This window comes from Tachysurus vachellii, chromosome 8 (assembly GCF_030014155.1).
Source record: "Tachysurus vachellii isolate PV-2020 chromosome 8, HZAU_Pvac_v1, whole genome shotgun sequence".
In the NCBI taxonomy this organism is placed as follows: Eukaryota; Metazoa; Chordata; class Actinopteri; order Siluriformes; family Bagridae; genus Tachysurus; species Tachysurus vachellii.
Window position 1 is genome coordinate 6,950,175 of NC_083467.1, and position 60,433 is coordinate 7,010,607.

Below are 60,433 nucleotides of genomic sequence, written 5' to 3' on the forward strand. Positions count from 1 at the left end.
TGAAGTGTTATTGACTACTGACTACTGAAGTGTTATTGACTACTGACTACTGAAGTGGTATTGACTACTGATTACTGAAGTGGTAGTGACTACAACAACTGACCACTGGAGTGTTGACTATATTATTGACTACTGACTACTGAAGTGGTATTTACAACAACTGACAACTGACTACTGAAGTGTTATTGACTACTGGAGTGTTATTGACTACAACAACTGTCTACTGAGGTGTTATTGACTACTGATGTGTTATTGACTACTGACTACTGAAGTTTTATTGACTACTGGCTACTGACTACTGAAGTGATATTCACTACTGACTACTGAAGTGTTATTGACTACTGACTACTGAAGTGGTATTGACTACTGACTACTGAAGTGTTATTGACAACTGACTACTGACTACTAAAGTGATATTCACTACTGACTACTGGAGTGTTATTGACTACTGACTACTGAAGTGGTATTGACTACTGAAGTGTTATTGACTACTGACTACTGAAGTGGTATAGACTACTGATTACTGAAGTGGTATTGACTACTGACTACTGATGTGTTATTGACTACAACAACTGGCAACTGACTACTGAAGTGTTATTGACTACTGGAGTGTTATTGACTACAACAACTGTCTACTGAGGTGTTATTGACTACTGACTACTGATGTGTTATTGACTACTGACTACTGACTACTGAAGTGTTATTGACTACTGACTACTGAAGTGTTATTGACAACTGACTACTGACTACTAAAGTAATATTGACTACTGACTACTGGAGTGTTATTGACTACAACAACTGACAACTGACTACTGAAGTGTTATTGACTACTGACTACTGAAGTGTTATTGACTACTGACTACTGAAGTGTTATTGACTACTGACTACTGAAGTGGTATTGACTACTGACTACTGACTACTGAAGTGTTATTGACTACTGACTACTGAAGTGTTATTGACTACTGACTACTGAAGTGGTATTGACTACTGATTACTGAAGTGGTATTGACTACTGACTACTGATGTGTTATTGACTACAACAACTGGCAACTGACTACTGAAGTGTTATTGACTACAACAACTGTCTACTGAGGTGTTATTGACTACTGACTACTGATGTGTTATTGACTACTGACTACTGAAGTTTTATTGACTACTGGCTACTGACTACTGAAGTGTTATTGACTACTGACTACTGAAGTGTTATTGACAACTGACTACTGACTACTAAAGTGATATTGACTACTGACTACTGGAGTGTTATTGACTACAACAACTGACAACTGACTACTGAAGTGTTATCGACTACTGACTACTGAATTGGTATTGACTACTGACTACTGGAGTGGTATTGACTACAACAACTGACCACTGGAGTGTTGACTACTGAAGTGTTATTGACTACTGACTACTGAAGTGGTATTGACTACTGACTACTGAAGTGGTATTGACTACTGACTACTGACTACTGAAGTGTTATTGACTACTGACTACTGGAGTGTTATTGACTACAACAACTGACAACTGACTACTGAAGTGTTATTGACTACTGACTACTGAAGTGGTATTGACTACAACAACTAACAACTGACTACTGAAGTGTTATTGACTACTGGAGTGTTATTGTCTACAACAACTGACTACTGAAGTGTTATTGACTACTGACTACTGAAGTTTTATTGACTACTGGCTACTGACTACTGAAGTGTTATTGACTACTGACTACTGGAGTGTTATTGACTACAACAACTGACTACTGAAGTGTTATTGACTACTGAAGTTTTATTGACTACTGGCTACTGAATACTGAAGTGTTATTGACTACTGACTACTGAAGTGTTATTGACTGCTGACTACAGAAGTTTATTGACTACTGGCTACTGACTACTGAAGTGTTATTGACTACTGACTACTGAAGTGTTATTGACAACTGACTACTGACTACTAAAGTGATATTCACTACTGACTACTGGAGTGTTATTGACTACTGACTACTGAAGTGGTATTGACTACTGACTACTGAAGTGTTATTGACTACTGACTACTGAAGTGGTATTTACTACTGATTACTGAAGTGGTATTGACTACTGACTACTGAAGTGGTATTTACTACAACAACTGGCAACTGACTACTGAAGTGTTATTGACTACTGGAGTGTTATTGACTACAACAACTGTCTACTGAGGTGTTATTGACTACAACAACTGGCAACTGACTACTGAAGTGTTATTGACTACTGGAGTGTTATTGACTACAACAACTGTCTACTGAGGTGTTATTGACTACTGACTACTGATGTGTTATTGACTACTGACTACTGACTACTGAAGTGTTATTGACTACTCACTACTGAAGTGTTCTTGACAACTGACTACTGACTACTGACTACTAAAGTAATATTGACTACTGACTACTGGAGTGTTATTGACTACAACAACTGACAACTGACTACTGAAATGTTATTGACTACTGACTACTGAAATGTTATTGACTATTGACTACTGAAGTGTTTTTGACTACTCACTACTGAAGTGGTTTTGACTACTGACTACTGAAGTGGTATTGACTACTGACTACTGAAGTGTTATTGACTACCGACTACCACTGACTACTGAAGTGTTATTGGCTACTGAAGTGTTTTTGACTGCTGACTACTGAAGTGTTATTGACTACTGACTACTGAAGTGTTTTTGAACACAAGGTACAAACCAACAAGCAACACTAGTGTAGTGTTTTAGAAAGGTAGATACTCATGTAGATAAGCACGGTTGTTGTCAACTGTGCTACGTGAAAAATTAAGAAGTTTTGATGACAGAAGGTATAGGTTTTATCAAAATTTACTGTGATTATCAAGTAACTGATACTTCATACAAAATATGCCCAAATAAACTGTCAGCTCATTATAAGTGTAGTAAAAATTAACGAACTATTGCCAGAATTGAGATTTCATGTAGTTTTAAGTATGTCACATTAAAACTATATATCTCATGGAATGCCAGTTGTCCAGCCAAATTAATGGACTGTTGTATACTAGATTATAAATTATTTATAATAGAAATAAAACTTTGGAAAAACAAATTAAAAGTATTCATGTATTTACAAAATAGTATCAAGAATGGGTAGTAGCAGTGAGTAGTTGGGAAACAAAAACGGAAAACAAAACAGTTACAATTGGCATAATTCTCATTTTTTTCCTTGTAAATATAAGTAAGAAAATAATTTAAAAAGAAGAACAAATAAGGGCATAGGACAGACAAAAAATGGTGACCAGCAATCCAGTCTTTACTGGATTCCTTTTAGCCTAGAGGTATTGCATTCAAAAATCCAACACCCACTGACTAAATGCATCAAGGTGTTTGTTTAAGCTGACATTTAATTTACAGCACATGCTGTGGCATGGTTTGTTATTTGTGGCAATGGACATCAACAGTGGGGAGGGAAAAGTGCATGTGTGTTTACAGATCTACTAGATCAGGAAGTGTAATCTAGAAAGCAGCATTAGTGTTACAAACTGACTTATTTTATGCTATACATGAACAAGAATGTCACATTATAGATATACAGTAATTGAACTCTTCTGCATTATACTTATAATGCACAGAGACACAATCGGAGCTGAGCCACACCTCAGCTTTCTAGATAGAAACACTAAATGTAATAAGTGGCTTCAGGCCAGTTTTTCATTGTTTGTGTTTGTGCAAGTGAATGTGTGTGTGTGTTTGTGTGTGTGTGTGTGTGTGTGTGTGTGTGTGCATATGCATGCAAGCATTGGCTCCATTTCAAGACAATTATGGTTTATTTCCTGGATTACGAGACAGTTACAAATGCTCCTTTTAGGGACAACGGGGAAAAGATAATATTTAAAACATTTTAAATATTTTAAGTTATATACAATCAAATTCCAATTTGGTATATATAGCCTCTGGGAACTAATAATTGGGATAATAATTAATCCACATTTTATACAAAACATGTCCTTCTGTGTCGTACTTTAATTACACTAGTCCTATTTTTGTCTGGTATTATGATCCTGGATGCTTAGACATTTAATTATATAATTAAATATAACTAATTATATGTAACTAATTTAACACAGTATCCAGATTTTTATAGCTGCCACATTCAAGCATTTATGTCCATGGCCTGCAACAGTCTCACAAGTGGTTGTTATTAAAATTATGACAAACAGTCTATTTACTTCAAGCTTCAAAATAAAATATTGATTAATTAAAGCTATCTACCACAAAGTAAACATTAAATATATGGCCAGTTGAAAAAACATAGGGTTAAAAGAAAAAAGAAAGCATATAGACATAAAATAGTCAGACAATATTTAGACCCTTTCAGTTTTTTCTAAGCTTATAGTGTTAAGATTGAATTTTAAATGGATAAACCATGTAAACCATGGACAACCATGTCCTTTTTTCTACAGTGGTTGGATGAAAGCTGCTCTTAAGTAAACAGCATATGGCAGGCTCTTAAATAACTATGAGAGAAAGAGGAAAATAATTCTCTGGGTGGCAAAGACAAAAATGTAACTCTTTAGGAGTAATTCCAAGCCATATATGTGGAGAAATCTAGGTAATGCTCATTAACTAATATGACCCCAATGGTGAAGCATTTTGATGGTAGCATCATGATGTAGGTGCTGCTCAGCAATAGGGAAAGGTAAAATTTTTAGAATTTAATGGAATCAAATACAGAGAGGCCCTTGAAGAAAAGTTGCTTCAGAGTACACAACAGCTCAGACTTGGCTGAACGTTCAACATTCACCATGACAATGACCTGAAACAACAGCCAAGACAGCGCCAAAATAGATGGAGAACGTCTGCCAGAAAGCATGGGAGAAACTGCCCAAATACAGGTGTGCAAGTTATGTAGGCTTGTACACTTACTCAATAAGACTCTAGCTGTAATTGCTCCAAGAGGTGTATTACATAAAGGATCTTACCTAAATGAGATGTTTCAGGTTTTTACTTTTAAATAAATGTGCAAAAATAATTATAAAAACTTCCCTTTGTTCCCTTTGTCATTATTGTCAAAATTTAATCCATTTTTTGTGTATGACCTACTTGTGCTACACCATAATGCACAGGCTGGTCAATCACACTTAGTGCACTTTAGGGTGTAACCAGAAGAGGGAAGAAGGTCCTGGAAGCATCATATTTTAGGAGGTGCTACAGTTTAAAGGCAGTTCCTACAACCTTGGTCCATTAATTATAAGCATTATTACAAGTTAGAGTTACTACAAAATATGATTAACATGTTCATATGGCCAAATAAAATCGATTCTTAGACAAATTTCTTAACTTCAGCTTAATTTTAGATTTGTATATATGATCTCAAAGGGGATGCTTTATTGAAAAATATAACATGTACATCATATGTATAATCATGCACAGATTCAATAGGCATAGCATTTTCTGCATGTCACTAATGAAAACCAATAGAGTTGCTGTATTGTATTTCACATAAAAAGCAATGTGGATTGCAGCCAGCATTTAATTTTTAAAAGGCAACCCCATATTGATTGTTTTTCACAAAGTGACGTAAGAGCAAGGCAGTAAAGGTTTTGCTTTTTGCTGAGGCACGTTAACCTTCACAAATCAAAAGTAATGCAGCCTGTCTATTGTATTTTATGATTTCCCCACAGTATAATTGCTTTTCAAACTGGCATGGATTCTTCACCATATACACCTTATTAGGAATACTATACTGATACTGATACTTCACTTTGCTCTCAAAACTGCTTATATTCTTCATGGCATTTGATTCCACAAGATGTTGAAAACATTTCTTTGAGAATCTGGTCTATGATTGTATCACACATTTCCTGCACATTTTTACGGTGCACTTTCATGCTGTGAATCTCACGTTGTACTACATCCCAAAGGTGTTTTATTGAATTTGGGTTGAAAAACACTGAATTAATTGTCATATTCATGAAAGTAGTTTGAGATGACTATTGCTTTGTGACATGGTGCATTATCATGCTGGAAGTAGACTAAAATACTCAACAATACTCAAATAGTCTGTGGCATTCAACTGATTAGTATTAACAGACCCAAGGTGTGCCAAAAAAAACATTCGTCATTACACCACCTACACCATCTTTGACTTTTAACACAAGGCAGGGTCCATGGATTCGTGCTGTTTAGTGCCACATTCTGATCCTACCATCTGTGTGCCTTTATAGCAGGAATCATTCACCAACAATTATGTCATGGTCAAAATAAACAAGATCACATTTTTCCCATTCTGATGGTTGACCACTGGTCAACATTACTTGATGTTGCAGACACATATCTATGCTTTTATGCACTGCTCTGATGCCACATGAGCTTCTTATTATATAATTGCATGAATATGTAACTGTACAGTTGTACAGGAACTGTATAGTACAAGGTAAGTGTATACCTCCACCAACCCATAGCATTAACACCCCAATAAACCTATTTATTTATTTATTTATTTAATTAATTATTAAAAACTGTTTGTTTGTTTGTTTGTTTTTTACAAAATATCTAGATGTCACCTTTACATTTCAAAACATGTCATATATGCAAATCATTTGATCCCCACCAGGATATAAAAACATTCCCACACCCTGAAAGACGCACGCAGCAGGAGCTTTTCGATTACTTTTGTGAAATAAAGGCCATAGTTTAAGTCACCAACGCAAAAAAAAAAATAAATAAAAAAAAAACTGTTTCGGTATTTTATTAAACTGAATTTTGTTGTAGGCAGCCGGTGAAATCAGTAAACAGTGGCTGACAAAGCGCGCTACAGACATGCCCAGGCACGCGCGCATCCTCACGGATGTCCCGCCTCTGACAGGCAGACAGGTCATGACGTCATCCACTCCAAATATAGCGCGTTGCTGGCGCCTCAAGCCCCGCCTACCGCCGCTAGCCCACGCCTTTATTGGTGCGCCTCTATTGTCAATCACGTGATAAGACGAGGCCGCTGTTATTGTAAACAGGGTGCCTTCTTGCTACAGGCGCTCCAGCACACAGTCTAACCTATCAAAACATTACAACATATTATAGTTTGACTATTGGTTTTTCACTACAAAATGATCAATTTGGATAAAGTGCAAAATCACACTGATTGATATATTTGTTGGGTTGGGGGATAACCATCTTCATTAAAACACCTTGAGAAAGTCAACCTTCAATCTTCTACCTTAAATATATCTTTCTGACTTCTATTAGGTATGATATAACAGTTTAATTATAATATCACGCATATCACCATTCTCTAAACTGTCCATTGCCTTCTTAGCCACGAAAACACCTTCAATAAGAATCTTCTTATCTTCTCCCTAAATTAAACGAGGTATCTTACTCGATGAATAACCAGGAGTTTTAGATGCACGTTTTGTTATAAACCATGATTGACTGATTGATAGGCTTGTTACTGAGGGCTGTGTGCAGCAACAAATGTTGGATGAAATGCGCTTCCATCTCAGGAAGTCAGGAGTTTTTCCGCCTTAACTCTCAACCTGCTCCACTTCCAACGTATCTCGAGAACCTTACAACTTTAATAGGTTAGGTGCAGGATCCTAAGCCATGTTCGTATGTCTTAATAAAACCACATTCACAGATTAAAAAAAAAGTTTAGGATCTTACCATTTGAAGAGAAACGCGAATGCACGAAGTATTCCTTGGTTTGGGGAAATAAAAAAAGTCTCCAATATGGTAAAACCAATATTACCACGCAGATTAAAAACATACTGATCAAATAATCATTCTGGTTCGCGATGATTAGCTGTGAGTTTATTTATTGCTTTTCACCGGGCATTGAGGAAGTTCTTTTGTTCCAGTATTTATACACAGCGTCAAAGTTGCACGCTCAGGAGGAGGCGGAGCGGCGCTGAGCTTTTAAAGGAAGGACGGAAAAAGAGCCCAAGCGCACACGACCTATAGACAAAGATAACCCCATTGCACATTTTTAGACCCAAAGTAGTGTCTGTTACATGAAACACCGTCTCAGGACTGATGCGCAAAACGGATTTCTGTTAGGAACAAAGAGGCGCACGAGCAGAGCTTAAGGTTCATCCAAACTGCGTCCCAAACATATACTGTAGTCTGTTCCTATAGGACGTTTGAATATTACATAAGCTATACATCATGCATGAATCGATTACAGGTTATGGCATCGTTAATTTCTCCGACTAACCAGAAAGCTCATATACAATATATTCGGATAACTTCACATGCGTTATTGTGATACACGTTATTCTGTCCGTAGACTGCTGCTTTCTTTCGACCACCTCAAGTAATAGCTACTGTTGCTATCGAGTTGCATCACTGCATGTCTTGAAATTTTGTGACTTGATATTTATCCCTTATTAAAAGATTTTTTTTATTGCTTAAAATGTTTATTATAAGAAATGCTCATGTTATGGGTGCGCGTGGAGCTTTTAATGAGATGACATGACTGCATTATTAGCAACGAAATACAGGAGACATTAGGAGACCAAGGTGTAATTTTTATACCTTAGCAACAGACAAATTTATTTCAGCCTATAGTCTGTAATGGAATTGCTTTACGTTGCATTAAAACAATCTGACATGGGTCTATATTACTGCAATTGCGAGATTTAAATGATTCCAGATGTCACTTGCATCTGTTCACATTCATACAGAGTGCACGAGCTGCGTCTCAGGAGTACAGTGATAACTAGTCAAGAGAATAAGGCTAGGATTTGGGATTATGTTTTAAACTAAGCCATGGGTTACTACTCTCTTGCTGTTAACTGTACATTTTACAATTTACAATTATTACAAACCTCAATATCCTATTGCAAAGTTTACGTTTGTGTCTGTTTGAATACTATACAAACGTTTTGGCACCGGTGTGTTTATTTTTCTAGTGGGATTTTGGGTTATATTGGTTAAGGGAATGTTGTAAAGATTCTATTTCTTTTCAATTTCTTTCTAATTCTCTAGTGTGATGGTAAAATGAAATAAAAATTTAAAAAAGAGTATTTTGTAGGACACTAGGAGTTCATTTGGCTATTTATGAAGGAGAATCACAAAGTCGGGCCATGAAATTGTTGACACAGCTGAGGTGATGGTCTCATTTTCCACACACGCTTCCGGTTTAACTTTAAATACACAAAAAGCCGATTACCTGTGGGCCTATACGTCTATCTTCTGTTTTTATTTATTAGTTTTGTTTTTAATGATTTTTCATTTGTAAAGGACCTTCCTTAAAGTTGGTCTTAACTGGCAGTGTTTCAAAAAAAAGAAAGAAAGAAAGAAAGAAAGAAAGAAAGAAAGAAAGAAAGAAAGAAAGAAAAACAGAAAGAAAGAAAGAAAGAAAGAAAGAAAGAAAGAAAGAAAGAAAGAAAGCCACCAGTCCCCAAAAAGTTGCCATGTAATTTGACCGCATTAATAACTTATATTTATTTGAAAATACGAGAAAATGAGAGTTTTTGTAGTTTATTCTAACGAAATACATCCCGTTAGAGAATCTGCTGATTAAACAAATCCAGTTTATGTGTAATATACCACGGTTTCTCCATATAATATGAATTTATACTTTCAGTCTATCCTACAGTAGAAAATAAACATGATGAAAAGATCTTTTACCGGGTGAATTGAAAAGTTCTCCGAAGTCATACATTCATTTAAAATCGGATATTTTCTGACTTTAATTGGTTAGATTATCAATTTAAAGACGACACCCAGAAGCAGCACAATGCGCAGACATGAAATCATCTCACAGTTCTATTATAAGATTATCTCACCTGTCTGTCGGTTTAAATTCACACAACCTGTAACTCTTCCAGCAGCAGAACCACCCTTATTATGGTCCAGTCACCATAAAGCAATGTTTTAGCCGACAAATGAAGTAGGAAGAAAAGTTGACCGTGCATCCTAAAGCTCCATTAGTGATCCTAGACCATCTCTCTCTCTCTCTCTCTCTCTCTCTCTCTCTCTCTCTCTCTCTCTCTCTCCCCTTCTCTCTCTCTCTCTCTCGCTCTCTCCCTCTCTCTGTCTCCCTCCCTCTCTAAACCCCCCCCCCTCCCTCCCTCACTTTCTCTCCTGTAACACAATTCACAACATTCAACAACCTTGTCAAAAAAATGGTCACGGATGTATTCACTGCAGAGAGTGAGCAAAAGGCTTTTAAACAACATCCTTCCAAATGTTCGTGATTGCAATCCTGTTATTATAGACACTGTAACATAAAATATTGTACAAAAATCACTGCTGTGGTAATTATAGGTTCTTTACTGTCACATGAATTTTCAGTGTATAGTCTACTGCTGGTGCTTTGTCTCAGGGTTAGGTACATGTTGGTCAGTGTGCGTGTGTTTGCCTAATTTTGCATGTGTGTGGGTGGAAGTGTGGCTCTGATACAAAGTAAGTATTACTGTGTGCTCTACAGTTTTAAAAGATCATTCATTCCTTTCAAACAAGTATTGCTGTCCATAAACAAGCTAACTAAACCTCCTGATGGTGGTAGTACTGCTGCTACTAATGATGAAGATGATACCACTGACAAACAAACACAGAGTGACTTCTTTTATATCAGCATAAAAATGAAAATGATAACAGACTTGGTAACAATCAAGAAAAGTCATCTTGTTAGGGTACCTTGGCCATGGTCCAGACTATGATATCATCAGGAATGACATCATCAGAAAATGCTGACCAGCTCTTTACTACCCCACCACATAAACACACCCCAACCACACTGGATCTTCTTTATATTTTATCACTACATTTCATCTTAAAGAATGATTTGTCCCTAGTCATTATGCTACTTTTGCTGTACATGCCCCCAGCCAGGGAATGAAATTAGAAAAAAAAAAACAAGAACGGTGAGACACTATGGAGCACATCTAATGAGAAGAAGTATATTTCCACCATAATTACATGTTTAAGTTTCTTACATAGCTACCGTATATTTGACAGAAACTGTGTCAAATCTTAAAAAACTTCATTCTGTCATAATTATTGTTAAAGATTTTTAAATATGTCATTCCACTAGAGGAGGCAAATGGACATCACACTACTGCATGATGATGGATATGATCGGGTTATAAGTATAACAACATTCATTCATTCATCTTCTACCGCTTATCCGAACTACCTCGGGTCACGGGGAGCCTGTGCCTATCTCAGGCGTCATCGGGCATCAAGGCAGGATACACCCTGGACGGAGTGCCAACCCATCGCAGGGCACACACACACTCTCATTCACTCACGCACTCACACACTAGGGACAATTTTCCAGAGATGCCAATCAACCTACCATGCATGTCTTTGGACCGGGGGAGGAAACCGGAGTACCCGGAGGAAACCCCCGAGACACGGGGAGAACATGCAAACTCCACACACACAAGGCGGAGGCGGGAATCGAACCCCGACCCTGGAGGTGTGAGGCGAACGTGCTAACCACTAAGCCACCGTGCCCCCGAGTATAACAACATAATCAGTAAAATAGCTATATGTGTGCATTAATGTCAAAGAAGAATTACTTTAGTAGTCATTAATTATTTTGTCTTGGAGATAATGATAATCACCAGATAAGATTTTTTGGTGAAGGCCACAAAATGAACACATTATGTACTATTTGATATAAATATTGTTGTTGTGTTGATGTCCGTTCCAATTCCTCTATTTGCCTCAAGCATATTAGACTTTATGTGCACAGATGAGTTATCGGCATAACAGCTTGTGACTACAGCCAAAGCTAAATATGTTTCCTGATCCAAAGCTGCCAGCAGATTTCCATCATCTCTTTTTAACTCTTCACAGCAGTAAATGTATTTCTTAGTTTTAGATTTTCTTAATAGCTTGATTTTGGCTTCATTAGAGTGAAGTCTAATAATTCAGTCTATCAAAATCTCCCAGTTTTAGATTTACAAACGTCCACCAGCCACCAAGACCATCAGGAGCATGTCAAATTCTGACATGGTCCAAAAAAGCTCCCATCTGAATAGAGATGCAATCAAAACTCTGTGGTACAGAACAAAGGGTTCTACTAAATTTACTTCCTTTTTTTAGGACTGTCCAGTGTTATCTGCAAAGGGCCAATGTGGGTAGAGGTGGGTTCATTCCAATCTAGGAAAAGCCATACCCGAGCCTAGATTTTTAACAAGTTAATCTTGGATTTTAGTAGACTCAGGTGTGGCATCTGCTTGGTTGGGATGAAAACATGCACCCACACCAGACCATTCTTGAAATGTCTGGACACCACTGTCCTAGGTCAAAAGATGACTGTGCCATTGTAACTGAACCTGTGGGTTCCTTCAGTCATAAATGCACAAGAAAGTAACCAGGTGATTCAGCTTCCCTACAGTTCATAGAACCACAGTCACACAGTTCCATGTGTGGTGTATGTGTGTGGTGTGTGGTGTGTGTGTGTGTGTGTGTGTGTGGGAGTATGTGTACGTCTGGGATTGTCATATCCCAGCTGTGAGAATTCCTCCCTGATGATCTGAGAAGTCTTACCATTCCTGTGGTGTGCCAAGGAGGTTTCTGTAAAATCCCAAGCAGTCAGAGTCTACATATATATATATATATATATATATATATATATATATATATATATATATATATATATATATATATATATACGTAATGACAATATACGAACATTATACGGACAATATACGTAATACGTAATGACTATGTATATATATATATATATATATATATATATATATATATATATATATATATATATATATATATATATATATATGACATCACATTTAAACTCTGCTTTGCGCTGTAGAAGCATGTTTTGCTTTTCAGTCACTCTAATTTGGATCAGAATATAAATGGAAAGATAATTCAATGCAATGTGCAATGCTTACCTTACATTTAAGTGGTTACTAAAAAAATAAAAAAAATAATGCATGTATGGATAATGTAACTGTTCATATTACCTGCTTACTACTGCAGCATTGACTAATTTCTAATTTCATTGACTAATTTCATTGACTAATAGCAGCATTGATTAAATTCTTCTTTTGTAAAAGCAGGCCATGTTTTATTTTGTTTTAGCATGTATTAATTTGTTTCATAATCTTTGTTAGATTATAATGGATTCCTGTTTATCTGGAGATTCTTAGTTCTTTATGCCCTAATCATCAGACCATAGTCTGATCTGAACACCACTACCATTGTTCCAGATCACAGATATTTTGTCTTGGTTGACTTTTTGAATATAATGAAATGTTTCTCTGTAGCCCCAGGTGTCTTCTTTCCTGTAACCCTTAAAGAAAGATAAAGATTTTGTATGGCGCTCAGACATATTGCCAAATATTTACTAAATACAAAACTACTTTCAGTCCTATCAGTTATATTTTAGTATATAAAAATTACTCTATGGAAGTAGTTTCATAAAAATTCTTGAAATTAAATACTTGCAGAGCCACTTTACTTATTTAAGGCTCTGTAAACCTTTCTTAAGACTTTGGCGCCATCTAGTGGAAATAACAGGATTTTTAAAATCCTCATAGAACCACAGTCACAAAATCTATATATATATATATATATATATATATATATATATATATATATATATATATATATATATAAAACAAAGAACTGTGTATTAAGTTTGTCAACACATCAACACATACGAACAAATCAAGTCTTTCGTTCTCAGAAATGCACTAACAATGGATTATAATTTCACCAATAAAGACTTGAAATTCTACAATTTCTTTCGTACTTGTATGACTCAAAATCTATAACCCTAAAGAGGCGGCGTTCCGTCCATGAAATGTAAAAAACGCCTGTATTTAGTAGAAGCACGTGGCGCTCGAGACCGATTTGGAACGTACCATTTTAATTTTTTTATTTTTTTTGGAGGGGGTCACAGCGAGAAGGTTTTGTGTAAAAAAAAATCGTGTCCGTAGATCAGACATGATATTAAGAATATAGCATTTTTTTTGTCCACTGAAAGCATTACGTCTAACGACTTTTATTTACAGGAGCACTAACTATGTGATGGAAAAGACTTCTGTGGTTGTTGATTCCCCCCCTGTAGCTCTTAGTGGAGAAACAAACGAGTGGCGCCATTTCTGTGAAGCTCTTCATCTCTTAGGTATATAAACAAAGTACAAACTCCTGCAAATGACAACCAAAAAGAAGCGTTCGGCACACACTAGTAATGACAGCTGGGTTGTCATCGCTGCAGGTATGACAAATAAACCAAATAATATAGAAATATATACATTTTGTTATGAAGTTTGGTGTGCTAATGCTAAAGCTCTCTAACGGCTATTATCACTGGTGCTAATTCTACTCTCATCCTTAGCAACCGGCTATTTCCTAAAATGTCGACCTTCACTGTGTTATTATTGAGTTATACTGTTTTCTTTAGCAGTAGTTCTAAAGCCCCGAGCCATATATTGATGCCGTGTACGTTCAAACAGTGAGCATTTAAGGTGGAGATGATGATGATGATGATGATTAATGGGACACAAACAGTATTAGTAACAATAAACATACAGCACTTATTAATGGGATTAGGGTTAAAAGATGAAGAGTAGATACTGTTTGACCAACTGAATCGGTTTGTGTGTTTAATATAAAGTGAAAGCTTTTAAAGAGAAAAGCAACCTAAAACACATCAAACATGTTTCGGTTGAAATGTATGGTCAGAAGTATGTGGACACCTGAACATCAATTTACAGCATTTAGCAGACAGCTTTATATACAGAGCGACTTACGTTTTATACATCAGGGCAATTGAGGGTTAAGGGCCATGCTCAGGGGCCCAGCAGTGGTGGCCTGGTGGACATGGGAATCAAACTCACAACCTCCAAATTGGTAGTCCAGCACCTTAACCAATAGGCTACAACCTCCCTACATCCCACTTCCAAACTGTAGCATTACAGTTTCTTTTAATGGTACTAATGGAACTAAAGGGGCTCAAGAGATGTTTCATCATGGCATTGCTTCTGCGAATATAGAAAGGTCCGTGAAGATGCCAAGGTTGATGATTGACCAACTTGCAGATTGAAGGTTTAAAAAGTCAGTTTTGTTACAAAATAAATGTTGGACAAAACTCAAGATCGCATGTTTGTTATGACTGTGCATGTGGTTCATGGCAGTGAAAAGTTTCTAAGATACTTGCCGTTACACAGGTGATATAGTTTTACCTACCTTAAATTTTGATTTACTGATTTGGTTGCTATATGTTTGGCAGCAGTCCTGATTTAATATTCTTCTTTTTCTTGTCTTTTATTTTTCTGTTGCCTGTATCTTACTCAGTGCATGTCAACATGTTATATTGTCCTGAACAGATTCTGCCCTGGACAAGACAAAGCTACATGATGGTGACCCAACATTCATCAGACTCAGGAATCCAGCTACAGGTTAGCAAAGTCTTAACAAAATCTTGTTACTGTATTACTCATGGTGACCGTCTTGCTAGATCGGGTTTCCAACTTCAGTCCTGTGGAGTCATTTGTTTTAAGTTTTTTTTTTTTTTTTTTTTTTTTTTTTTTTTTTTTTTTTTTTTTTTAACTCCACATGATCTATGTGACTAATAGCCCTCTAATCTGTACAATAGGTGCTGCTTCCCAATACCTGTTCAGCTGTGGATATGTGCGGCTGTATGAGGTGAAGGTATTTGTTGAAGATTTCCACTCCTGGTTTATTGACCAAACAGTCCAAAGAGGTAAGAATGTATAGTTTGATTTGTTTGATTATGAATGAATTTGATCAAATGCTGTAACAAAGGGAATTTTATGAATCGGAAGTGTTAAGTCATAAAGCAGAGGCTAAGTCTAGAAATAATGTAATGCATGTGTTGCCAAGATCATGCATAGTACATTTATTCAAGCGCCATGATTTCTCATTCTGCGTCTGGGCTATCTGAACACTCATTTTTCTTATATACACAATCAGAACATGTAATCACTATGATTTGCAAACAAAGCTGTATTAAATATTGTATTCTGACATTTATTTATTAGGAGTTTTTCTTTGCAGTAGAAGAGCTCAGATATTAAAAAAATTACACTTATATAAACAATTGTACCTGTAGCTTTTTACACTCTATACAGTATGTAATTAAATCATTGACATGTGAAGGGCTTGTTTTGATTCACATCAACTACATTTGACTTGTACATGTTTAGTGTGTGAACGCATAGAATTCATGTTTTTTAGATGGCAGGCTGCTGTATGTGACTCCTATGGATCCACTGTTCTTGCTGTTGCCGTACCTGCAGAGCAGTGCAATGGAGGTAAACCAGTTCAGAGTCATTATAAAAAATAGTACTGTTGAACATTATGGAATAATGTGTTGATTTTGATAAAAGCCCAAAATTTTAGGGATAAAGCATGCTATAAATTAAATTATATAGTGAATGCGTGTGATGCTGTAACTACTCTAATAATGTTTTATTCCATTACAGCAACAATGCTACAACAGGTACAGACTGGTATTTATTAAGGGACATTTTATCTGTCATGCTACTGATAAACTGCAAATCTGCAGACGGAAATCTTAAATGAACAGCTTTCATCTTTAAGTGTTAGATTCTGATATGGAGTCTCCTTTTGCTAAATGTTAAATGAACATTCTTCTTAAAGTGAAACCGGAGCAGCAATCGTCTTTCTCTGCTTGTTAAACAACTTTTAAATTATTCGGGCATCCATCAAAAAAGTACCAGCGGTGTGATGTGGGTATAAGTATATGACATGCTCTATATTTAGTGTATTATATAGTAATGCACTATTTAGTTGAATTATTTGCTGCTACTTAAAATGTGCTATTGTTGTTTAATGCGTGTGTTATCCATGTGCACATGCGTACAATTTTATATAAATATTATGATTGTTTTTATACAAAAACAACAATTGCTTATGAGGCAGTAAGTTCTGGGATTGTAATGCTTCCACAGGGGAAGTTTCAGCCACTGCAGCAGATGGTCATGGATGAGGAATACCCAGGGTGCACGAAATTGCTAAACTGCACACAGGCTCTGGACACACTTCATCATGTGGCAGATGAGAAAGGTTTGTATGTGTAAATGCGCACGCAACACTAACAACATTAGTGTTAACGGTATGTTAAGTGCTGATTGTGTTTTCTGTTGTAGTGGTGGGCAGTCAGAAATTCCACAGATATAGCCAAGAGAAGACCATGGACTGGCTGAAGAAAAAGGTGTGTGTGTATATATACATACAGCTGCATTTGATAGGGATGTTACTGGAACAAATTTTGTCTGCGATGGTAGCTACGCAAACCATACACTTAATACAGGATTCTGCAACCTTCAACATCAGAAGAGGTAAATGTTTGCCACTTTCCCACCAATTAAAAGCCCCAAAACCCATTTCACCCCTAAAAGGAAGATAACATGGTATATAAAGTTTTGTATCTGGTTATGCTATATCTAAAAGGGAGTTTGTTGCTTTTATGAAATTCTAGGACTGCAAAAAAGAAAACTATTGACATTTTATTGCTATTTGTGACAAAGGAAAAAGCAAACACCAAACTCCTATCAACACTAGAAAAAAACACTGGCACATGTAGGGTTACTTTCAAACAAAATTCATAACGCAGGTATGCATTTGTGATGTTCACTTATTTGTGAAAAAAATAAAATAAAAAACAGCCAACTTTAAAATATAATGAAATATATGGCAGCAGAGTGTTAAAAAAAACAAACATATAAACAGCTGATTTTTATGTTTAATTATGACTAAAGGTTATTGCAGTGTTCACTCATAGTCTTTTCTGTCATGTACAGCAATCAGTTGTCAAGACCCAATAAAAAACACAACTACATCAGTTCAGGGTGCATTAGATATTTGAAATATAATAACAGATTAAACGATAACCAGGAAGAGTGGTTGATTTTTATAGACTTAATCCACTTCTTGAAAGTATGTTTGCATTGCTCAACTTTCTGCAGCAGTTGTGAAATTGCTCCAGCTTTCTACTTTTCTGCAAATGCTGTGTTTGTTCTGGAAATGTCTTTCTATATTAGATTTAAAAAAAAAAAATTATTCGTTATTTCTCACCACATATCAAGCATACAGGTAAACTAGCATTGTCAGCAGCGAGGGCAAATGATTCTGTCCATGAAGCATTAAATTCTCTACATTTATCTAATTATTTTTCAAAGCCAAAGGGAGCCACTGCAGAGGGATGAAATAGCCGTGGGTTGTCGACCCCTGACTCGATGGAACGAATATTAACCTTTGTACCATTAAATAACTCCCAACAAATATAGAAGAGACTTGTAACAGTGATATTTATTAACTTTAACATTTATCAAACTAAAAACAGTATACGAGCGGAAAAGAGATGAATGGGAAACTGAGAGGTTTTATGATTAGCCGTACTTTAACTTGTACTTTGTCTACTGCTGCTAGCAGAAACAGCAAAATTGAAACACTCTACACTAGTAATATAAGAGGGCAACGAATTTTACTGGTCCATAATATCCGTGTAGGTGCTGACCCCTAAATTTCATATGGAACAAAACACTGCTATAAATTTTATTTTATTTTTTATTAAATTTGTCATATTTTATTCTTTCAGGTTTTGAACACAGTGAGTGCACTTAAAAAAAGCAACATTTCTGTGGGTGGAGGCGTGAAGTCTACGACTTATGTGCGAGTTAAACAGGAGACAGATGTGACTGAAGGCAAGTCAGATGGAGTGAAAACTGTGCTTGTACTGAATTATTTGTGTGTGTGTGGTGAATAGTGATGATATTGAGATATTTTTGCAGACGATTATTTGCGTTATGCTCATGGACTTATCTCAGAATATATCAGTGAAGAGCTGAGCAAAGATCTGCAAAAACATCTTCAGTAAGTACACACACACACTACGTATCTTCCTGAATAGAGGTCCAATGTAACCTGAGAGTAAATTATTAACATTAGTAGGCTAGCTATTATGGATGGAATTCATTTAGCACAACAGATGTATTTTATCTACGTACTGAACTTACTTTATCTAAAGAATTATGATACTTCGTGATGGTAATGGCCAGAAGGCCCAATTCTACATAGACATTAATCTACATAGATTAAATGTATAGTGCTTATCCAATGGATACTTGCATTACTATATACTGTGCTTGTCATTATGTTTTTCTTAATGTTACAATTCTTTTAGCATTTCCATTTACTATACACCATACTTACTCCATTCAAAAGGTTACCTGAAATATCCAGCCCTAAAGAAGTGGAGCCTCCTTCGAAGGTAACCAAGATGGACTTCTGCAACAGCCAGAGTTGCATTCTTCTTTCTTTTTTCTTGTTACTTCTATGCTCGGTTTAGTAATTGTTCATCTAAAATGATGGCATGCTTTAACACACCCCAGCCAAATGTAACACAATGGGTTAAGGTGCTGTTTGTTTCTGCTGTTACTTGCTATAAAATATTTGCTATACAGCAAATCAGCTCTTCCTAATGCTTGGCTGGTGTATTCTTCTTAATTAGATTTAATGTGTGGGATCTCAAAGTCTGATATGACATTAAGAATTTTTTTTTGTTCTTCAAATTGAATTAAAAAATTCCAGAAAAAAAAGAATTATTTCTAGGTCACTAGAACACTATAGGGCACTAAATGTAAATATATTTTTGATACTGGTTTGTTTATTTATTTATTTTTTTAATTTTATAATATCCTTCTTTCTTCTGAGAAGGCTGTGGATTTTCCCATTTATTCACAAGAGCATTAGTGAGTTTGGACATGCAGTGGGAGTTCCAGTTCATCCCAAAGATGTTCAGTTAGTTTCAGGTCAGGACACGAGTGATTTGATATCTTCCACTCCTAGCTTGTTAAACCATGTCTTTACTTCACTTTCACTTCACAGGAACATTGTGATGCTGGAAGAGGTTTGGGCCCTTTAGTTTCAGTGAAGGAAAATTGTAATCTAAAGACAAATACAAGACATACAAAGTTGAAAGCACACAACTGTGGCATCAGTTTACTGGAAGGAACACGTTTCTCCACATAATTTTGGCCTTAGTTTAGCTTAATATAGTGTAGCTTGACATGATGTGTTGCTCTAACAATGCAGATTTGACAACAGTCAGTGGAAACATAGTCTGGAAATCATTGTTATTCAATCCTATAAGAACGGGAAGTGCTTGTTTGTGTTCTATTCTGTTTAAAAAAGATGTAGTAGCAAATCTTAGATGCTTTGTTTACTAGATGATAAACAGGTATGTAGTTAACATTGAATTTCAGACATTCTGCCTTATCGCATAAGCAGCGGATAGAAAAGATGTGGTGATTGTGTGGTTGCTGTCTTTTATTGAACAGAAAAGGAAATTGTCAGATAAACCAGTGGAGGCAGGGGAGGACTACACCAAGTTCAACAGTGCTGACTTCACCCGAAAAGTGAGTGAAAACATGAACCCAAGCATAACTGGCTTTTGACTTTTTGCCTTTCATTAGCCTGTCTGTAGCAACTGTCTACTGTTCTGGCCTTTGAAAGAGGTGTGGCTTTTTGTTCACCCTGTATATTCTGAGCACTGTGTGTGTGTGCGTGCACGAGCATGTGTGAGACTGTGTGTGTTCATGCGTGAGTGAGAGTGTGGAAAGTAAATTAATGTTAATGTTTTTTTTCATAGCCTCCTAAGAAGATGACAGCTGCTCAGAAAACACTTGCTAAAGTGGACAAAACTGGCATGAAGAGCATGTCTTCATTCTTTAGTCCTAAAGTCAAGCAGGAGAAGTGAATGTGTGTTTGTGTCTACAGTATATGATACTGCATATGTGTATATTTTTGTTAATAAAGTAAAAAAAAATTACATGTGCTGTGTTACATTTATTCATTATGTACTTATCAGTGTACATTTTAAGTGTCCATGAACTCATGGCAAAGCCTTTGTTGGTCATTGCTTTTTTTTTTTCTTTTCAACCATACCCTTTTATTTCCCTTTTTTCTGTGCCCCACTTGCCTTTTTCAGTGTATGTTATTATTTAAGCACTATGGCACATTACCTTTGTGTTGTCATTTGAGTATTTGGTCCTACAATGTCTTTTAGTAAAGTTTACCAAAATTTCTTGATTACTTGTTTGTGATTATAGTGAATTATCATGAATTTGTGATTATAGATGATTGGATGCATGTGAAGATTAGGAAAACTAGTTCAACTACACTTTAGTTAAATGGTTACAGGTAAAGAGACAAACCTCATGACTAAGTATGTTAATGATGCTTAATGATCAATAATAGACACCAAAGCCTTTATTTAAAACTACAGCATTACTTACTGAATTATTTGTTTATTCTTTTTTTTGTGTTAAACAGCCAGCCATGTGCTTCTTAATATGAAAGTTTCATGGTCTGTTTAGCTTCCTCTTTCTAGAGAAAAGGAAAGTACATGTTCCTCATATGGACTTATTTAAAACAAATAAAAGTTGAACCAGAAAACTAATTTTATAAATAATATTTGTAAATAACAGGACTTTTGGTATATGTTTAAACATGATTTTTAGCATAAATTTAAATTTCCTTTCATGTACTTTATAAAAAACAAGTTCTAGAATATAAAAGGCACTTTTAAAACCTGAAGCATGTTTAATTTGAACATGCAGCTTTTAGTCACTTGATCATTTGCACTGCATTTTGAAATTTTATACATTTGTTTTCCAAACCCGCGTAGCAGTTTATTAATGTTATAAAGGATCAGTGCCTGGGCAGCTGAGTGATTTAATCTGATCTCCTGCAGACAAATCTCTAATTGAAGTTTGTTGAGTTGAAGAGAGTCTTATTACTTGGGCTGGGTGACTCTTTGCACAGTTTTTTTTTTTTCATCTATAGTCACTTGGACATGCCTTGCTGCAGTTGAAAACCCTTGAAACGTAGACTCTGATCTGCCGTGGATTATTGATGAAGCCGGTCAGTGAGGGTGCTTCACTGCCCCAATATTACTTTACTATGCTCACATCCATGTTTCACAACACATGACTCAACAGCTCTGAGCATCATTGAAGGCTGTTCCTCCAATTGGATGTCTGTAAGCTTAATTATTCCAGCCTCCCCAGCTCCAGTGTTTATTATTTTCTGTGTTTGGATAGTGCCACTGATTGCACAAAATCCATTCATTCGATCATTTTAGGTGAGTCATGGATGCCACTATATGTATTTCATATAATGACTAACTATTAGTGGCTTTAGATGCATCATTAGACAAGGCATTGTAGAGTACCATTGTCAACGTTCCACTACAGAACACCTTCGACCTTTGTCTAAAACTCAACTGAAATCTATAAATGGCATATCCATTATAACGGTATGTCATCATAAATCAGCTGGGATCCTTGGCAGTCATTTTCAGTTAATGTTAATCTTTCTTCTTAAGTTTGGGTTTGAAGCGCAGGGTCTGCAAAGCACTTTCTACCACTTTGGGTAGGTGGATGGGGTTTCTCTGTAGCCGTCTCATGCTGCTTGTGGTCCCACTTGCTGCCTTTCTCCAAGCATTTTCATCTGATCCCAGCTCTGTCCACCTCAGCTGAGACTCGTCTGTGCATATCCGCCGAGGGTCTCGCAGCATCCAGTTAGAATGGAGGTTGTGCTGACTCGTACTGGTCGCCACTGTAGGGAGTCAATGAAGACATGATAAATGACGAACTAACTGAACAAAGTGAATTCATTCATTCATTCATTCATCTTCTACCGCTTATCCGAACTACCTCGGGTTACGGGAGCCTGTGCCTATCTCAGGTGTCATTGTGCATCAAGGCAGGATACACCCTGGACGGAGTGCCAACCCATCACAGGGCGCACACCCACACACTCATTCACTCACGCAATCACACACTAGGGACAATTTTCCAGAGATGCCAATCAACCTACCATGCATGCCTTTGGACCGGGGGAGGAAACCGGAGTACTCGGAGGAAACCCCTGAGGCACGGGGAGAACATGCAAACTCCACACACACAAGGTGGAGGCGGGAATCGAACCCCGACCCTGGAGGTGTGAGGCGAACGTGCTAACCACTAAGCCACCGTGCCCCCCTCAAAGTGAATTCAGTAAAAAGAAATTAATTAACTGTCTTAAATGTCCTTCTAAAATGTACTAATTTACATATTGATTCATGTCTTTGTTGTATACAGTTCAAACGGGACGTATTTTCACTGGTAGAATATAGAATATCAAATGTCAGATATTTTCTCAACGTACCAATAAAGTCAACATCTGCATGGCCATCATCCACATGTGGTTTTCTGGTACGCTCTGAGTCACAGCTGGCGATAACAGCATCAAAAAACTGCAGTGTGTCCTCCTCGCTGGGGATTGGTGGAGCAGATGGTTGTGGGATTTGCTTTATTTGGAAAAAGACATGGGCTCACATTCATTTCAGTAAGCTTATTATCAACCTCATTTATTAATAAGCTAATGAGCAATATATGCAGTGAGTCTTGGCTCTGTGTTTGAGTATAGAAATCTCAAAACTGGCTCTGTTTGACTGTAGTTGAGACCCATTGATTTAACGTATCCTAGGCATTAAATCTAAATAACACCAGTGGTTACATTGTTCATTTCATGGGAAGGGTAAATTGTACAATTTCGGTTAATTCTGCAGTGTATGTATATGTGCATTCCTACATTTAAGCGCTTCCTCATCATATGTACTTGGTTTATGACACAGCGTTATAGCCAATGTGACTGGTTTTGAAATGTAATGAATGGACTTTGAGAACAGACATCTCTTAAGTCACCAACTGTCATGTTTAGTGTTTCCCCTGCTCTAACACACTCACTAACTCATACAGGATTGTTAAGTAGCTGATTAGTTGGCTCAGGGAAACAATATCATGTGCATAACGGGTTACTCCACGACCAACAAGGGTTAGGAACCTGTCTTTTAAGTGCACTAATCTGAAGGAGTGAAAAGGGAAGACAGGCAGTTTAAGCCATGGACTTTTTGAAAACATTGCAATTTAACTTTAAGCAGCCAGGAACCACAATAAATTTCATGCACCCTCAGTACAGTTGTATGAATATTATTTTCTGTACTGTACCTGTGGAGGTTGTGGTGCAGGTTTCTTCTTGCTAGAGGATTGCTCTCTGCGTTCCCCAATCTTCAGGTCGTTGATGGTCTTGGTGTATCGCCGCCTGAGCGCAACCAGCTCCTGCAGATACTCCAGACAGTCCTGGTTTTGTGAGTAGAGCCACACGCGCTCCTCTCGGCTGTGGTAGTAATACAACGCAGTGCTGGACTGAATACTGACAGCGCTCGCGCTTCGTTTCAGCGTGGATTCCCTCTGCGCACGACTCCTCTCTCCAACCGCGAGCATGGAAGCGCTGCGCACGAGCTTCACCGTGCATGCACTGTGGTAGTCCTGTCTCGCGCTAGCGCCTCGGTTCGGCCGGAAAACCGAGTTGATTTTCTTTAACATCACAGCAAACACACTGTCATCAGATCAGAATAATCCAATTGATGCATCCCTTTAATCCCCTGGATTAACTTCACAGCCTACACGAAAGTACTCACAAGTCTGTAACGTGGATATAAAAATTGACATAACAGTCCTTGAATGCACATAGTAAACACACACACGGATTAAAAGGGCAAAACAACTCCCATTTTGTCCCGCGCTGTTGCTGAGTACCGTAGCCATGGCAACGGTAACTCTAACCCAAACTTTAATAATGAATCAGCGACACGCGTATTAGGCTACATACATATAATCAGGTGCAACAGACATTCATTACAGAGATTATTAACGTGCATTACGTCAGTGGGGGAAAACCCTAAGAGTGTCCATTTGGGCCTTAGATGCACTTGATCGAGGTTATATAAAAGACTAACATATAGCTTTTGAGTGGTTGTTCAGGTCTTTAATGAAACCAGGTCATGACTGTTTTTGTCTCCCTTGTAAAGTTTGTGTCATTATCATTATCATTCTCTGAGTGGGTTTTGTGTGTCAGAGGCTCTTCACATGCTCACAACCAGCAGGTGAGCGTGCAAGACAGGGTCGATATCCCATGAGAAAGATGATAATGTGTCAGGTCTGATCCTGCTATTCTATTCAAAATGATCAGAAATCTTGAAAAAGAATGCAATGCATTCTTAAACTAGATAAACCGCTGTACAATTTAGCACTGTGCAAAAGTCAGAGATAACCTATTTTATCTATGCACTGTCCACTTTATTGGGAATGCACGTACACTTGCACATTTATGGATTTATCTAATCAGCCAGTCATGTTGAAATGCAAAGAATCATGCAGATCTAGGTCAAGAGCTTTAGGTAATGTTCACATCAACATCAGAATGAAGGGGGTACCCTGTAACTGTGATTGCAGCATAGTTGTTGGTGTCAGTATTTCATCAATTGCTGATCTCCTGGGAAATTTTCACACAACAGTGTGCAGAGGGTCCGCAGGCTGAAAAACCTTTTGATGAGAGATAGCAGTGGTGAGTGAGTAGACAGGAATTCTGTAGTGGTGAGTAACTATTACAACCGTGGTGAGAAGAAAAGCAGGACACAAAACATAGAACCTTAGTTGTATAGATTACAACAGCAGACCACATCAGGTTCCACTCCTATCTGTCAAGAGCAGGAATATGAGGCTATCATGAGCACAAAATCTTGACAGTTGAAAACAGGAAAATATTTATTACTATAAAGAAATAGTACCAGAGATATTTATCTGCCACAATACTTCGTTCTTGTTTTTGTTTCTGCAGGTAAAACCGGACAGGCTCCATTATATGTTTTACCTGAAAATATTCTAATTTGTCATTGGTCCTTATGAAGAACTAAAGCTATGGTCTTGCAATCACACTTATTACAGTCAGAACATAACCACAAATGACGATACAGCTTCAGGTGCAAAATTGGGGAATATTTTCTGACTAAAATACTGAGAAACCTGGGTATTTTTTTCTGAGGAAACCGAAATTCAGGTCTTCCTCTTCTCACATAGACAGCTGTGCTACACATATATCTTTGTACAGGTACAAAAATTCTTAACTAATAGATTCCTCATGAAAATATCTTGATCCAAATCTTATTTAGTTTATTTATATCTGGACATCCCTGTAATACCCAAAGACTTGCTGATTCTTGTGATGCTAGATCACCACAGTTCATAACCACAAATTCAGTTTTGAGATTTTGTCATGGCTAGAAGTTACTTAATTTATACTGTATATGTCAAGATAAACATAAAACATGTATTCTATATATATATGTTTAAGCTATTAGAAGTCTAATGCTTGCACGATACACAATTTCCAAATCCATTAATGATTCTTTCACTTCCTTCTAATGATTCTTTCACTTCATGAGGCCTTGTATAAAACCTGCAGAGAGGGGATAATAGTTTCACTTTACCTCTCACACTGTCGCAGAATTAAGAAAGACGCACACTATAGTCATACACAGTATTACCTAACCTTGATCATCACGATAGTAGGTGAGATTGAATCTAATCTGATATTACAGGTATAAATTATTGTGTTACAGTTTTGTTATGATAGCTAATAATTCTTTTTGGATTTTCTGTGTGTGTGTGTGTGTGTGTGTGTGTGTACTGTTGAGTAGGTATGCTGTGTGAAAGTAGGTTGTGGCATATGATATTTTGTCCTGAATCTGAGTGTGTGGATCCTCCCACTTGCAACTCTGTCAATGCTCCTAAATCTCCTCCACTAACCAACAACCAGTCAACACAAATTCAAGTTCCAGTCCACTGCTCTCCCAGCAACTCTTCTCAAGAGCTCCGGTCCCAGCATGGCGATTCTCAGCATATTTCTGCCGCCCCGCTGGATTGCCGAAATCTATCTCCACATGTGGGCATCCCTGGCCGAGCACCATCTCCAGGAACAGAGGCTTTCCTAGTGCTCTCCAATTGCCACAGCATTTGCCAGCACTACAATGATCTGTACATTGCTGGTGGCCAGGTGTTACCGCTGAGCCCTGGTGTAGGCAATCCAGAAGGCAGTTCCTCAAAGGACCCACACCCTGGGCCCTTCCTGCTTTCCAGAGATGTTCCTCCCCCCTCCCTTCTGCCTCCTCTGCTTCCTGAATACAGGAGTTCCAGACGCTGGAGAGAGGGCAGTTTGCGCGAACGTCTATCTCTGCTGCAGGATGGTCGTCCACTTTCTAACTCTGAGCTGAATGGCTACCTGGAGCAGAAGTTGCTGGAGCTGTACACAGAGTACATGACTGAAGGCCCTATCATGGAGTCTGAGCTAGAGCAGATCACGTTACAGTTGAGCCGAGAGCACAACCTGGAAACGGGGCAGGTCAAAGACATACTTCTCAGCTGCCTGCTGAAAGTTACTAGCAGCCAGCAGTCCAGTGAGATCAGTACACCAATTCTGCAGATCTCCACTCAGACAAAGTGAAATGGACACAGAGAGCATGGAGAGGCAGAGAGGGAGAAACAGTGTTAGGAAGTTGTAGAGCTAGAAAGAGAAGAAATACGCAAAAACCTTTCAATCGTATACGTAGTGTGTAATATAGAAAAACAAAGTTAAAAAAAAGTTTCTGACGTTAAAAGACATGAAGATATTTACTCTGTAAGTCAGGATATTAATGTAAGATCACAGCAGTCTAATTTCAATCAACTGTTTATGATACTAATTTAGTTTTGCATAATTTTGCTGATCCTGCAATGTGGTGGACTGGAATCCTGGACTGGATGCAAATGAATGCATTTTGCTGAACTTCATAGACTTATAAATGCTTGTTAAAGTCACTTTTTTTCTCCAAACTGTCCTGGCATCACATCTGTATTAGTCCATGTTTATTATATACAGTTCTGATTCAATTTCCATTTACTACTTTTCTAGATTAAAATGCTTTACACTCTGATGCACTCTGTCTCTACTCATTTTTCCACACAATTTATTTATTAACACACTGACTTATGTAAAAAAAAAAAAGACTCAACCAAGATTTCATCTGCAAAACTAAAACTCATCTGTAAAACTCATAGATGATTCCTTATACTTATTACTTATGCTTCTGGCAAATAGTGTAGCATAATATTCTGGGATGAAGTAGAGGTAACCAAACAATAACCCGAACAATAAAAAAAACCAATGGGCTGAAAATCTCATTTTATCTGTTACTATATGGTTGTGTAACCTATAACACGTATTCTTCGTTGTGATTCAGAGCTATTTGGCCCAATATGCTCTTTATATGCTGTGTTTTATCTGTATGCACAGACTTACACATACTAAAACAATAAATGTATTTTATGTAGGACATTTTGTTTACACAGTAATTTTTTTTATTTATAATTGTATTAATTTCATTTGTTTTGCATTGTTTATTATGCATACATAAATAAAAAATACAATAATCAAATACAATATTTCTTGAAACAAAATATTTTTTAAATTGAATTGAAATAATGACCTGAGTGTATTGGCATACCTCTACAGATAACTGAAAAAGACAGATAAATGCCTTATATACACAATTATACACATAATTTAAATAGCTTTAATAGCTGTATTTTGAAAAGCTGTAGGTCAGCCCTGAGCAGTTTTGGTAGCAATGAAATGTTTAAAAAAAAAAAAAGAGATAATTATAGCACTTGTAACAAGAAAATCAGCAATGAAATTATGACGTGATTAAATTAAATACATAACATGTATACTGTACTTATACTGTACATTGTAGGTCTGTGCAAGACTGAATTATAATTATTGATACAACAGAACAAACCAGACTGTAAGGATATAAAGAAAACAAATAATAGAATGATAATAAAGCATATGATTATAATACTTTATTTCTTAATTAGCTCTAAATGATTCACTGATACAGAGCACGGAACTGGGAGGATCTTCAAAGAAGTCTCTTTATACGTATTAATTAAAAATGGCAGTACTTTCTCTGTAAATGTGTGTTTGAATGTGTATATGTGTGTGTTTGTGAGAGGGTCAGAGAATGACACCTCTCCTCTTTCCCAGTGCAGCTGCACTCTGATCCTCTGGAGTTTTTGTGCTACTGAGAGGCGAGTAGATTGTGTTGAACCTGCTGCATATGTACCGCTCTTATACCACATACACCAGATTCCACTTTCTTTGCATTTTTTTCCCTTCTTTTGAGCAGATTCTGTCATTAGACCCAGTGACCACTGTGTACAGTCTCCAACTTCAACATCCCAGCAGTGTGTCCCGGAGTTGAAGCCCTCAGAGCCCAAGACGCATTCATCTTCATCAAATCTCTCTGGATTATCAGGAAGTTTCTGTTTCTCAACACTGAGTCTCACACTGGTCAGATCATCAGATACAATGAGTTTAGGATGAGCAGTGTTGGGGTCCAGAGTTACAGGCGCTGAGAAAACACACACCAATTTTTTCAAAATTTTTGTATGTTGAGTATATTTGTAACCTGCCGTTGTCTATTCATGCTTAGAGATCCCAGAGACAAAAGAAAGATTCTTACTGTATTGGACAGTGTCCTGCATCTTCTCCCAGACTCTGAACTTCAGGTTGGCCAGATGTTTTGCCACATGGATCAGTGCTCCTGAAAGCTCCTCTGGATCCTGCAGTGTGCACTGGGCTCTGCAAAAACATTCAGGAGTCAGTGTTGTTGTGGCTTTGGATTCAGAAACACAGAGAAGCAGAGAGACAGGAACCACATCACTCACCTTTTCACTGTGGCCTTGTAGTTCTGGAAAACAACAAAGCACATGTCAGTGGATATGATTTACAATTTTTATGTCACTTTTGAATGTGAGGTAAAGTTTTACTTTCTCACAGTATAAATACTGACTAAATGATCCTCACTTGTAAGAACAGGACGTTTTCAGCTCTCATCTCCTCTTCTATGGATATGATTGTGTCTGAAAGAGATGATATGTCTCTGCTCAGCTTCTCAATCTTCTCCTCCATCATTTGACTTTTCTGCTCCTCTTCCTCTCTCAGTGCAGCGATCCTGATTGCCTCTTCATCTCGTAGAAACTGGTGAAGTTTCTCAAACTGCTCCTTAATCTGATGCTCTGTGTGTTGGGCCTGAATCTGCAGAGAAGAAGAAATTAAACATAACTGGTGCAGAAATTCCAGTTTGAATTTTAATATCAAAACCATGTTACTGATTCTAACCTTTATATGTTCTGCAGTCTGACTCCAGTTCAGTTTGCAGTCTTCAAAGTTCTTCAACTTCTCCTGTAGGCGTTTTAATTCAGTGTTGACCTCCTCCTTGAAACAAGTACAGTGAACATATTTCATCAAAATCGTAACTTATAGAATTCACAGGAGACTGTGCTTGACAAATTTCTACTTTCATGCAAAATAAAAGAAAACATATTATAAAACAAATTGATAGCTTAATTTGTGTGTGGTGAGTTATCATAACATGAACTTTTGAACTTTCATCAAAAAAGTTTTTATGCTTGTTACCCTATAGTCTGTTGCTGCCTCATCAATGGGGTGAAATTTGTGGTCACTGTGTTTTTTTGAATCTCGACACACTATACAAACCGGCTGTTGATCATCCAGACAGAAGAGTTTGAGTTCCTCACTGTGCAAACTGCAGACTGTTTCAGATGCTGATGAAGATCTCTCCTGTAAGAAAGTCTCACACAGGTTCTTAAGGGCCAAGTTAAAGGGAGGGTTTTCTCGAGAAGACTTCCTCCTACAGATAGGACATTCTCTGACACTTTTGGTCTCCCAGAACCGCTGCAAACACACTTTACACACACTGTGACCGCAGCTCAGAGCAACAGGATCCTTATAGATGTCATAGCAAACAGGACAGGACAAATCCTTCTCTGAAAACCTAGAAGCCATTTTGTTTTGTTACCTGCTCCAGTCTGGATAAATTTCTGGAAAAATAATCACACACTAATAAACATTTCCTGTCACAACACTAAAAATTAAAATACAAAACAATAATATAAAATCTGAAAGCTAAACTCACCAGAGCAGTACACTGCAGGCTGTTTGTAAAGGACTGCAGTTAGCTCAGAATGTGCACTTCCTTAAGAGTTTTAGAGAAGACACCTGTTAGACCTCATGCAAAGCTTATATATATATATATATATATAAAAACAAAGAAATTTGCATGTGATCCCAAACTTTTGCGCGATAGTGTGCATACACTGTGTGCACAATTATTAGGCAAGTGATTATTTTGACCATATCATTTTATCCATAATTTCCAACTCCAAGCTGTATAAACTTGAATACTTATTGGATTTAATGCATATGAGGTGATGTGCATTTGTGTACCGAGGGAGGATGTGGCCTAAGGAGATCAACCCCCTATATCAAGGTGCGCATAATTATTAGGCAGGTTCTTCTCCTCAGGAAAAATGGGCCAAAAAAGTGATTTAACTGACTCTGAAAAGTCAAAAATTGTAAAAAGTCTTTCAGAGGGATGCAGCACTCTTGAAATATCTAAGATTTTGGGGCGTGATCACAGAACCGTCAAAGGTTTTGTTGCAAATAGTCAACAGGGTCGCAAGAAACGTGTCGAGAAGAAAAGACGTAAATTAACCGTCAAAGATTTGAGAAGAATCAAACATGACGCTACCAGGAACCCATCCTCCTTATCCTCATTTGCTGTCATATTCAACTGCAACCTACCTGGAGTGTCAAGAAGTACGAGGTGTTCAGTTCTCAGAGACATGCCCAAGGTAAGAAAGGCTGAAACCCGACCACCTCTGAACAAGACACGCAAGTTGAAACGTCAAGAATGGGCCAAGAAATATCTGAAGACAGATTTTTAAAAGGTTTTGTGGACTGATGACATGAGAGTGACTCTTGACGGACCAGATGGATGGGCCCGTGGTTGGATCACTAACGGACACAGAGCTCCACTTCGACTCAGACGGCAGCAAGGTGGAGGTGGGGTACTGGTATGGGCAGGTACTATTAAAGATGAGCTAGTTTGACCTTTTCAGGTTGAAAATGGACCTCTCCATTTTTCCATGGAACTCTCAGACCTACTGCCAATTTTTAGAAGACACTTTCTCCAAGCAGTGGTACAGTGGCATCTTTCAAGAAGACTTTGATTTTTATGCAAGACAACGCTCCACCACATGCATCAAAGTACTCCACTTCGTGGCTGGCCAGTAAAGGCCTTAAAGATGAAAAACTAATGACAGGGCCCCCTTCTTCACCTGACTTAAACCCTATTGAGAAATTTTGGGCCCTTCTTAAGCAGGAAATTTACAGTGAAGGTAAACTGTAGACCTCTCAGAACAGTGTCTAGGAGGCTGTTGGTTGCGGCTACACAAAAAGTTGATTCTGACCAGATCAAGAAACTGACTGACTCCGTGAATGGAAGGCTTTTGACTGTTATCGAAAAAAAGGGTGACTATATTGGTCACTGAGCGTTTTTTTCTTTTGAAATTTCAGAAATGTTTATTTGTAAATTTTGAGTTTATACTCTTACTTTAACAGGTAAAAATAAACAAGTGAGATGGGAACATCTTTGTTTTTCATTTAATTGCATAATAATTCTACACACTAATAGCTGCCTAATAACGGTGTACATATAGATATTTTCTTAAGAAAGCCAAAACTTTTACTACTTAAATGTTCAAGTTTGAGGGTTTAACATTTTGGATTGACCAAGAGCACTGTAGCTGTACAATAACAAAAGTAATCCACAAAAATACAACTTGCCTAATAATTGTGCACACAGTGTGTATGTATATATTTATATTTACACTACCGCTCAAATGTTTGGGATCACACGCAAATAATAAAAACACATTTTCATACAATTCAGATACAATTTTATCCACTTCACAAAGAACAAACAATCCTCTGCATCAATCTCCTGGTATGGCTGCTAATTCGAGTTAATAATTTTATATGGCTAATTGCAAGGAAACTTAAAATTTCTTATCATGCTGTTAACTACTCCCTTTGGAGAGCAGAATAAAAACAAACTGGCTCTAACAAGGACAGAAAAAGGAGTTTCCATCATAGTCACTATTTCTAATCCTGACAATGTCCTGTTTTTACTATATTTTCTATTCAGAAGATTTCATGTGTTTCCTTGAAAAACAATAAAATGTTTGTCACCCAATGGTTTTATATATATATATATATATATATATATATATATATATATATATATATATATATATATATATATATATATATATATATATATATATATATATATATATACACACACACACACACACACACACACACACACTCACCGGCCACTTTATTAGGTACACCTTACTAGTACCGGGATGGACCCCCTTTTGCCTTCAGAACTGCCTTAATCCTTCGTGGCATAGATTCAACAAGGTACTGGAAACATTCCTCAGAGATTTTGGTCCATATTGACATGATAGCATAACGCAGTTGCTGCAGATTTGTTGGCTGCACATCCATGATGCGAATCTCCCGTTCCACCACATCCCAAAGGTGCTCTATTGGACTGAGATCTGGTGACTGTGGAGGCCATTTGAGTACAGTGAACTCATTGTCATGTTCAAGAAACCAGTCTGAGATGATTCGCGCTTTATGACATAGCACGATATCCTGCTGGAAGTAGCCATCAGAAGATGGGTACACTGTGGTCATAAATGGATGGACATGGTCAGCAACAATACTCAGGTAGGCTGTGGCGTTGACATGATGCTCAATTGGTACTAATGGGGCCAAAATGTGCCAAGAAAATATCCCCCACACCATTACACCACCACCGCCAGCCTGAACCGTTGATACAAGGCAGGATGGATCCATGCTTTCATGTTGTTGACACTAAATTCTGACCCTAACATCCGAATGTCGCAGCAGAAATCGAAACTCATCAGACCAGGCAACATTTTTCCAATCTTCTATTGTCAAATTTTTGTGAGCCTGTGCGAATTGTGGCCTCAGTTTCCTGTTCTTAGCTGTCAGGAGTGGTACCCGGTGTGGTCTTCTGCTGCTGTAGCCCAGCCGCCTCAAGGTTCGACGTGTTTTCAGAGATGCTCTTCTGCATACCTCGGTTGTAACAAGTGGTTATTTGAGTTACTGTTGCCTTTCTATCAGCTTGAACCCATCTGGCCATTCTCCTCTGACCTCTGGCATCAACAAGGCATTTGCGCCCACAGAACTGCCGCTCACTGGATATTTTCAGGACCATTCTCTGTAAACCCTAGAGATGGTTGTGCGTCAAAATCCCAGTAGATCAGCAGTTTCTGAAATACTCAGACCAGCCCGTCTGGCACCAACAACCATGCCACGTTCAAAGTCACTTAAATCACCTTTCTTCCGCATTCTTCTCGGTTTGAACCGCAGCAGATCGTCTTGACCATGTCTACATGCCTAAATGCATTGAGTTGCTGCCATGTGATTGGCTGATTAGAAATTTGCGTTAACGAGGAGTTGGAAAGGTGTACCTAATAAAGTGGCCGGTAAGTGTGTGTGTGTATGTGTGTATATATATATATATATATATATATATATATATATATAGTGTGTGTGTGTGTGTGTGTGTGTGTGTAAATATATATAAAACAGTGTCCATGGAAAAAAACGTCAATGAAACACAATACTTCCCATAATCTTGTGCTCTAATACATCTGACAAAATGCACATCATTATCTAGTGCTTGCTAGTATTATAAACAGCAGCTACATTAATTCTTCTCCACTGCTTCTATTTTTCTACCCATCACGAGGCATCCAGAAATTGTACCAGCTCTGATTGTCTTCCGTGCCATGAAGATTTTGGACCTCCCCCGAGATGAGGCTGACTCTGTAAGGATTCTGAGGCATCTAGAGATCTTCCAGCTCCAGTTAGACTCTTCTATACTAAAGAGGAGACGCCAACTCTGGCGTCTTTGAGGACAACAATCTCTTCATCAATACAAGATTTATCAGACCGTATATTTATATAATCACACCCTCCGGTGTCACCCAAATGAGGATGAGGTTCCACTTTGTGTCTGGTTCCTCTCAAGGTTTCTTCCTTTATCATTAAAGGGAGTTTTTCCTCCCCACAGACGCCTGAGTCACCTCAGACTTGCTCATTGGGGATAAATACAAACACATTTAAATATATCTAATATTAATCTTGAACTTTTGTATTCTAGTAATCTTTATATTATTATTTATAATAACCTTTTGTTCTGTGTTTATGTTCTGTAAAACTGCTGACCAACACAACGGAAATCTGATGTAGGTGTAGAATAACGTACCTGTAGGTGAAAGGTGTAGTTCACAACATAAGAAGGCAGTAGGGAGCAGAGAAGGAGTGTTTTTGGGGGGGAAAAAAACAAGTACCTGTGTTACCTGTGTATATATGTATATATATATATATATATATATATATATATATATATATATATATACAGTATATATATATATACTGTATATATGTGTATAAACATATAACCTCTAATGCTTTCATGTTCTACCGGAATTATCCTAACTTCCGCTTCTGATGTAGGAGTTACAAGCACGTCGTGTTCACACGTTTTGTTGTCAGGTTAATTCATACGTTTTCAAGCATAGGGTGATTTAAATCTATTTGAACAAAACTCTAACAATTATCTGAAAAAACTCTACTCTCATCGTCTATGTTGAAAGTTTACGACATCTTTAACGACAAAATTATTCGTTTCTTTGTCGTTATTACGTAATTGCAACTTTTCAGTGGGAAATACGTATTTACAACAATTGAGGTAGCACGTGAACGCAGCATACCTTACTACCTGCAATGCCAAACGCTCAATAACATCTGTGGAGAAACACCATTGGACGTTTGCTGCAGTCTAAATTCAGCAACTGCCTTAATAAATCTTGCCGGTTTTCTCAAGGTGAACGGAAAAGTGTTTACAATCTGTATAAAATATATCCTACATAAACAGGAACACACAGGTAGCAGTTATATCACCTGTCCAAAAGACCACGCCCTTCGGATGTCAACAACCAATCAATTCTCAGGGCGTCACTTACTGATATGAACTTGAACACAACAGGAACTGTTATGTAGGTTAACTGGAAAAATGTAAACATGTACGTGGTACTATGGTGTTTTATTTGTTTATAAGATAGGTTTGTGTTAAGTTCATACTATTATAATAAACAACCTCGAAAAATAGAGAAATAACAAAACGATATGTTCACCATTGTTATACCTTCTTCAGCCATAATGTCATGTCAGTTCTGAAATAAGCAAGAAACTCCACTTCCTGGAGCACATTAACACCTACAAGTGATGCCAGAGTTATAATCATGCAAAACTAATCCAGATCACACACACACACACACACACACACACACACACACACACACACACACACTTATATATACAGACCAATGTACTCGTACCTGAGCCCCATGAACATATCCAGCCTTGCATTTTGTGTTTAGACATTGTGTTTTTATTGCACCTGCTCTCAAATTGTTGTTTGCTGATCACCTGATCCTATTTTGTTTGTTTGTGAATGTATATATATGTGTGTATTTTTAGTCAGAGGGTCAGAGAATGGCACAGTCCCTTCATCCCTGTCGAGGTGAACTCTGATCCTCTGGATTTTCTATGCTATTGAGAGGGGTGTGGACGGTTGTGCTGTAGAACATGCTCTATACTCACTGATCTTAAATGCCATATACCAGATTCCACTTCCGGTCAATATATCTTTCTTTCTCTGAGCAGATTCTGTCATCACACCCACTAACCACAGTGTGCAGTCTCCAACTTGAACATCCCAGCAGTGTGTGCCTGAGTTAAAGCCCTCAGAGCCGAGGACACATTGTAATCCATCAAATCTCTCTGGATAATCAGGAAGCTTGTGTTTCTCAACAGTGCGTCTCACACTGGTCAGATCATCAGATACAATGAGTTTAGGATGAGCAGTGTTGGTGTCCAGAGTTATACAGTAGAAGCTGAGAAAACACACACACACACACACACACACACACACACAAACACACACACACGTTTTTGTATGTTTTGTCATATACCCAAATGTTTGCATGTTGAGTATATTTTTAACCTGATGTTGTCTGTTCATGTTTAAAATCAAACAAACACCAAAAGGGTGACAAAAGAAAGACTCTTACTGTATTGGACAGTGTCCTGCATCTTCTCCCAGACTCTGAACTTCAGGTTGGCCAGATGTTTTGCCACATGGATCAGTGCTCCTGAAAGCTCCTCTGGATGCTGCAGTGTGCACTGGGCTCAGCAAAAACATTCAGGAGTCAGTGTTGCTGTGGCTTTGGATTCAGAAACACAGAGAAGCAGAGAGACAGGAACCACATCACTCTCCTTTTCACTGTGGCCTTGTAGTTCTGGAAAACAACAAAGCACATATCAGTGGATATGATTTACATTTTTACACCACTGAAATGTGACGTTTCTGATGACGGAAAGAAGTTTTACTTTCTTACAGTATAAATACTGACTAAATGATCCTCACTTGTAAGAACAGGATGTCTCCAGCACGCATCTCCTCTTTTATGGTTATGATTGTGTCTGAAAGAGATGATATGTCTGCTCAGATTCTCAATCTTCTCCTACATCATCAGATGCAGCAATACAGGCCCAAAGCATGATACTACCACCACCATGTTTCAATGATGGTACAGGGTTATTATGGTCTCATTCGTTCACAAATTATTTTTAGTCCTCAATAGTCCTCTGGCTTGTCCACATGATCTTTAGCAAACTTCTAGGATGGACAGTATTTTTTTTTTTGGAGAGAGGTGGCTTGCAACTCATGCACACCAAAGTTGTTCAGTGTTCACCTGATGGAAGGCTTACAAACATTAACATTACCCAGTAAAACAGGTGCTTAGAAGTTACACTGACCCAACAGACTAATACTTTTCTTGCTTTTGGAGTGATCTTTGTTGGTTGATCTCTGCTGCGTAGGATCCATATGGTCTTAAATTTCCTCCATTTGTGAAGAATCTATCTGACTATAAATTTGTGAGGTCCAAACTCTAGAGATTCCAGCTGTATGAGAAAAATAACTCTTTTTCTTAAGTCTTCAGAAATCGTCCTTGTCTGTGACACGATCCACTTAAACAAAAACACGTCATGAATATCAGCCTTTGATATATCTCTGTGCTCACGATTTGTGAAGAGGATGTGAATCGGCTCTTTCAGAGACAGAAGCCAAGGAAAGCTCCCGGCCCAGAAGGTGTGCTGACCAACTGGCTCCCTTCTTCACCCATATCTTCAACAGATCACCGGAGCTGTGTGAAGTCCCCTCCTGCTCTCCACAATCATCCCCGTCCCCAAGAAACCCTCCATCACCGGACTGAATGACTACAGGCCTGTCACTCTGACATCTGTCGTCATGAACAGCTGGTATTGGCCCGACTGTAAGACTGTAACAGAACAGATGCTAGATCCCCTACAGTTTGCTTACCGAGCAAACAGATCAGTGGATGATGCAGTCAACACTGGGCTGCACTACATTCTGCAAACTGGGCATAATGACTGCCCAGGGACATATGCCCGGATTCTCTTTGTCTACTTCAGTTCGGCTTTTAATAGAATAATTCTGAAAATTCTCCACTCCAAACAGTGCCTGTCAGGAAACAACAGGTGAGACTGGGAGGGGTTAATTCCAGTATTCGGACAATCAGCACTGGCGCTCCTCAGGGATGTGTCCTCTCCCCACTGCTATGCTCCCTCTATACCAATGACTCCACTTCAAGTGACTCAACTGTTAAACTCCTGAATTTTGCAGATGATACTACGCTCATCGGCCTCATCCAAGATGGCAATGAGTCTGCATACCAGAAGGAGGTGAAGTGGCTGGTGCTATGGTGCAGTCAGAACAGCCTAAAACTAAACACCCTCAAAACTGTGGAGATGGACTTTAGGAAAGACCCCTCAACACTACTCCCCCTCACAATATCCAACAGCCCTGTGTCAGCTGTGGAGACAATCAAGTTTCTGGGAGAGCAACATAAACTCCATCATCAAAAAGGCCCAGCAGAGGAAGTATGGTCTGCCACAGGAGCTGTTGATGCAGCTACTGTAATCGAGATGTGCTGATGTCAGATCTAACTCACCATTTGCAGGACGTAAAGGATCTTCTGCTGATAAAGTCTTGATGCCAGATAAAACAGAACACCTTCAGAGGTCTTTTGGTCATGCATCAGTTAAACAAAGCTATCAGAACTGGCACAAGTGGTTCTAATGTTGTGTTTCTGAATGTTGCAGTCACTCATCTTGTTATGGCTGATCGGTGTAGAGACATACAATGCATACAAAATGTTAGATAAGGTTTCATAGGAATATTTATTTATTTAAGTACATCATAGACACTTGCAAAGAAATATTATGGTCATAATAAAAGGTTTGTGCACATGTTTTTAACTAGAGGGAAGTGTGGAGCATTGAACTGAATTGTACTTTATAACTTGTATTTTATAACTTTATAACGTGGTGAAGAAGAGAAAAGTTTGAAGAAAATGTAGGAAATTGTCAAATATATCGTTTATATATCGCATCTGAGGGAGAGAGACCGGTTAAGCCCTTTAAGTAAGGACTGAGCTACAAGTTTTGTAGTCGAATCACATATCCCTCTCCCTACGTTAGGAAGATAATCAGCATTAGTTTTTCATGAGTGTCTGTAACTTAGCCAACCGTTTTACAGCCTGTTCACTGACAACACCTGCTCAGAACATGTAGTCTAGGCCAGTGGTTCTCAAAGTGGGGCCTTTATGACATTTTATAAAATAATGAATTTATCATACATTCTGTGTAATTAAATCTCAGAAAAATAAGGCTACTAACCAACAGCACTATATTGTATAATTTTATATGTTTTGTTTTTGAAAGTTTTATGTAATAAATTTTCTTTCTTTCTTTCTTTCTTTTTTTTTTTTTTTTTTTGGGGGGGCAAGTAGGGGGCACCCGCATTGTTGTCTTTGGGTGGGGGGTTGGAGATGTCACTCTTGCCTGTCTTCAAAACTTGAGAGCCCTGTATTATCCAATTTTGAGTTGCTCCTGAAACAAATCAGACAACATTCAGTTACTGTAATTACTGATTTTCATGCTGTACGTATAGGTTTATTACTGGCCATTAAGTAATCAAACATAGAAATGGAAACATACTCTTCTGTGAAAACATTTTTAAAATATGAAACAAAACTTTTTTATAATCAAAAACCTTTTTGTATTCATTGTATGATTTGTATTTTATCGTTAAAAAAACATTTTAAATAAAAAGCTTAAAATCTTAAAAATCTTAAAAATCTACAGTGTATGTATGTGTATATATATATATATATATATATATATATATATATATATATATATATATATAAATATATATATATATATATAAGAACCAGAAACCGGGCAGGAAAAGTCACTACTGACCCTTCACACCCTGGACACAACCTCTTTCAGCTCCTCACTTCTGGCAGGAGCTACAGAGCTTTGTTTACTAAAACTGTCAGCCACAGGAACAGTTTCTTTCTCCAGTCCATCACCCTGATTAACAACTCACCATAATTATATTCCCTGTTTCATATCTATAAGTACTGCATTATCAGAACTGTCAGTCATCACATCATCCGTATATGTTACACACACTACTGCTGCTGTATATTGTTCAAAAAGCACAATATTGCACAGTACTGTTATTTGCACTACCATGCACTTTATGTACATAACTGATCTGTCATATATCTTCTGTATTCATATTTAATACTCATACTGTCTATATTGTATTTCAATTCAATGCAATTAAATTTTATTTGTATAGCGCTTTTTACAATTGACATTGTCTCAAAGCAGCTTTACAGAACATAAACATAGAACAAAAGCTTATTATAAAGAATAATATAAAGATTAATAGAATACAAAATTTAAGATTATTATATATATTTAAATGAGCAAGTCTGAGGTGACTCAGGCAGCAGTGGCAAGGAAAAACCCCCTACATGTCAGCAGAAATATCGAACTTTCTAAAGGGTTTAGAAAGTTTCAAGAGGCACTGTACAGTATGTGTGCACGTGCGTGTGTGTGTGTGTGTTTACCTTAAAGTCCGTTGCTGCTTCATCAATGGAGCAGAATTTGATGAAGCTTGCTGACGTTTCCCCTGTAAGAAAGTCTCACACAGGTTCTTTAACGCCAAGTTTAAGGGAGGTTTCCACAAGTATGTATTTCTTCTACAAACAGGACATTCTCTTGCAAGTTTGACATCCCGGCACTTTTCCAGACACCCTTTACAGAAACTGTGACTGCAGCGCAGTAAAACAGGATCCTTGAAGATGTCACAGCACAGAGGACAGGCGAAATCCTTCTCCGTAAAATTAGATGCCATTTTCCTTTTCCAGCCCAAACTCACTTCTAGGAAAATAATCACACCATGCTTTCACATAGTTTTACATTTTAATCACATGACTATTATTCCTACTTTAGGTTCTGGTTAGTAATTATTTCTTTTTCAAACAATAAAAGAATTATATAAAAATTGTATAGAGATGCATTTAACTCTTAATTCTTTTCTTCAGTGCAGTTTTGAGCTCCTCCTGGAACAAATCAACACACACCAATCAGTTACTGTAATTACGGATTTTCATACTGTATTTATAGGTTTATTACTCGCCATTAAGTAATTAAACATATATATTTTTCTTCTTTTTCTTAACAATAGTGGCATTAAGAAATGGAAACATACTCTTGTGTGAAAACAATTTTAAAACATTTTTATAAGCAAAAGATTTTTGTATTCATTGTATTTACTTTGTATTTTATTGTTTAAAAAAAAATTTAAATGAAAGCTTAAATTCTTAAAAAGCTTTAAAATCTCTACAGTAAAATATTGAAAGAAAAAGAAAAGGTATATATATATATATATATATATATATATATATATATATATATATATATATATATATATATGGGAAATGGTATATACATACATATATATATATATATATATATATATATATATATATATATATATATATATATATATATATATATATATATATACATATATCAAAGGGGAACCCATTCGCATATCTTCATATATTGTATCGCATTGTCTGTATTGTCTCGTATAGTCTGTATTGTCTTGTCTTGTCTTGTATAGTATAGTGTTATTTATGTCTGTACTTTTGAGAGTCATAAACAGCTGGAACCAAATTGAGAGTCACAAACAGCTGGAACCAACAACACACTTGGCCAATAAACCTGATTCTGATACTGATTCTGATTCTTTAAATAAAACAGGGCACTCACTGACACTTGATTGTCATCCCACTGATTGAAAACAGATGGACTCTAATTTGACCTTCAGATTAAATACTAATCTTATAGGTTCACATACTTTTGCCACAGATATATAATATTTGAATATTTTCATGAATAAAAATATTACCAAGTGTAATATATTTGTCTGATTCGTCTGCTTTCAGGACTTCTGTGAATATCTGATGAATTTTTGGGTCACATGTCAGCAGAAATATAGAAATTTCATGGCACTGTATGTGTGTGTGTGTGTGTGTGTTTACCTTAAAGTCTGTTGCTGCCTCATCAATAGGGCAGAATTTGTGGTCGCTGTGTTTTCTTGAATCTCGACACACCAAACACACTAGCTGTTGATCATCCAGACAGATGAGTTTGAGTTTCTCATTGTGCAGACTGCAGATTTCTGCACTTTCAGACACTGAGGAACCTTGCTGACATGTCTCCTGTAAGAAAGTCTCACACAGGTCTTTTAATGCCAAGTTTAAGGGAGGATCCCTTATGAGTGATCCTGCTCTACAAACAGGACATTCTCTTGCTTGTTTGACCTCCCAGAACTTTTCCATACACACTTTACAGAAACTGTGACTGCAGCGCAGTAAAACAGGATCCTTGAAGATGTCATAGCACACAGGACAGGTGAAATCCTCCTCCGTAAAATTAGATGCCATTTTCCTTTTCCAGTCCAAACTCACTTCTAGGAAAATAATCACACCATGCTTTCACATAGTTTTACATTTTAATCACATGACTATATTCCTATTTTAGGTTCTGGTTAGTAATTATTTCCTTTTCAAACAATAAAAAAATATATACTACAATTGTATAGAGATGCATTTAACTCTTAAAAGCTGAAAATGTGTACAACACTTCCTTAGTATATCCTTTTATATTTACCAATTTTGGTTCTATTTAAAATCATTCATAAATGATCAGTCCTATTGATTAGTATAAACACCCATCAGCCACAATATTACAAGCACAGACAGGTGAGACGTTGCGTCTGTAATCGAGATGTGCTGATGTCAGATCTAACTCACAATTTGCAGGACGTAAAGGATCTTCTGCTGCTAAAGTCTTGGTGCCAGATAAAACAGAACACCTTCAGAGATCTTTTGGTCATGCTATCAGAACTGGCACAAGTGGTTCTAATGTTGTATTTCTGAATGCTGCAGTCACTCATCTTGTTTTGGCTGATCGGTGTAGAGACATACAATGCATACAAAATGTTAGATAAGGTTTCTTAGGAATATTTATTTATTTAAGTACATCATAGACACTTGCAAAGAAATATTATGGTCATAATAAAAGGTTTGTGCACATGGTTTTAACTAGAGGGCAGTGTGGAGCATTGAACTGAATTGTACTTTATAACTTAGTGGTGAAGAAGAAGAAACGTCTGAAGACTTTACTGGGTTGTTGTAAATATCTGCTGAACAAATGTCGTCTTGGGTTTTATAATAACTCACAGCGACAGATCAGATGTTTATAATCACCTGTCATCATCATCATCAGCATCAGCAAGTAGCCCGAGTCTGACTTCAGGTGTGTTTACATGAACATAGCATGAACATGTACTTAGCTGCTAGAACTAGCTTGTGAAACAGTCAACATAATGTTACTTAACACTTTATTATTTTACATGCAGAACTTGGTGTCTTTTTCATTGTATTGTCCTTTAATAACAGAAAACTCATTGACATTTAATTGGTCCAATTAAAACGCTTTGTAGAATGTCCATTTATTATATTATATTATACTATGTTATGTTATAGCCGCTTATTAGCTTGTTAATAAGTTTGTGGCTGTGTCTTTTGTCGTTTTCAATTCAATTCAATTTATTTGTATAGCACTTTTAACAATTCCCATTGTTTTAAAGCAGCTTTACAGAAGTATAGAAACAGGAGTGAGAGAAGAAATAAATATATAATAATAAGAAAAAATAAGGATTAAAAAAAAATAAATCAATGTATAGAATTAAAGATTAAAATTAATTTTAAAAAATAATTTACAATTTTAAATTATATATATATATATCCCTATCCCTAATGAGCAAGGAAAAACTCCCTGAGAGGACATGAGGAAGAAACCTTAAGAGGAGCCAGGCTCAGAAGGAAACCCATCTTTATTTGGGTGACACACTACAGTAAATAGTGTAAATGTACTGTAAATGATGTCCTTTCTACAACAGTTTATAATAGTGCAACCGAGAGATCCTGAGGAACTAATTGGCCATCGCAAATTCCTGAGTTTAGCACAGACCTGATTGCTGATAAAGACCAGACCATACAGCTGACTGACACAACATTGGTTCAAAGAAGCCATGGTTCAACATTGGCTCAGCGTTTTCTTCCGTGTTTGAGGAGTTGATAGATTTTGGAGTTGATAGATTTTGAAATTTTAATTGATTTTGACTAACTCTTTATGATTGATCAACTTTCTTTGGATTTGTGTCAACTTTCTAGTCCATGACCAGACCTCAAAATGGGACGGAGAAGGGGGTGTGATGTCCGGTCCTGTCCATCTGACACACAGCCTTTCAGTCCACACACACACTCCTCCACAGAGAGCCATACTGACACACACTCCTCCAGCACTTCCAGATGTTATGGATACCTGCAGAGCACAAAGCACAGCATTTGCATGGTGTCTGACTTCTTTTACCCCAACATGGGTGGTGTGGAGAGCCACATCTATCAGCTCTCACAGTGCCTCATAGAGAAGGGCCACAAGGTTGTGATAGCAACACATGCCTATGGCAACCGGCGTGGCATACGCTACCTCACCAATGGTCTGAAAGTGTATTACCTTCCTCTTCAGGTCTGTGAGTTAATCTCAACCTCATAAGGCTAAAGTAAATGGTTTGGGTATTGATCATCCACTGTGTTCTGTTTATTATGATTTATTGTGCTCACCAAAACCATGCATTTGTATCACTAACTTGACACATAATTTTCTGATATGCAGCTGAATCTTTCCAATGTTCTGCCCATTGATTAAAATGTTTTATACTTGATAGGGAATAGACATAATCTGAAAGGATAGTGTCGTATTTCTGGAATAAATACTGGTGTATCATGTGTTTTGGTAGCTGTGAGCATGAAGATGTTTGGCTGAGTCAGTGTTGTATAAAGTACTAGAAAGCAATACTTGAGTAAAAGTACAAGTATCGAACTAGAAAAAGACTTTGGTAGAAGTGAAAGTTACCTTTTAGAATATTACTCAAGTAAAAGTCTTAAAGTATCTGATATTTAATGTACTTAAGTATTTGAAGTAAAAGTAAAATTTCAGTGATTTTTCCGTAGGCATAAGAGCAGGGGCGGTTCTAGGGTTTCATCTTTAGGGGGTTTTAGCCCTCAGTGAGAATTTAAAACAAGAAGAGTTTTATATATTATATGACTACATAGTAAGCCAAAAGTTATCATATTATTAAATGGCAAAAGTGGAGACCAAAATTTTATGCATGATGTAATGATGCCGGTCTTGAATCAAATCAGTTCATGTATGTGTGCATTCTCTACAAACAGTGTGTCCAATGAATGCAGTCATTAATAAAAAAAAAATATTCACAAGACAAAGACCAAATCAATAAATGTTATTTTTATTTAGTATTGAATGGATTGTTTGCATTAATTTTTGTTTGTGCTACAACTCTGGTAATAAGAATAGTGAAATTTCACTGCTTTTGGTTGCCGTATTTGCAGCTTTCAGCCGATTAACGTTATAGATAAATGCCTCCAGCTCTGACTGCGTGTGCACGCTGCGCGTCCCTGTGCTTCTCCGTAGAGCGTGCGGAGCGTAATGTAATCTAGGAGCAGTGATTCGCCAAACCTCCCTTATTGCAGTCACACACATTTCTTCTCGTTTTATTTTGTAGTAATGAGTAACGAAGATGCTTAGTGGAAATATAGCGGAGTAAAAGTATACATTTTATCTAGGAAATGTAGTGGAGTAAAAGTGAAAGTTGACATAAATTTAAATAGCGAAGTAAAGTACAGATACGTGAAATTTCTACTTAAGTACAGTAACGAAGTATTTGTACTCTGTTACATTACAACACTGGGCTGAGTGTAGTGTTTGTTAATATTGTTCCATAAATAAAGTACAAAGTTCTCTAAAGATAAAGTGAAGTGTGTCAGCAAAACATCTGTAAACATTTTTACACAGTTATTAAGTTTATATTAAGTTCACTTTAATTCTACCAGAAATTATGGATGATGACTTGATACCTTCTTCCCATAGGTGATGTATAACCAATCCACAGCCACCACCTGCTTTCACAGTCTGCCACTGCTCAGATGTGTGTTCGTACGTGAGCGTATCACTGTGGTTCATGCCCACAGCTCCTTTTCAGCCATGGGCCATGATGCTCTCTTCCATGCCAAGACCATGGGTCTCAACACTGTGTTCACTGACCACTCGCTTTTCGGATTCGCCGACCTCAGCTCTGTGCTGACCAATAAACTGCTTACTGTGACTTTATGCGACACCAACCACATCATATGTGTGTCCTACACCAGCAAGGAGAACACTGTACTGAGGGCTGCCCTAGACCCTGACATTGTCTCTGTCATCCCCAATGCGGTCGACCCCACTGATTTCACGCCTGACCCCAGTCGCCGTGACAACAACAAGATAACCATAGTCGTAGTAAGCCGGTTGGTCTACAGGAAAGGTAGGCAGTGCATGATATAATAGATGATTTGTTTGCTATGGGAATGTGTGCAGTGATGAATTGATTTGTCTATCACTGTTTTTAGGAATTGACCTGCTGGGAGGAATCATCCCAGAGCTATGTGCCAAGTATCCAGATCTCTGCTTTCTGATTGGTGGAGAAGGTCCTAAGCGCCTTGTTCTAGAAGAAGTTAGAGAGAAATATCAGCTTCATGACAGGTTGACAAGTTTCTCTGTTGTATTTACAATAACTCTTGACTGGAGAATGCAAATTACCAGTATCAGGTGTTTTAGCTCGGGGGCACGGTGGCTTAGTGGTTAGCACGTTCGCCTCACACCTCCAGGGTTGGGGGTTCGATTCCCGCCTCCGCCTTGTGTGTGTGGAGTTTGCATGTTCTCCCCGTGCCTCGGGGGTTTCCTCCGGGTACTCCGGTTTCCTCCCCCGGTCCAAAAACATGCATGGTAGGTTGATTGGCATCTCTGGAAAATTGTCCGTAGTGTATGATTGCGTGAGTGAATGAGAGTGTCTGTGTGCCCTGCGATGGGTTGGCACTCCGTCCAGGGTCTATCCTGCCTTGATGCCCAATGACGCCTGAGATAGGCACAGGCTCCTCGTGACCCGATGTAGTTCGGATAAGCGGTAGAAGATGAATGAATGAATTCTGTTTTTTTTGTTTTGTTTTTTTCTTCACCCAGATCATCACAAAACAATTTTAGTTAGCAGTGATGGGTAAAACTTGAAATGGTTCAGTCGAACCTAATGAATGGATTCAAATCTAACAAACAGCCTTTGAAAGCTTTTCGGTGACTTGTGCATAGTATATATTACTTGTAAGGCGATTAGAGTAGAATATTTAAAAGCACCTTTTGTGTCTCTAGAGTGCGTCTACTGGGGGCTCTGGATCACAAGGATGTACGGGATGTGCTGGTGCAAGGTCATATCTTCCTGAACACATCATTAACTGAAGCTTTCTGCATGGCCATAGTAGAGGGAGCCAGCTGTGGCTTGCAGGTCAGTGTGTTTAGTTATAAATGACGTGTGTGCTTGTAGTTTAGAATACTTATTTGAAAGTTAATACCATATTTGAGGATATTTTGTAATCAAATATGTGTAAGTACAACAAACACTACTTGTTTGGTGTATTGAGGGACCTCTAGATGGAAGTATGAACAGAATGTTGTTTGCATTCTTCTTTAATGTGTGTGTGTGTGTGTGTGTAGGTAGTGAGCACTCGTGTTGGAGGTATACCAGAAGTTCTCCCTGATGAGTTGGTGACCCTGTGTGAGCCAACAGTCAGCTCCCTTTGTGTCGGCTTGGAAAAGGTCATCGCCAAGCAACGCGCAGGCAAAGTGCCCTCACCTGCAGCCATCCACCAACAGGTCAAAACTCTCTACACCTGGAGAAATGTCGCTGATCGCACAGAAAAGGTGTGTGCACTCTATGATGTGAGAATGTCTTGACAATTAATAGAATAGAATTTTCGATTGTGCCTTATGGCAATGTCATTATTTAAACTTTACCGTTTCTCTGTGCTGGTAGGTGTATGACCGTGCATGCAGGCAGCCAGTTCTTCCCTTACCTGCTCGACTACAGAGGCTGCGCTCTCACTGTGGTTCTGTCGCTGGCTCTATATTCTCCTTTGTGGCTGTCATTGACTTCCTCTTCCTTCTATTCCTGCAGTGGCTTTGGCCCAATGACCTCACTGATGTTGCTCTGGATGCGACAGGGCCCGGTGGTTGTTGGCAGCAGAGCTTTAGAAAGTAAGAGAGTAAATACCTGAATGCTCCACGGTGTGCTGTTGCTAATACAAGACTGTTACGTCTGGCAAGGATTCAGCTTCTGATATTTGGGACCATGTTTTAACTTCCAAAGATTCTAAACAAGTGCACTGAATTTACCTGTTTACATTCCAGTGAAAGGTGTCTGGTGCAACTGTGATAAACTACTTTATTCCACAAAAAGTGTGTAGTAGATATGAAATCGGTCGAGAAGACTAAATCCTCATTTATTAAACCACTTTAACCTGCAGTTGTTGTTTGTTTTTCAGCCAGTGATGAATGACATCTAAATACTAATCACCGTCATGAATCTATAACTTCTATTGTTTACAGAAAATCTATTTATATGAATCAAAGATGTTTTAAATATTGTATCAGGGTACTGTTAATGAATTGGAGGTAAGCAACATGACAGCATGCTTCCATAGTTCATTTTAATGGCAGATCAAGTAATTCATTTGGAATAAAGGCTGATCAGCAAAATGCAGGTTTTTTGTGCAATCCATGGCCAGGTGTGCGTTACACAATGTTTTCGCGTGATGTTGAGGCACCCGATGTGAAATGGAAGGTGACTATGTGTGAAAAGGACGGTGGCCAAGGATTACCCTGCAGATAGCCAACAAGTTGAAGCTGTAGATGTTTGTAGAGCATAATTCGACTGAAAGGATTATAATAACACATAATTTGTCATTTTATATGAACTTAATGAACTTATCTGACTTAATGAAAGAGAGGGAGAGAGAGAGAGACCAAGACAGACAGACAGATGAACTTATATTAACTTATCTGACTTAATGAGAGAGAGAGAGAGACACAGACAGACAGATGAACTTATATTAACTTATCTGACTTAATGAGAGAGAGAGAGAGAGAGAGAGAGAGACAGACAGACAGACAGACAGATGAACTTATATTAACTTATCTGACTTAATGAGAGAGAGAGAGAGAGAGAGAGAGAGACCGACCAAGACACAGACAGACAGATGAACTTATATTAACTTATCTGACTTAATGAAAGAGAGAGAGACACAGACACAGACAGAGTCTGTGAAAGTCGAAATACTTAAACTTTATTTCATTATTCATCATTGCCATATTCACCATATAGGGTATGACATGCAAAAATCATCCATTTAGCTAAGTAAGGTCATGAGGAAATAAATAAAAATAACTGTTTCACTCTATTTGCAAAGGTAACTATGTTATTATGATTATAATTGTTTACAGGCAGCACATTAATTTAGAATGGTGATTAAACTGACTAAAACCTTTCTTACAATTTAATGGGGGACTCGAGTCACATGACTTGACTCGAGTCGGACTTAAGTCGCAAATTTGAGACTTGCTTGACAAATATTAAAAAAAGACTCGACTTGACTTTGACTTGACATTCATGACTTGAGACTTTACTCGGAGTTAAATTACTCGAAATAACTTGTTTTTTTTGTTTTTGTTTTTTTTAAATCTGTTTTTAAACGCACACAAGAGCGTAATCTAACCACGTGACGCAGCAGGCAAGCAGAGGGAGCGCGTGCACTAACTAATAAACCTTAACAGTCGTGACGAAACATGGAAGGCGCTACACCAAAAATAATTAAGTTCAGGTACCGGGATTTTGTGCAAGATGAGAAGAGAAGAACAACAGTATGCGACCACATCGCTCACAATTGAATGACAAAGTTCTATCAAATTAATTTTTTTGCAAGCGCAATGTAGTGTAAATGTTTGGTCACTGTTCATGTGGAAATGTCAGCTTTTTTGCAATAGCACTTATAATTGGTCTTCAGTGTTAGGCTTTGAGTGAAAAGCGTATGGATTTTTTTATGGGATGCACATCATATATAAAAAACATAAATATAAAAATAAAAAACTTCAGAGTTTCAAGCACAGCCATATTCTTGTCTCGCGTGCACACGCACACACATTCAATTTAAAGGGACAGTTCACCCAAAAATAAAAAAATTCTTTCATAATTTTCTCACCCTCATGTTACAAACCTGTATAAATTTCTTTGTTTTGATGAACACGGAGGAAGATATTTTAAGGAATGTTTGTAACCAAACCATTCATGAGCCCCATTCACTTCTATAGTATTCTTTTTTCCCCACTATGGAAGTGAATGGGGCTCATGAATGGTTTCCTCAAAATATCTACGTGTGTGTTCATCAAAACAAAGAAATTTATACAGGTTTGTAACATGAGGGTGAGAAAATGATGACAGAATTTTCATTTTTAGGTGAACTATCCCTTTAATTAATAAATTACACTCACTCCAATCATCTCTCTCTCTCTCTCTCTCTCTCTCTCTCTCTCTCTCTCTCTCTCCTGCCATGTTTGAGGCATATTGAAACTTCTCCTGCTTTTATTTTGGCCTTATTTCAGTTATATTTACATCTTATTCTTTGTAGTTTTGATTTGTATTCATTTTTAGATTTTTATTGTATTTACAACTCACCTATATGTGGACACCTTTTAAAAATAAATGCATATAATCATTTTTGTTGCAAATAAAACTCTCATAGTCCATAAATACTGTAGATTTAACTTTGTTTAATATATACATTTAGTTAAATTATCAAACATCTGTATGACTTACCAGTGGCTTGCTTTACTCAAGCTACGACTTGCTTGACATAAAGCAGTGACTTGACTTGACTTGACTCTCATAAAAAATGCCTCGGACTTGCTTGAGACTTGAAGGTTAAGACTTGAGACTTACTTGTGACTTGCACATGTGTGACTTACTCCCACCTCTGCAATTTAAACACTTACTTACCAGGCAATCAGTAGAGTATTCAGACAGACTATAGTGTAAAATCTAATTATTTGAAAGTGCAACAGTTCTAATATTTGAACATTTTGCAGATGTAAAATAGCATACAGATGACAGATTATCTGTAGTTCTATAAAAATGCACAATAAGTAAGATATTTTATACATATCTTTGTAGTCTGTTTGTTTTTTCCCGTTTTTTTTAGATTCATTATTTTTACATTCTGAGCACAAAACAAATCCATAAGTAGAGAATTTCCATATAATTCCACAGCTTTTCCCCACAACCGAGAGGAACATTTTCAGTTTAGTGATCCTGAAACAAAAAAAGGATTTGATTCCTTAAGGGTGTCGTATTTAGTCAGCTTCACTAAGTGTATTATCTTGGTCAAGATAATGTTCTGGCAACATGAAGATCTCTTTCCAATTCTGGAAGAGTTTAAAATGATGTTTGTTCACAACAACATACATGCTGGATCAGGATGTATTGAACTTTGTTTACACTGGTTGTTGAACTGTTTTCTCAAATTTTTTCTCAGTCTCATCCAACACTTTGCATATATAACTTAAATCATTAAAAGGGGGAAAATAGCTAACTGTGGACTAACTTGTGGATACCTGAAACTGCAAAAGAAAAAAAAAAACAGAAAAAGAATATCTGCCTGTTTATATCAGTTTATTCCATTAAGTATGAACCTAGTAATCATGATTTTAAGTATTCAAGCATTGTACTAACTCATTGGTCCAAATTTTTTTGAATGCAGGACAACATTGACTCTCATCACCAAAAAGTTAGGTCAAAATAAGTGTATTAGCATTGTGGCTTTTTTTCTCACCCCGTATTTCTATGTTAAAATCTTATTCTCACTTATTAATGAACAGAGATCTTGATAAACATTGAATCTGAGACCATTATAAGGATTTAACATTCATGAAATGATTGCAGTAAGGAAAATGAATTAACCCTTAAATGTATTTTAAACTCTGCATGATTATCTATTGACATCGAAGTCAATCAGATCTACACAGAACCACAAACGTCTTCTCCGATGCGCAGTTTTACACATAACACCTAGCAAACTAATCATTTTATCTAAGTTTTACAAGTTTTCTCACTGATACTCGACACAAATCTCCAAGCCTTCATTGATTAAAAGCTTCAATCAATAAATATACATTCAAAATTTGTTGGTCTTCCTGTTCTTAGAACCTACTATGTAAGCATGCAAGCCCTAAATGTAATTTTCATAGACAAATAAAGACATTGCTATGAATATCGATCATTTAATCTAGAAGTTCTAATTAAAAATAATATCTGGTTCAGCTGAACTGAATGAGTCTTACAGAGCATTGACAAGGGAGGATTCTTATAGCATGTACTTTACAACCCACAACAAGAAATGGCAGTAATTTCTCATTAAATCTCTGTGTGAAACTGTGAATGTGTTTGTTAGTGAGAGGATCGACGAATGACAATTTTCCTTCATCCCAGTCCAGATGCACTCTGATTCTCTGGAGTTTCTGTGCTATTGCAAGGTAAGAGTCTGGATGTGGTGTAGAACATGCTTTATATTGATTGTCCTTATACCACACACACCAGACTCCATGTCTAGAGAATATATCTCCCTTTCTCTGAGCAGATTCTGTTATCACACCCACAAACCAGATTGTGCAATTTTGAACTTCCACATCCCAGCTATATGTCCCTGAGTTAATTCCTTCAGAGCCCAGTATGCACAAGCAATCATCAAATCTCTCTGGATTATCAGGAAGCTTTTGTATGTTGTCACTGCATCTCACACTGGTCAGGTCATCAGACAGAATGAGAAAAGGATCGGCAGTGTTGGGGTCCAGAGTTATGGGTGCTGTGAAAGAGGACACAAAGGTGTTTTATATACAGATGGCACAAAAGCTTTGAGACTTTAAATACAAAAAAGGTTTACATACATTTCCATATCAAAGAAGGTCACTCTCATGAACACATTTTTGATGTATGGATAATTCAACTTCCGCTCTATATATCTTTCAGTGGAAATGGTTCCCATCAGATACACTCTATGAACTTCCTTTGTGGACATTTATAAATTTAATTCTGATTATTTACTATAAAACAACATCTTTGCTGGGGCACGGTGGCTTAGTGGTTAGCACGTTCGCCTCACACCTCCAGGCTCGGGGTTCGATTCCCACCTCCACCTTGTGTGTGTGGAGTTTGCATGTTCTCCCCGTGCCTCGGGGGTTTCCTCCGGGTACTCCGGTTTCCTCCCCCGGTCCAAAGACATGCATGGTAGGTTGATTGGCATCTCTGGAAAATTGGCCCTAGTGTGTGATTGCATGAGTGAATGAGAGTGTGTGTGTGTGCCCTGCGATGGGTTGGCACTCTGTCCAGGGTGTATCCTGCCTTGATGCCCGATGACGCCTGAGATAGGCACAGGCTCCCCGTGACCCGAGGTAGTTCGGATAAGCGGTAGAAGATGAATGAATGAATGAATGAATGAACATCTTTGCTTTAGAACAAGGGGAATTCAGTGAAAATATCATCATCTGGCAACCATGTAATTAGCTTTCCCCCTTTCTGAATGAAAATGTTCAGAGTGCGTACACGGAGCACTGTCATTTGTGCCCCAGTTGTCTTCTATTAGCAGTTGTGTCATTTCACATTTTGACATTATAGTCTCATACTATCGCATCTATCAAACAACAACCATAAAAAATCTTTGCTCAATTAAAATTATTATCTTAATAATTAAGATGAAAAGTGAAGCAAATGTGAATGAGGACTAGCTGGCACTTATACGCTTCCACAGAAACAAACAGAAATAGAGAGAAAGACTCTTACTGTATTGGACAGTGTCCTGCATCTTCTCCCAGACTCTGAACTTCAGGTTGGACAGATGTTTTGCCACATGGATCAGTGCTCCTGAAAGCTCCTCTGGATGCTGCAGTGTGCACTGGGCTCTGCAAAAACATTCAGGAGTCAGTGTTGCTGTGGCTTTGGATTCAGAAACACAGAGAAGCAGAGAGACAGGAACCACATCACTCACCTTTTCACTGTGGCCTTGTAGTTCTGGAAAACGACAGAGCACATATCAGTGGATATGATTTACATTTTTACACTACTGAAATGTGACGTTTCTGATGATGGAAAGAAGTTTTACTTTCTCACAGTATAAATACTGACTAAATGATCCTCACTTGTAAGAACAGGATGTCTTCAGATCTCATCTCCTCTACTATGGCTCTGATTGTGTCTGAAAGAGATGATATGTCTCTGCTCAGCTTCTCAATTTTCTCCTTCATCATCTGACTCTTCTGCTCCTCTTCCTCTCTCAGTGCAGCGATCCTGACTGCCTCTTCATCTCGTAGAAACTGGTGAAGCTTCTCAAACTGCTCCTTAATCTGACGCTCTGTGTGTTGGGCCTGAATCTGCAGTGAATAAGAAATCCAATAAAATATAACTTAAATAAAAAAATCATTCAATGATGGAAATATCCTTTGTTATTGATTCTAACCTTTATATGTTCTGCAGTCTGATTCCACTTCAGTTTGCACTCTTTAAAGGTGTTCAGTTTCTCCTGTAGGGGCTTCAGTGCTTTTTTGAGCTCCTCCTAAAATAAATCAACACAGTGCATGTTACTTCAGATTAACTTCAGTGCTCGCTGAGAGGATATACTGTAACTATAAAATATTCAGTATGTCATTTGGAAAGAAAAATGATTCAAAAGCATTTAGAATTCATTCATCTTCTACCGCTTATCCGAACTACCTCGGGTCACGGGGAGCCTGTGCCTATCTCAGGCGTCATTGGGCATCAAGGCAGGATACACCCTGGACGGAGTGCCAACCCATCACAGGGCACACACACACTCTCATTCACTCACGCAATCACACACTACAGACAATTTTCCAGAGATGCCAATCAACCTACCATGCATGTCTTTGGACCGGGGGAGGAAACCGGAGTACCCAGAGGAAACCCCCGAGGCACAGGGAGAACATGTGGGAGAACTCCACACACACAAGGTGGAGGCGGGAATCGAACCCCGACCCTGGAGGTGCTAACCACTAAGCCACCATGCCCCCCCAGCATTTAGAATTGTGTAATTTAATTTAGAGTATGTGTATTGCAGCACAAAGGATGGAGAGAGAGAGAGAGAGAGAGAGAGAGAGAGAGAGAGAGAGAGAGAGAGAGAGAGAGAGAGAGAGAGATTAATAGTAGGAAAAGTGAGATAATTCCCACAGTTTCCTCATTCTTATAGTATGCATGTCACAAAATGAATTACAAAAATCTGAAAATCTTGCCATGAAGGAATTTGATCAGTTCTCAGACACACACAACCAGATAACAATCCAGATCTTTCATATCCAGATCAGCAATATTCTCATGGCCATAATAATACATTTAAATTGTATTAAATAGTAAATACATAATAAATGTGTTAGCATTATCATCTAGTTCTACAGATACACTACAATCTTGATTGAATTACAATAACCAAACCAAAGGTTGTTTGTCAGACAATGCTGCCAGACAATGCTTGATGTTTTCCACACACCATGTTCTGATTCTGATCTCTGGGTCTCTTTTTCTAATTATTATATCATTTACATAATTTACCATATAAAGGCATTTTCACACATTGTATTTATAATGAAATAAAATCAAGTCATATGTAATGCATAATGTATGTAGCTTATTTAACATTTTACCTTACAGTCTGTTACAGTCTCATCAATGGGGCAGAATTTGTGGTTGGTGTGTTTTCTTGAAGTCTGACACACCACACACACCGGCTGTCGATCGTCCAGACAGAAGAGTTTGAGTTTCTCACTGTGCAGACTGCAGACTGTTCCAGATGCTGGTAAATATCTCTGACTTTTCTCCTGTAAAAACCCATCACACAAATTCTTTAAAGCCAAGTTCAGTGGAGGATGTTCCAGAAACGACTTCTTCCTACAAACAGGGCATTCTCTGGATCCTTTGGTCTCCCAGAATTGCAGCAAACACACTTTACACACACTGTGACTGCAATGCAAAAGAACAGGATCATTGAAGATTTCACAGCACACAGGACAGGACAAATCCTCCTCTGAAAACCTACATGCCATTTTCTTTTCTTGGTTTCAAGTCAAACACATGACTTAAATGCCAAAAGACTTGATAGCTTAAAGCACTACTGCTATCTCTGTCTCAGCACTTCCTTAATAGAAGGGGTTTTTATGTATGACACAGTATCTTTTGCATCAAACACAACAGATAGATAACACTTTTATCTGCACATTTTACTACCAGCAACAATGGGTTACATTTATCTAACCATTTCAAAAATGGTTCCCTGCAGTGCCAGTTTGCATGCTCAGGGAATGATTTTTTATTTCTTTGAGGTTAAAATAATTGTATTATTATTCCTAAAAGAATAACAAAATAAAAGAGATAGAAGACATCATATAGTTCAAATATTAAACACAAAATGAATTAAAGTATACCAGTTAGATCTGTGCTTTGAATGTGATGGCAAAATGTGTGCAGAGTGAGAGAGAGAGAGAGAGAGAGAGAGAGAGAGAGAGAGAGAGAGAGAGAGGTGTGTGTGTGTGTGTGAGAGAGAGAGAGAGAGAGAGAGAGAGAGAGAGAGAGTGTGTTTGTGTGTGTGTGTGTGTGTGAGAGAGAGAGAGAGAGAGAGAGAGAGAGAGAGAGAGAGAATGTGTGTGTGTGTGTGTGAGAGAGAGAGAGAGAGAGAGAGATGTGTGTGTGTGTGTGTGTGTGTGAGAGAGAGAGAGAGAGAGAGAGAGAGAGATGTGTGTGTGTGTGTGTGTGTGAGAGAGAGAGAGAGAGAGAGAGAGAGAGAGAGAGAGAGAGAGAGAGAGATGTGTGTGTGTGTGTGTGTGTGTGTGTGAGAGAGAGAGAGAGAGAGAGAGAGAGAGAGAGAGAGAGAGAGAGATGTGTTTGTGTGTGTGTGTGTGTGTGTGTGTGTGCGTGTGTGTGTGTGTGAGAGAGAGAGAGAGAGAGAGAGAGAGAGAGAGAGAGAGAGAGAGAGAGAGAGAGAGAGAGAGATTGGGGGGGTCAATTGGTGGGCATCTCCTTGCACTTTTATTTATTTTTTTTATCTGTAAATATTACAGCTTACACAATAAATGAACCTGGCTGTTCATAAGGTTTGTGTCATTTATTTAGCTCATGTCAGCTCACAGGAGCAGAAACACTAGCTACAATGCAAGACACATTAACTCAGTCCTTTTACAGTTTTTTCAATTCTGCTGCTTATCATGGAACACATACCTTGTATTTGAAATAAATTTGTTACTCACAAGGTTTTGGAAATTGAAATAGTTAAGTCTGTGTGAGTGTAAATGTATCTTGTAGTTATACATTTCCAATGGACATATTACCCCCCATGAACAGTAGCTTTTTGTCTTTGAGTTTTTAATCTAATTTTTGTTCAACAGAATTTAATTTCTATGTATAAAAGGAAATGTTTTCAGGTCCACATTTTCCTTCCTTTTTAATGCATTAGTGCATGAACTAAACAACAGAAGTACAGATTCTTCTTTTATCATACAGAACAGATTTCTCCTTCTGCATGTAGTACGGAAATATGAGTCAAAATGTGTAAGATAGAGATCTCTCAGGAAAAAAAAAACACTTTTGTACGTCGCTCTGAATAAGGCATCAAAAATGCTGGAGTATTTTCTTCAACTATATCATGGAGATTTTCTATTTCTTGCATATTGGTTTGATTCATGTGTTATTTTTTGTTCAGTACATTTCAATAGTTTTTTAATAGTTCCTGCAAGGTGAAATAAAATAACCATAAAGATTACATACTATTACATTGAAAGAAATATTGACCCCTGATATGGGACCACTGAATGTACCAGAAATGTATAATATTTTATTTTAGCTTGACAAATTAGTATTTTACCCACAAGTAGGATTAAAATCTCATATTCCTGGGTCAAAAATTGTAATGTAATTCAGATGTATAAATACAACCCATGTTAGCTTATGCTTAGTCCTTACTGTTTGCAGCTCTGGGTTCTCAAATTGAGTTGTTATCAAAGTATCTCAAAGTTCTCTATCAAGCAATACGTGAGCTTTATCTGAGAACAGATCAGTAACACAATAATCAGACTGATTTTTACTATTAGGCCCTAAATCGTAAACTTAAGCTAAGGTTATTAGTAAATCAACCAAAAGTAGATGTAAATGTCATGTTAAAGTAGAATAAGTGTAAAATAAAAATGATGTCTCATGTCTCATGTCAACAGCAGCTATGTTAATCCCTCTCCACTGCTTCTCTCTTTCTACCATCCCGAGGCATCCAGAAACTGTACCAGCTCCGATCGTCTTCCGTGCGATGAATATTTTGGACCTCCACCGAGATGAAGCCATCTCTGAGAATCCTGAGGCATCTAGAGATCTACCAGGTCCAGTTGGACTCTGAGATACTATAGAGGAGATGTGAACTCCATGTGATCTTTTGCATCAATACAACATTTGTTTGACTGTATATTTATAATCAAACGCTCTAGTGTCAATCACATGAGGATGAGGTTCCACTTTGTGTCTGGTTCCTCTCAAGGTTTCTTCCTTTACCGTCTAAGGGAGTTTTTCCTCCCCACAGACACCTGAGTCACCTCAGACTTGCTCATTGGGGATAAATACAAACACATTTAAATCTATCTAATATTAATCTTTAATTTTTGTATTCTATTAATCTTTATATTATTATTTATAATAACCTTTTGTTCTATGTTTATGTTCTGTAAAACTGCTTTGAGACGATGTCCATTGTAATGTGATGTCCATTGTAATGTCCGATGTCTATACAAATAAACTTGAATTGAATTGAACTGAATGTCTCTTATGTCTCATGTCTCTTATGTCTCATGTCTCTTATGTCTCATGCAGGTGCATGTTTATTTGTGTGTGATGACATGAGCTGATGGTCTCGTTACACCAATGACAGCAAATAACACAGCAGATAAAAAATGTTTATGTTATAGAATTTAACGCAGACTCCTTAAACTGTATATAAAAACTTTAACCCACTTCTCCTATCTTAATGTCATAGTTGTATTGATGAGACTTTACACACCGAGTATCACGTTCGGAACCCCGTTTATTAACTGCTCCCGGTGTTACACACGGGCAGAACTTAACTGTATTGTAGCATTACACTGCCCTCTAGTGGCCAGCATATACAATATACACATCTCAATACAATTGTTATGTTGGCTTTGTATTATTATTATTATTATTATTATTATTATTATTATTATTATTATTATTATTATTATCCAACTTTTTATTAATTTATTTCACTTTGCAATTTCCAGATCATCTGTCTCACTCTCATTGATTTTTATTTATCTCTGAGGCACTTTTAGCAAATGTCTTCTGTTTCTCCTTATTATTTTCCCATGCTCTGTTAGCACTTGGGCGTAGTCTCTTTAATCACTTTGGCCAATGGTCCCCACTGCCCATCACATCTCACTCGTACAAGTTCTTCTTGGGCAAGTGGGCTCAGTGGTCTTGCTGTTGCAAACTGTGGTTCGTTGTCACTTATTACAGTCATTGGAATACCATGTTGTGCAAATATACCCTTTGTCTTTGCATTTACCTGCACGAATTCCGGGTAGTTTGAATGATAGTCCATGAGCAACAAGTAATCTTTGTCATTAAGCTGAAACAAGTCCATTCTTTTCCCCAATGCTCGTGTGGCTTCATTGGCTCTTTTGTGGTCTGTTTTTTGTTTTTGTGTATTTTCTTTTGTGTATTGTCTTGTATTTTTTTGTTTGCACTGTCTTTTGTCCTGCACTGTCTTTCTGTATTTTTGTCTTGTCCTGCAATGTCTTTCTGTATTTTTGTCTTGTCCTGCAATGTCTTTCTGTATTTTTGTCTTGTCCTGCACTGTCTTTCTGTATTTTTGTCTTGTCCTGCACTGTCTTGTCTGTCTTGTCCTGCACAGGTTGCACAGATGCACTTTATGTATCTAGGACTAACTTACTTAAGTCCTTATCTCTGTCTTTGTTTTATGTAGCACCCTGGTCCTGGAGAAACATTGCCTCATTTCAGTGT

General features: G+C 37.6%; 6 protein-coding genes across 10 annotated transcripts; 3 read left to right on the forward strand and 3 right to left on the reverse strand.

Annotated features, from left to right (window-relative positions):
• The first annotated feature begins 14,016 nt into the window (after positions 1 to 14,016).
• rnaseh2b (ribonuclease H2, subunit B) lies at positions 14,017 to 20,773 on the forward strand. Its single transcript, XM_060875983.1, has 11 exons — positions 14,017 to 14,173; positions 15,285 to 15,356; positions 15,554 to 15,661; positions 16,156 to 16,232; positions 16,893 to 17,007; positions 17,091 to 17,155; positions 18,542 to 18,647; positions 18,735 to 18,816; positions 19,168 to 19,213; positions 20,283 to 20,360; positions 20,594 to 20,773. Exons 1-11 carry the CDS (start codon positions 14,110 to 14,112, stop codon positions 20,699 to 20,701), a joined length of 921 nt encoding a protein of 306 aa, XP_060731966.1. The 5' UTR covers positions 14,017 to 14,109; the 3' UTR covers positions 20,702 to 20,773.
• Positions 20,774 to 21,316: 543 nt separating this feature from the next.
• LOC132850602 (uncharacterized protein C13orf42) lies at positions 21,317 to 24,555 on the reverse strand. Its single transcript, XM_060877243.1, has 3 exons — positions 23,997 to 24,555; positions 23,155 to 23,296; positions 21,317 to 22,563 (listed from the first exon to the last, which is right to left on the reverse strand). Exons 1-3 carry the CDS (start codon positions 24,372 to 24,374, stop codon positions 22,313 to 22,315), a joined length of 771 nt encoding a protein of 256 aa, XP_060733226.1. The 5' UTR covers positions 24,375 to 24,555; the 3' UTR covers positions 21,317 to 22,312.
• Positions 24,556 to 26,325: 1,770 nt separating this feature from the next.
• On the forward strand, positions 26,326 to 27,706 carry LOC132849952 (TLR adapter interacting with SLC15A4 on the lysosome). The gene is made up of 2 exons (XM_060875984.1): positions 26,326 to 26,399; positions 26,528 to 27,706. The coding sequence occupies exon 2, from the start codon at positions 26,530 to 26,532 to the stop codon at positions 27,328 to 27,330; it is 801 nt and encodes a 266-aa protein (XP_060731967.1). The 5' UTR covers positions 26,326 to 26,399; positions 26,528 to 26,529; the 3' UTR covers positions 27,331 to 27,706.
• Positions 27,707 to 28,311: 605 nt separating this feature from the next.
• LOC132849949 (nuclear factor 7, brain-like) lies at positions 28,312 to 35,818 on the reverse strand. Of its 4 annotated transcripts, none has more exons than XM_060875982.1 (9): positions 35,610 to 35,793; positions 35,102 to 35,195; positions 30,866 to 30,925; positions 30,427 to 30,770; positions 30,049 to 30,144; positions 29,734 to 29,964; positions 29,595 to 29,617; positions 29,390 to 29,508; positions 28,312 to 29,278 (listed from the first exon to the last, which is right to left on the reverse strand). In XM_060875982.1, the coding sequence occupies exons 4-9, from the start codon at positions 30,733 to 30,735 to the stop codon at positions 28,728 to 28,730; spliced, it is 1,329 nt and encodes a 442-aa protein (XP_060731965.1). In that variant the 5' UTR covers positions 30,736 to 30,770; positions 30,866 to 30,925; positions 35,102 to 35,195; positions 35,610 to 35,793; the 3' UTR covers positions 28,312 to 28,727. The 4 variants fall into 4 exon arrangements, with proteins under 4 accessions (XP_060731965.1, XP_060731962.1, XP_060731964.1 ...); XM_060875979.1 differs by having other exon boundaries at positions 28,319 to 29,278; positions 30,346 to 30,770; XM_060875981.1 differs by lacking the exons at positions 35,102 to 35,195; positions 35,610 to 35,793 and adding an exon at positions 35,800 to 35,818 and having other exon boundaries at positions 28,319 to 29,278; positions 30,346 to 30,770.
• A 7,681-nt stretch (positions 35,819 to 43,499) lies between these two features.
• On the forward strand, positions 43,500 to 48,830 carry piga (phosphatidylinositol glycan anchor biosynthesis, class A). Of its 2 annotated transcripts, XM_060875985.1 has the most exons (7): positions 43,500 to 43,674; positions 44,595 to 44,949; positions 46,372 to 46,804; positions 46,890 to 47,022; positions 47,683 to 47,815; positions 48,025 to 48,231; positions 48,344 to 48,830. In XM_060875985.1, the coding sequence occupies exons 2-7, from the start codon at positions 44,614 to 44,616 to the stop codon at positions 48,566 to 48,568; spliced, it is 1,467 nt and encodes a 488-aa protein (XP_060731968.1). In that variant the 5' UTR covers positions 43,500 to 43,674; positions 44,595 to 44,613; the 3' UTR covers positions 48,569 to 48,830. The 2 variants fall into 2 exon arrangements, with proteins under 2 accessions (XP_060731968.1, XP_060731969.1); XM_060875986.1 differs by lacking the exon at positions 43,500 to 43,674 and having other exon boundaries at positions 44,567 to 44,949.
• A 3,208-nt stretch (positions 48,831 to 52,038) lies between these two features.
• Positions 52,039 to 56,463, reverse strand: LOC132849954 (zinc-binding protein A33-like). The gene is made up of 6 exons (XM_060875988.1): positions 56,065 to 56,463; positions 54,867 to 54,962; positions 54,550 to 54,780; positions 54,399 to 54,421; positions 54,194 to 54,312; positions 52,039 to 53,219 (listed from the first exon to the last, which is right to left on the reverse strand). The coding sequence occupies exons 1-6, from the start codon at positions 56,461 to 56,463 to the stop codon at positions 52,675 to 52,677; spliced, it is 1,413 nt and encodes a 470-aa protein (XP_060731971.1). The 3' UTR covers positions 52,039 to 52,674.
• Positions 56,464 to 60,433: the final 3,970 nt, after the last annotated feature.

Coding starts and splice junctions, on each gene's coding strand:
- LOC132849952 (XM_060875984.1), top strand. CDS start 26,530: ATGCTGTGTGAAAGTAGGTTGTGGCATATGATATTTTGTCCTGAATCT.
- LOC132849949 (XM_060875981.1), bottom strand. CDS start 30,735: ATGGCTTCTAGGTTTTCAGAGAAGGATTTGTCCTGTCCTGTTTGCTAT. Junction 29,965..30,048: donor AGACTGCAGAACATATAAAG/GTTAGAATCAGT, acceptor TCTTCTCTGCAG/ATTCAGGCCCAACACACAGA. Junction 29,279..29,389: donor GCAGGACACTGTCCAATACA/GTAAGAATCTTT, acceptor GTGTTTTCTCAG/CGCCTGTAACTCTGGACCCC.
- rnaseh2b (XM_060875983.1), top strand. CDS start 14,110: ATGACAACCAAAAAGAAGCGTTCGGCACACACTAGTAATGACAGCTGG. Junction 15,662..16,155: donor TGACCAAACAGTCCAAAGAG/GTAAGAATGTAT, acceptor CATGTTTTTTAG/ATGGCAGGCTGCTGTATGTG. Junction 17,156..18,541: donor TGGACTGGCTGAAGAAAAAG/GTGTGTGTGTAT, acceptor TTATTCTTTCAG/GTTTTGAACACAGTGAGTGC.
- LOC132850602 (XM_060877243.1), bottom strand. CDS start 24,374: ATGTTAAAGAAAATCAACTCGGTTTTCCGGCCGAACCGAGGCGCTAGC. Junction 23,297..23,996: donor CTGCACCACAACCTCCACAG/GTACAGTACAGA, acceptor TTCCAAATAAAG/CAAATCCCACAACCATCTGC. Junction 22,564..23,154: donor TGCAGATGTTGACTTTATTG/GTACGTTGAGAA, acceptor GACTCCCTACAG/TGGCGACCAGTACGAGTCAG.
- piga (XM_060875985.1), top strand. CDS start 44,614: ATGGGACGGAGAAGGGGGTGTGATGTCCGGTCCTGTCCATCTGACACA. Junction 47,023..47,682: donor AAATATCAGCTTCATGACAG/GTTGACAAGTTT, acceptor TTGTGTCTCTAG/AGTGCGTCTACTGGGGGCTC. Junction 47,816..48,024: donor GAGCCAGCTGTGGCTTGCAG/GTCAGTGTGTTT, acceptor GTGTGTGTGTAG/GTAGTGAGCACTCGTGTTGG.
- LOC132849954 (XM_060875988.1), bottom strand. CDS start 56,463: ATGGCATGTAGGTTTTCAGAGGAGGATTTGTCCTGTCCTGTGTGCTGT. Junction 54,781..54,866: donor AGACTGCAGAACATATAAAG/GTTAGAATCAAT, acceptor TATTCACTGCAG/ATTCAGGCCCAACACACAGA. Junction 54,422..54,549: donor AAGACATCCTGTTCTTACAA/GTGAGGATCATT, acceptor GTCGTTTTCCAG/AACTACAAGGCCACAGTGAA.